Source organism: Echiichthys vipera (genome assembly GCF_963691815.1).
Source record: "Echiichthys vipera genome assembly, chromosome: 17".
NCBI classification, from domain to species: domain Eukaryota; kingdom Metazoa; phylum Chordata; class Actinopteri; order Perciformes; family Trachinidae; genus Echiichthys; species Echiichthys vipera.
The window spans coordinates 5,603,097-5,664,044 of NC_139842.1; the positions used below are offsets into that span (position 1 = coordinate 5,603,097).

General features: G+C 41.5%; 3 protein-coding genes across 3 annotated transcripts; 1 reads left to right on the top strand and 2 right to left on the bottom strand.

Moving 5' to 3' along the window:
• The first annotated feature begins 29,404 nt into the window (after nt 1-29,404).
• On the top strand, nt 29,405-35,917 carry cbx1a (chromobox homolog 1a (HP1 beta homolog Drosophila)). Its single transcript, XM_083931042.1, has 4 exons — nt 29,405-29,534; nt 29,779-29,950; nt 30,095-30,189; nt 32,645-35,917. Exons 2-4 carry the CDS (start codon nt 29,840-29,842, stop codon nt 32,793-32,795), a joined length of 357 nt encoding a protein of 118 aa, XP_083787168.1. The 5' UTR covers nt 29,405-29,534; nt 29,779-29,839; the 3' UTR covers nt 32,796-35,917.
• A 2,477-nt stretch (nt 35,918-38,394) lies between these two features.
• nfe2l1a (nfe2 like bZIP transcription factor 1a) lies at nt 38,395-52,931 on the bottom strand. Its single transcript, XM_083931884.1, has 9 exons — nt 52,897-52,931; nt 49,974-50,529; nt 49,643-49,831; nt 44,376-44,513; nt 43,775-43,843; nt 43,543-43,689; nt 43,285-43,435; nt 42,076-42,753; nt 38,395-41,919 (listed from the first exon to the last, which is right to left on the bottom strand). The coding sequence occupies exons 2-9, from the start codon at nt 50,253-50,255 to the stop codon at nt 40,934-40,936; spliced, it is 2,640 nt and encodes an 879-aa protein (XP_083788010.1). The 5' UTR covers nt 50,256-50,529; nt 52,897-52,931; the 3' UTR covers nt 38,395-40,933.
• Nucleotides 52,932-58,227: 5,296 nt separating this feature from the next.
• On the bottom strand, nt 58,228-60,314 carry praf2 (PRA1 domain family, member 2; the record flags this gene model as incomplete). Its single annotated transcript, XM_083931768.1, has 3 exons — nt 58,228-58,373; nt 58,589-58,806; nt 60,136-60,314. 3 exons carry the CDS (start codon nt 60,312-60,314, stop codon nt 58,234-58,236), a joined length of 537 nt encoding a protein of 178 aa, XP_083787894.1. The 3' UTR covers nt 58,228-58,233.
• Nucleotides 60,315-60,948: the final 634 nt, after the last annotated feature.

The following is a 60,948-nucleotide window of genomic DNA, read 5'->3' on the forward strand; positions in this document are numbered from 1 at the left end:
GCAGTCGTTTCACATCGTTAAATAGTCATATATGCTGTTTTGGGAGTATTTTTCAATCGCCCCGTTCTTTTGTTTAGGTATAAGGACCTGTGCTGACCAAAGTGCTAATGAAATCCACCCAACAGAAGCGGTGAAGCTCACTTATTAACTTGATTGTTTAATCAGTACAGCAGTTCAACCCGCAGAGACTCCAGGAAGTTCCTGCTCACAGCCAAGAAATAGTGTGGCCTTGTTGTTTTGATCCTTCAGATTTTGTACCAATGAAACAAACAAGATGTTAAGTACCTTCATATTTACTGTGCCGATGTGAGAGTATAGATCTCCTCATCTCACTCTCAGACAGAAAGCATATTTACCAAAATGTTAAACGATTAAACATTAAGACCTAGATTCGACGACTCCGCAGCTAAAACAGTAACACAATAGGAACAATGCAAGTCTTTTTGAACATGAATGCTTTAATGTCTTCTTCTGCACGGACCAGACTTTGCGGCAACAACGCAAGTTTTGGAAATGACGAACAATCGATATTTGTGTGTCGTGATAGGAAATCTCTTTTTGTGCCTCCCTTCATCTCTGTAGTCTTTTAGAGTTACCTTTTGAACTCTTGACCAACTGCTGGGTTCACCGTCTACACACACACACACACACGCACACACACAGTCCACACACACAGTTCACACACACAGTCCCTTTGACCAGCCAAGTGGTGGTTACTCAGTGGTCATCACACACACACACACACACACACACACACACACACACACACACACACACGTCAATCCATACACCCTGAGGAGGGGTCAGCCGGTGGCCACGACAACCAGTGCAAGGGTCAGTCTGGGGTCGTCATGTTACCATGACAACAGAGGAAAGAGTCACTCAGCGGTCAAACCTCAGCCTGGGTCAGTGAAGGGTCAAATGCATAGACTGGAGTGTCCACAGACACATACACACACACACACACACACACACACACTATAAACACTTTACATATACTGCATATGCAAGAGGCACATGTTTCTGGAGGTCTAAGGTCGAGAACATAAACTGAAAAGGGGCTTAACCTTATAAGTACTGTATTTACAACAAGGAAGTAAGGCAGGAAGTACATTTTCATACCCTGCCTCATTGGAAGACGTTGATATTTCCTTTACATTTTCTAAACAGATTATGGAAACAATGAGGCACCAGGTCCTACTTTTTTTAACATGCTAACTCTGTCTCCTTTTTTCTATTTTAAATATGTAATTTGTTTCTATGATAATCAAAATGACGACGGTCTTGAATATCTGCTTTGTTTCATTACGCCGATGTTTTTATTCACCAACAAAATATTCTGATTAAATGTTTTACCCTTTCTCCTTGAACTGAATTATTTACTCGCATCACTCGGTTTATTATTATTATTATTACCCTGAATCCTCCGACGTAAAATTATTTTGCTTATTCTCCATTCCTGTTGTTATCTTTGTTTTTTTTATATATATACTGTGATTGTCCTTAATTATTACACATGGTAGCTTTCATGTGTGTGTGTGTGTGTGTGTGTGTGTGTGTGTGTGTGTGTGTGTGTGTGTGTGTGTGTGTGTGTGTGTGTGTGTGTGTGTGTGTGTGTGTGTGTGTGTGTGTGTGTGTGTGTGTGTGTGATTTAAAACACTTTTATTTAAATGCGTGGACCCTCACTGTAATTATTACAGATATTAGTATTACTATAAATACAATAGTTTATTTATATATATATATTTTTTTTATTTATACAATTTTTGTATTTATATAAAACCTTTTTTCAGGTTGTCTTTTCCATCCACAACATCATTAATGAAGCATTATTTTTGTTGTTATTATTTTGTTCCTACTGAGGGCGCTCTTTTCTCAGTGATACCAGCAGAAAGGGATGGAACCAACTGGCTTTCCCAAAATGATGTTAAAAATAATAAAAAGAAAGTTGCATTACTATGTATAAAGGTACAGATATGTATATATATATGTGTATATATATATACATATACATATACACACATATATATATATATGTAAATACATATATATATATATATTCATGAACCATCACATTTGCCTACTTTATTTTCTTTTTACTGTTTTTCCTCTTTGTTGTGTTTTTCTTTATTTACTATTTTCTTTAATTTAGTATCATTATTATTGTTTTCATTATAAAATATATAAACATTGTAGGAGCAAGGCTATACGTGTGAACAATATCAGGAAATGTAAATGTATGTATGTAATAGAAAAATCATTTTGTTTTAAGGGTCCTTTATTTCTCAATGATTTCCTAATATATTTCTGATAATATACCAATTAATAAAGTAGAGGTACATGAACTGAGAATTACCTTAAATGAACTGCTCAGTTTAAGCAAATAATAAGTCAGTATTCAGTTATTATTGGAGACTTTATTCCTTATGTTAATGTTAAATTAAAAAATAACATGTCTATCTGATCTGTGATCAAAACTAGTTTTTTAAAAGGAAACACAGGAAATTATGAAAAACTGAAGTACTTGTTAAATGAAATGTTGCAAACATAATTATACAATAACAGAAATACAACCCAAAACCACTCAAACATTTACCCGGCTGCATCTCGTCACTTTACAGATTCTGTCTGTATGATAATATCAATTCTGGATCTGCAGGCTCTATTTTTGTTGATTTAATTGTGTATGTTAAACTTTAGTGGCAGACGCCAGACTTAAAGATTCTTAAAGTTAAGGATGTTTTGGGTTTTTTTTATAATTAGGAGGTTTTCATTTGTGACCGTGACTCGTAATTTGCTCTGATGCTCTTTTGCACATCTGTTTAATTGAAGAAGAAGAAGAATTACTTTATTTATCCCGCAAAGGAGAAAGTGAATTTTTTCACTCTTATTATTAATCATGTTACACACACAGGCCTGAAATACACACACATGCACAGACAGGACCTATACATGCAATTAATGGAGAGATGTTAGAGCGAGGGGGCTGCCAGTGACCGGCGCCCCGAGCAGTTGGGGGTTCGGTGCCTTACTCAACAGCACCTCGGCAGTGCCCAGGAGATGAACTGGCACCTCTCCAACCACCAGTCCACGCTCCATACAGGGACTTGAACCAGCGACCTACGGTTCCCAGCCAAGTCACCTATGGACTGAGCTACTGCCGCCCACTTCCTTCTATCTGCCGCTTGAACCCTTCAGACTGCCAACATGTGTCACACTGCCTTAATCTCCTCCACGTCACTGTGTGTTGTTGTGTATCGTGTAGCCACACTGCATCCAAAGGACGTCTGGACAGTATGTTCTCACCTGTGTCTTAACATTTCTGGATTCTTTGCGAACTGCTCATTCAGGGCGGTGGATCTTTGAAACACTGAATAAATACATGATGAAATAATAAAAAAGTGAATAGCTAAACAAATATTTAGGTAAATCACTCAAACTATATGACACCAATAGAATTACAAATGCTGACTGCTCACTCCAAATTATTAAAATTAATAGTTTTGTCATATTTCATTCATTCACTTCCTCACATAAAGCCTCACTACAAGATAAGGAATAACATCCTGCTCAGCCATTTATTTGTGTTGGGCTTAAAGTAGTCAAATTTAAACATTTCTAACAATGCAATCCAACAATTTATATATATATATTATTGTTTACATCCTACACAAAACTGTACAACTTTCAATTCTATTTCCTCTTAACATGCTTACTGTGTTTGCCAAAGCGGTCAAATCTGTTTTCTTATTTCATTTGGGTCAAACATCATCCATCTCTTAATATTCACGGATAATCCAAACAATTTGAGTGAGTCTGCAGAACACATCCGTCCCTGAACTACATTTATTTGTGTTTCCAAAAAGGATCCTGACAACACGCAACAGACGCTGGGTTCAAAATGGAGGCAGTGTGGGTCAGCATAGACCCAAACAGTGTTAGTGTTGTCTTTATGGATCAAAACATAACCATGTCTTGGGAATTTTCTACCCTTTGAACCAAAATATGAACAAATATAATCCAGTTAGAGCCTTCAAGTCCAGAAAAGAATTGTTGTATAAAGCCAGACAAAAGGCAAAACACTAACTTCTGTGTCGTTAATACCACACTTTCAAAATTGCCGCTATTCATGTTTTTATTTATTTCTAATTGTATTATTTTGTGTTTAATTTTTTCACGGGGATTTGTGTTCACTTGTGTTTATTTTGACTGATGTTGGGACCCTGTTCTTTAGGGATTGACAGTCTGATTCAGTTGTGATTGGTTGAGAGGAGAAATAAAGTGAGTGCTCACCCGGTATGATGCAAACATGATGTCACTGCCAACGGCTTTGTGTACACGTAACATGTTGTTTTTGTGTCCTAGCATATAAACACATCATGTTCATTTTGTACTCCTTGTTTTCTCTCATCTTTGAGTTTTATTGTATTGTTATCTGCACAGAAGGTAATTTCTCCTATGCACGCACATGCTAGTGTGTACGACAGGAATGCTTCCTCTGTGTCTATGGTCACGTTGTTGCATGTGTTATCACAAGGAAGGTAATTAAATACATCCCTTTAAGCGCTGTTCGCACAGGGTTTTTGTCTGTATTAGTATTTCTATTTTAGGAGATGTTTGCTTGCTATTATACAGTCTGCTGCTAGGTAAGAATTTTGTCTCTAAAATATATAAGTTTTTTTTTTCAAGGAATCACAAAACACACTGTTCAAAGACTGTTGAAGCATTGCGGTTGCAGTGACTCCAGTAGTTTTTCCAGCAGGAGGCGCTGCTCTGACAGAAGACACTGACCTGGCCTTCAACCCAACACCTCTGCTCAGGCACAGTGACCCGGCCTTCAACCCTGACCTTTGACCCCAGCCGGGTTCAGCCTGGGGTCGGCTCTCACAGGTTCAGAGAGGGGTCAGTAGCCACTGCAGGTACTGCTGGGAGTCTCCACCGTGATGCAGCTGCTGCTCTGATCCCCTTAATGCACTTAATCAAACACAACAACCTTCAGACAACTTCAAATGAACATTACCTGAACATCAACTTGTTTCTATGGCTTCATGATCAACTTTATTATACGCAGTGAACGTTTTAGACGGACAGAGGATACATTAAAACATATACAGGATGCATGTGAAATCACTATTCATTTACACGGCAGACATCTTAGAGTTGGCGAAACAAAAGCTCTGGCAGCCATCTTAGGCGGGGCAGCGGCTCCGGCTTGTCTTCACTGATCTCGGTTCTGCTGTTTATTGATGAACTTCTTACAAAGAAAACCATCTCGCCCTATGCAAACACCATCATCACTTCCTGCCCTGCAGGGTCAGGCTAGGGTTGATCTGGGGTCGAACGCAGTTCACTGCAACGCGAGGTCAAGAGTCACCGCGTCGTCTGTTGTACACAAGCGCTTAAATGGTCATTTATATTAATTTATAGTCATTGTTTGCCATAATGCTTCTATTAGATAAAAGGCTTGTTTAAGGATATAAGTCACATTCAGATGAAATATGGAAACAAAGGAATCGGATCTGCAAAATCCATCCTTACATGCAAGAATGTAATGTTGCCAAAATCCCACAAAACAATTCCATAAAACTTTACAGCAAACCAGAATGTGTTTGCTTTTGGTTTATTTTAGCATTTGGAAACTAAATATTATTTCATATTTCTAGTTATAACCCAATAAGGATAATTATGATTTCATGTCAAAGAGGAAAACTGTTGACACTCTGATTGTGGGAGTTCACTTTCATGGTCACCTACCCTAAGTCAGAATCAGTATGTGGTATTTATGCAGATATACAGTATTGTATGTGTGTGTGTGTGTGTGTGTGTGTGTGTGTGTGTGTGTGTGTGTGTGTGTGTGTGTGTGTGTGTGTGTGTGTGTGTGTGTGTGTGTGTATTCAAAGCCTTTTAGATCATTACAGGATAATCACTATCCAAATTCTAGATGACTCATTTTCTCTGTTCCTCCTGGGTGGTGGTTATAGTAAGGCACCTCTTTAAAGTTAAGAGCAAGTAAACTCTAATGGTTCAGTTCAGGCTACTCAAAGCACTTTGGTCAAGGTTAGATAACAGCCTGGTCTCAGGAAATGGCGTATGAAGAACATCATTTAGGTTGTTGTTGGGGTTTCTTTTTCCGTTTTTTCCATTTTTTTGCTGTTCTCTTGCCATTTTTACGTCATGCAGTTACACCGTGTATCAGGTGTAAACCTATCTGCGTGACGAAATGTTGTATACAGACCCAAAATTCTGTTTAGGGCAGACAGAAGGGGAGGTGGATGAGTCCACACATCATGACATTGGGCCCCTGGGCACAGACGTGCATAAGAGCCCACCCCATCTACATAGGAACAAGACATCCAAACTCTAAGGACCCACTTTACATTATCACTCCATTAAATGGCAATAATAAGTGGTTATCAGCCTAACAGATAAAGGTTAAAGGTGCCGGCTGCACCTACCAGTATAGGTTTAGAAGGCTGATATCGTCTATTCACATGGTAACAGTCGCCGTTAGCACCCATGGCATCACTTTTTCATGGTCTGGGAGACGTGTTGTGAATTCAAACAAAACAGACGTTAGTTGGTTAGGTTTAGGCATTAAAACTAAGTAGTTATGTTTAGAAAAAGATTGTGACTTGGGTTAAAATACTAAAGAACATAAACATAAGAAAGTTAACTTAGACAGTCACCATTTCCCATGGGACGCAAACTCGCGCCCCCTGTGTGGAAGTCCGGTGTCCCACCACTACCTCCTACCATCATCCTACATCGTCATACTACACCATCATACTACACCGTCATACTACACCGTCATACTACACCGTCATACAGTGCAGCTGTTAAGCAGTTTAGAGATACGCTCATAGGTGATCCAGCTTACCATTACAATAGATGATAACAGTCTACTAAGGCAACTAGGCGGTAGAATGGGGCCATAACGCCTTGATAAGCAACTGATCACGCCCATAAAATCGTCTGACAACGGTCAAATTGTCTGACTCTGAGTCTCAAAGAGACTACTTTTAGTCATTTTGCATCTCTTTGTGATTTTGTTTTGTGAGTTAAAAAATACATCCCGACATGATTTACACATTTATTTGAAACATTATTCACTAAATGAAGCCCTAGGATGAATGAAATAATACAATTACAGTATGGAACGGTGGGGCATATTTGTCTGACTCGCTGTGAGATGCTAATACAATTTTACAGTTTTTGGCTGACTATCATTTTAAAAATAATATTGTGTTATTATAAATTTCTCCCCTGAGTTCCTCTCCTGGCAATCAATGAGAGCTACTTTTGTTTGTATTTAGTTTCAAAGTCCATTGTAGTCTCCTCTTTTTGCGTCGATGATATTATAAGTAGATTTACACTTATTGCTTAATAAAAATCTGTTTTGTCTCGTCAATATCACATTAACCACACGGTGGATGGTAAGGTCAGAAGGCGAATATGTTTTGCTTAAACATAACCTGGAGGCAGTTGTGGTTCCCCCTGAACGTATTTGGCACAACAAATATTTTTAGGAGATAGGGTTGTTCAAGATGTCACACTTCATGAAAGTTCACGAAGGTTCACGAAGGGGACAGCCATGTTCCTCCTCCAAAATATATGCTGACTAACTGACTTTCATTGTGTTCCGTTCGGGGGAGGGTCAACAAAGGTTCAGTCTAGGTTCAAATCCAGGTCACAGCACAGAGAGAGTCTTATATCTCATCAATTCCGTCACTACAATTCAAGTTGAATTGGTTTCACACGGTAGTGAGTGGTTTTCTGCCAGGCGGTCTGCTGTGTCAGAGACTCAGAGTACCAACCAAGTGTACTCACATAGCTCACACTCAAAAGCATTCGATTGGACTATTGTATTGGCCCAGTGTTAAAAGTTCTCAGCGTTTCCTTTAGATTTTTGGTTGGACCACAGCAAAGCGGCGGCAATCAATCATCTGATCCACTTCCTCAATACGTACGCTGATGTTACCGTGTTGTTTGTTACTCTCCCCACAAAGCTCAACCCAGAAAGCCTCAGTTGAGAGATTTAGGGGGTCTCTAAAATTCTGCAATTCTTGGTGCCACTGTTTTTGTATGAATGTATATTTATGTGCCTGTATTTAAATGTTGTGTTTAAATCCTTGACACAGTGTGACGTACATGTTAAGAGTAGCATATCTGCTTTAAGGGATGACTCAGTGCGTAGCAGGATTGTGATCGGGTGAGCAGACAGCTGCTCAGGTGTCCAGGTGTTGGCGATTCAATTATTATACTATATTTTATGCAGTTTTTAGTCTGCCATTAAATGTATCCCCTTTCTAAATTGTAGAGATGACACCTAACCATCAAGTTTTTAATGTTGCACATATTTCAGATCATAACTAGTAAGTTGTTATAAATATAATATACGTATAAAAATATTTTTCTTAGGCTGTATTTTCTGCCATTTTTGGTCTGCTACAAAATGTCTCCCCTCTCAAGTGTTACATTTTGCACATATTTCCGATCACAACTTGTAACTTTGGTAAATATGGAGAAGTTTCTTGGTCTTTCTTGTTCCAATTTTCAACTAACCTGTGCCTGTGTCTTTAATGAACAGAGTACAGTTTAGCGTTTGACATTGTTTGTACTGACAAACAGGCGAGCGACAGCAAGACACCTTTGACAAAACACGCAAGTGCAGGACACCCAGAACTGGTAGGAATAATAATGGCAATTTGTCACGTTCCCTTATGATAATGATTATATCTGCTGATGATCTATCGGACGCTGGTTCGTAGTTGTCTGTCGTCCACAGCAATTCTTTATGTATTTATATTTCTCATCACATTGGGGGGGATATTTAGAGCATTTTTGAATACTGTCGGGGATGTGCCCCCCCCCCCCCCCCCCCCTCCCTCTCCATGAATATTATGACTGCTGCCTTGGTGTGAACTGAGTCACTGCTTTGAACAAACGTCATTGGCACTGTTAACCAAGCCAGGTGCAAAACTACAAGCTGATTTCTCAGGAGCCGAGTGCATGGAGAGAAGCTCCAGAAATGGGCCGGTTTGTGTGTTTTATGATACTCCACCGCACAGATTTCAGAATCACATTGTTATCAAGAGGAAGCGAGAACACCCGCGGGGCATATCTTTACCTTTTATTCCATAAATCCCTTTAGTTTATTTGGATGTTTTGGAAATGAAGGCGTGCAGAAAGGGTTTCAGCAGCATACATTAGGCATGAGAGAGAGATGAAGAGGAGGACAGAAGTGTAGCGGGTTCAACAGCAGGGCAACGACTCTCTTCCCACTCTCCATCACACACACACACACACACACACACACACACACACACACACACACACACACACACCCTGGGGGCACACAGCACAGCATGCCGCCCTGCATTAAGGTAGGTGTGTGTGTGTGTGTGTGTGTGTGTGTGTGTGTGTGTGTGTGTGTGTGTGTGTGTGTGTGTGTGTGTGTGTGTGTGTGTGTGTGTGTGTGTGTGTGTGTGTGTGTGTGTGTGTGTGTGTGTGTGTGTGTGTGTGTGTGTGTGTGTGTGTGTGTGTGTGTGTGTGTGTGTGTGTAGATGCGAGTGTGTGCAGATGTACCAAATGAGCACCTTCTGGTCGCTCTGGCTCAAAGAGGAAAAGGGAACATTGAGGAAGAGATGCACACAAGAGAAAATAATGAGAGCAGCACAGAGGAAAACATGTCCACCGATGGAAATTGACAAAACTGCACAGCTGCACATACAGTGTAGAATACATTCAGTTTCTATAGACTTGGAGACATGGGAAGGAACAGAGGAGGGTAGATGAAAGCATGATGCAAGAAAGTAGATGAAGCCGGAGAAAAAATAAATGTACAGTATATACAAATATTTATGGCAAGTCCATATTCTGGACATCCCAGCTTCATTTCTTTGACACTCTCAACCTCAATATCAACTTAGACATACATTGGGTGAAAGGGTGTGGCTCAAAGTACCATACCTTAAAGTCAGCTGTGCACAATCATTAGGCAGCTTTTTGCTGCAAGTAAACAGGGCCAAAACAGAGACCACACACTGAAAACACAAAAATGATAAAATGTCTTTCAGAAGAATGCAAAACAACTGCAATAGTCAAATTGTTAAAGCAGGATCACTGCATTACTGAACGCTTCATCAGTGACACAAAAATGAACTAAGAAAAAAAAAGCCACAAGTTTACCTGAACAGCAGCCTTGCTGGAGTCTCAAGGCACAAAGTGCTAGGGTAAGGAAGTCTCACAATCACTTCACACCAATGAATAAGAGACACAAGCTGAAGGGTCAAGAATGGGCCAAGACATACTTGAGGGCTGACTTTTCAAATGTTTTCAGACCCCTAGCCATCTTTCCACAAATGTGCCACTGCGAGCTAAGGCTATCTTCAAGCCAGCCAGTGTTTATTAACCTGACTCTTACCAGATGAATTTCATTCTGCCTTTCTTCCTCCTAGCTCCACTCATCCATGTGGGATGGTTCCATAGGAGAGGTGTTTTTAGAAGAGTGGGCCTCATCAGAAATACTTGCATATGATTGGATAAACCACTTGTCCGTCATCTTTATTGATGTTCTACTCCAACCACTCACATCAAAACCAACCCGTGAAATCCAAACCCAGTCGTAAGAGGGAAGAAAAACATTGTTTCCACCAACAAAAGCCTTCAGAGCCATCCTCTGAAATCTAAAAAAAATATATATATATATATATATATATATATATATATATTTGCTAGATTGGACAACACGGATGAAATAGCAGCATCGATGTAGACGATGTACTGGACAATCAAAAAATGTCCCATTGGAACCGAAAATCCAGCATTGCGACAAGCCGTTATCCAGAAAACGGAAGTTCGGAGCTTCTCCGACACCACATTGGTGTTGTTGGAGTCCAGTGAGTGCCAGCCTTACTACTTTACAGTCTCTGTTAACGCATTGATGTTACACAGTTGAGACTACTAAATCCTAACATGACTTTGTACAGCGCCAAAAGAAAGACTTTTCATTGATTCATTCACTTAAACATAATTCAGTATTAACTTTATCCTTTCCATCCTCTCGACTCCACCTCAGGTCACGGTAGCCTGCTTGGCCCATGGGTAAATGATTGGGCCATATTCACCTTTTATACTGGTCCCAACATGAAAAATGAAAAAGAAAAAGAAAAATATGAGAATTAAATATTGATGTGTTTTAACACCCGGTGGATTTCTGCCGTACGCTTATTAGGAGCGGTTTAAGATTAAAAAAGAAAAGTGTAAAAATGCCAGAAAGGTAAGAATTGCTTTAACAATCAGATTTTATAGCTAGCTAGTTAGCTATTACGCTAATGTTACCTCCATGAGTTGGTCCAAACACTGTCTCCAGATGACTTCTTTCATATTTCAAGTTGACACATTTTAAAAAGCGGACTCGGTAATGGGCTCTTCAATTACAAAACAAAAGAAGGGAGCAAAGGAGAGGAGGAGAAAAGAGATAAGCCTATTAAAGGAAAACATTTTACTGTTAATCCAAATTTTAGTTTGTAACTTAATACATTTACATTCAACTGAGAGTCACACACACACACACACACACACATACACACACACACACACACACACACACACACACACACACATGCACGCACATACATCTGCATGTAATAAAAGTTCAGACATGCACAACATAAACTTACACACACACACACACACACGCACACCCTCTCCCCAAGGCTCAACACATGACATCACGTGTGTTGTCATGGTAACTTATGAAAGACTGTTAAGCCCCGTCTCTCTCTCTTTTTCTCTCTCTCTCTTTCTCCAACAAACACTCTCGAGCCAATCAGTGTCTTTATTAGGGTGGAAATTGGGAGGAAAAATGACAAACAATAACTACCTGTGTGTGTAGTGCACACCAGTGCACTACACCTGTGTGTGTAGTGCACTGGCTACCTGTAAAATCTAGAATAGAATTTAAAATCCTTCTCCTTACGTACAAAGCTCTTATTGGTCAGGCTCCGTCGTATCTTAAAGAGCTCATAGTACCGTATTACCCGACTAGATCACTGCGCTCTGAGAATGCAGGGCTACTCGTCGTTCCTAGAGTCTCCAAAAGTAGAATGGGAGGCAGAGCCTTCAGCTACCAAGCTCCTCTCCTGTGGAACCAACTCCCAAATGTTATTCGGGAGGCAGACACTGTCCCCTTATTTAAGAGTAAACTTAAAACTTTCCTTTTTGATAAAGCTTACAGCTAGGGCTTACGATGAGACTTTATTCTGCTTAATTATGCTGCTATAGGCCTAGTCTGCCGGGGGATAATACTTTTCCTGATACTCTGAGCTTCTCTCCTCTCTGTCTGAATCATTCATGTCCCATCAATGCATGTTACTGATTCAGCTTCTTCCCCGGAGCTGTTTGTGCTTTGTCGTCTCGCAGGTCTCTGCTGATCGTGGTGGTGCTTGCTGCCGTGGTCCTACATGACGCTTCCTGCTGCTATTGTCACTGTTACTCATATATACTATCACTAGTTTAATAAACTATAAAATTTGTAGCTGTATTGTAGCTGCTATTGCCACTACTCATCATTGATCATGTTTGCCACCATAATTATTATCATTTTCATATTCTGTCACTTTAGCTGTGCTTGTTTCTACTATTCTGTTGTATTAACTGCCTTAACATATACGTCATATTCACATTACTATAAATATTATAGTTACTGTTAGGCTTTGCTTGCATCTCTGGAAGTGTGTCTGTCTGTCTCTCCCTGTCCATCTGTGTGTCTTTTCTCTCTTTCTCTCTCCTTTTCTTCCTCCCCAACCGGTCAAGACAGATGGCCGTCCTCCACAGAGCTGGGTCTGTCTGACGTTCCTGCCTGTTATAGGGAAGGTTTTCGTTGCCACTGTACTCTACAGAGGAATTGTTGGGTCTATGTAAATCATAAATAAGTCATTGAGTGTGGTCTTTACCTACTCTGTAAAGTGTCCTGAGATAACTTTTGTTATGATTTGACACTATAAATAAAATTGAATTGAATTGAATTGAATTGTGTGTGTGTGTGTGTGTGTGTGTGTGTGTGTGTGTGTGTGTGTGTGTGTGTGTGTGTGTGTGCGTGCGTGCGTGCGTGCGTGCGTGCGTGCGTGCGTGCGTGTGTGTGTGTGTGCGTGTGTGTGTGTGTGTGTGTGTGTGTGTGTGTGTGTGTGTGTGTGTGTATGTTCATTTTTGATCTCTCTCTTTCTCTCTCTGTCTACCTCCCTCTACCTATTCGTCCTCCTCCCTTATCTCTTTTTCTCTCCATCCATTGTTGGGTCATTGTGAGGTCGGGAGGAAAAATGAGGCACCTCTCTGCCACTGATGACAATCTCTCTCTCTCTCTCTCCCTCTCTCTCTCTCTCTCTCTCTCTCTCTCTCTCTCTCTCTCTCTCTCTCATCCCTCCATCACCATGTGTTCTCATGTCCCATGTATCTCCCTCTTCTTCCTATTCAACGTGACATTTTTGTGATCCACAGAGTTTCTTTAAACACAGATTTAATTGCATTTTCTATTGTAGGGATTGCCGGTTTTGTTTTATAATGAAGAAACCTTTGATATGAATTAATTCGTGCATTCAAGAATTTCACAGGTTCTACATGTGTTTACACCATGGACTGTATGTAAAGATGGACAACTTGGGCGGCCAGTGGCTGAGTGGTCAGAGCAGTCGCCCCATGTAAAGAGGCTGAAGGTCTTCGAGGCAGCGATCACGCGTTCGACTCCGACCTGCGGCCCTTTGCTGCATGTCTCTAACCCCATTTCCTATCTAATAAAAAGCTTTAAAGCTGCACAAAGAATTAATCTTTAAAAAAAAAAACATAGACCACTTGACAGCCCCCTGAAAGTGAAGTCAAAAACCTCAATCACGTCCTATCGGCCGGCTGCAATTTCTAAATGTGTCCTAGTTTATTTCCTGTTGCAGTTCATGTGAAGTTATCAAGGGCCAAGGCTGTTGCCGCTGAAAATTTCTATAGGTCATAATAGGTCAAATCCTGCCCCCTCCATGTTAGCAAATGGGACATGGCCAACCAATAAAATCAAAGAAAACATCAATTACACGTTCCCCAAAGATGCTTTCTGCCATATTAGAAAGTTCTTAACATGCTGATGTTTGTTCTTAAGTTTGGTTTTGATTAGTTATTTGATTGATGATAAAAATGGGTCAAACTTCATGCTTGTCATCTGTGATTGACTCGTGGGCAGGTGTATGGACAGGACTTCAATGACACAGCTCCACTGCCCGATCCAGAGCCCATATCCATGATATTTTGGCTTCATTTTTGTACAGGAAAGTGGAGACGCTTCATCCATCCTCATCTACAGTCAGTGCTGTACAGTTCAAACTGACCTCAGGGCGCGAGGACAATGATCACTTCAATTTGGGGTAAACTGCATTAAGGGTTATTCTAAGAGCAGAATAAAACATCACCAAGGCAGCCAACACAGACACCGCGCTCAAAGAGAGCCTGCATGCTATTTACACACGTTGCTATGCAACAGAGTAGTTGATGGTGTTCACACACCGAAGGTAAAAATCACTTCCGGAGGATCCACCATGAGCAAGACTGCACCTGTTGGTCACCAACATATTGGGTGATTTTGATTTCATCTATTGATTAATTAAAGGAGGTGTATTCAAAATCCTGAAGATGAAAAAGTGGACTGTGGACTCGGATTAACACGACAACACACACAGAGGGAGAGTGACTTCATTCACGGCTCAGGATGCCATTACCCCAATGTGCTGCTATAGTAATGTTCTGAGCTCCTTCAAAATGGACGCAAACCTTTATTGACCAATGCCAAATGTATGTTTAGTTTATACATTCAGAAAAAACGCTCTACCGCACCGTTGTGACGAAAAGAGAGCTGAGCCGGAAGGCAAAGCTCTCGATCTACCGGTCAATCTTCGTTCCTACCCTCACCTGTGGTCATGAAAGCTGGGTCATGACCGAAAGAACAAGGTCGCGGGTACAAGCGGCCGAAATGGGTTTTCTCAGGAGGGTGGCTGGAGTCTCCCTTAGAGAGAGGGGGAGAAGTTCAGCCATCCGTGGGGAACTCGGAGTAGAGCCGCTGCTCCTTTGCGTTGAAAGGAGCCAGTTGAGGTGAAGAAAACCATCGGACCCCACTGAAACCCGGGTACAAGGACACATAACGGCTCCGTCATGTACCTTTAATAGTTCAAAAGAACCTGTGTGTGTGTGTGTGTGTGTGTGTGTGTGTGTGTGTGTGTGTGTGTGTGTGTGTGTGTGTGTGTGTGTGTGTGTGTGTGTATGTGTGTGTGTGTGTGTGTGTGTGTGTGTGTGTGTGTGTGTGTGTGTGTGTGTGTGTGTGTGTGTGTGTGTGTGTGTGTGTGTGTGTATGTGTGTCTTTTTCCACTGCATGCTACTTTATACTCCTCTCCATTCCTGTGACAGTTGTAGTTTGTGTACTGACTTTCAGTTCTCCTACGTTTTTATATTATTATACTATAATTACACTGCGTTTGCCGCACATGGGACTTTCACACATTAATTCAGATTTTTAATACCTTTAATAGTTTTCCCTAATTGCAAATTATGTTTCCTCAGCTATTCATATTGTTGTGTATTGGGTGCGCACTCCACTACATCTCCCATGAAACTAATTAACATTAACATTTCATGAATTTGTAACCTATTTACAGTGCTTGCATCAGCAATTTTCTACGCAAGCGGGTAGATTCTCCACAGAAACTCACATTGTGCTCTGAAGTTATTTTACATTTATATAGTTGTTAAGACGGTAGATGTCTTCACATTGAAAGCATCAGTAACAACAATTTAGTTATGTAATATATAACAATGTTATATCTATATTACATTTTGCTGTTACTTTTTATGTACTTTTACTCGGTAGAATGTATTTAAGTACAATTTTGTGTCACATGTACTTGAGTCTTTCCATTTGATGCTACTTTATACTTCTACCCCACTACATCTCAGAGGACAATATATATGAGGAGCTCTTTTCCAAAACGCTATAAATCCATTTTAATAGTTTTCAGGAAATACATTTTTACCCACACATTTTGTTAATATTCAATGTATCTTGTCAAAATGGTTTATTGGCTCAGTCTGAACATGTTGAACGGACGGACGACACGAAAAACTCTCCCGCTTCAGAGCGCCGCCATGTTGGATCGCATAGAACGCTCACTGAATTCTGATTGGTCGAGAGGACGTATCGCATTTAGGCTAAAAATAGGTTTGGCGCTAGTCGCGGTTTGGAAAGGAACTGCATCTTGCGGACCATTTTAAACAAGGAAATATAGAGATTTGGCACGAAACACTGATGAAGCAGTGAAAAGGTTCTGTTTACAGCAAAGTGGCATGACAACTCATTATTTAAAAATTTGGCTTTTATCTCGTTTTGGAAAAGAGCTCTTCAAATTTAACTTCATTACTTTCATATATATATATACATATATATATACCCAGCATTATACTGGGCCAAATTCAAAATCAATACAATTAAAACAACACAATTAACACTGTAACTTAAGATGTAGCCTGTTTAACATTGAACGCCCTCTCTCCTTAAAATGGCACAAGGCTTTTTGTTTTAATGCAACCATTGCAACAACGTCACATGACCTGAAAAGTTTCCTGAACTGAACTAGATTTCATATCGGAGTGAACTGACTTGCTATGCCAGGACCTGCATATAAAAGCCAGATAATGTGTACTGATGCCCACGCAGCCTCCGCCGCTGAGTAAACACTAGTTGTTGAGGTCAAGACATACATCCAGACCTAAATGACCCACAATCCTGTCATTATACAGACAATGGCAAAACAAGACTGGCTCTTCAGGTGTGAAATCAGTGTTTAAGTAGTGGGTGTCCACTCCACAGGTGGGGGAAGAAGTAATAACACAGTGTATGGCGAACTGCAGCGTGACTTTTCCAATAGGGGCGGCACTCAGCGCACTGGACTTGCGTCATATTATGGGCGCTTGGTGTGTTTTCAGCTCATCTCTCTCTGTTTACATGTATGTGTTTCTCAGGAGAGAGAGAGTGAGAGAGAGAGAAAGCCCAGATTTGGACAGGGCCCAATCACTGGACCTTTTCAGGGGCCCAGCCATTTCTGTGGGCGGCCCTGGAATTACACAAATGAGCTCCACTTTTACCAGCTGCAACATTAAAGTGATGAACACACACATGCATTAAAAATTACAATTCAGTGATAAAATGTATTATTCTGAAATGGGCTCAAGTAAAAGATCTGAGTTCTTCTTCCTTCACTGCTTTTACTTAAGTGAAAAGTTCTCTGGATGACTTTATGTAGTCGTAATTTTTTACTTTGACCTAAATTAAGGATCTTGTAGAGACCCTCATTCTCCTCGGGGACAGACTGGAGCTGTGCACCACTGCACCCTCTGCTGCCGGAGCAGGACGTGACACCGCTCTGCTGTCAGTGTTCCGCAGGTGCCATATACAGTACATCATGTCCCCTGCACACTGCGCTTCAAAATGTCTTTTATGTCAGATAAGAGTCACTACATCTTCCGCTGAGGAGCATGATGGAAATAAATCCCCATACTTTCCTCTGGAGTCAAATATACATCATATTTGATCATTTTGTATTTCCTAAACCAAATGGAGATCATACGCCATTTAAAGAGGCAGTGCATTACAGGTTTAACGGGTTCTTTTATGGTGGTGAAAATCCCCAGCTGATCCTCTGGTACTGTTACATAGCACCACACCAGAAGTTATTTAGTGTTCAGCATTCTTACTGGCTTTATTGTCAGAGCTTCCCACGCACATTGACTTGAGTTACTTACTGTAGTGATCAGCATTCAAACAAAGACTCAATTAAGACACAAGGACTCATTTAGCTGCTGATGGTGGTAGAAGTACTGTAGCTGCTCACGGTGACAGTACTCATCCAACATTTTACTTTGAATCATGCTTGTGATTTGATAAATTGAATCACCATTGGAATTGGAATTTGCTGTAACTTACATCAGTAAGAAAGGCTGCTACACTCCACTGTGCTTTACTGTCACTTAGTTCTGTAAGAAATGCTGCTACATTTTTAACACTGTTATCACTTATCGCTCCTTACCACTTATTTAGTTTGTACTTATTTTATTTCAACATGCTGCTAAACTGCACGCTGCGTATTGTTGTATATTGTATAATCCTACGCTTAACCACAATGTCTGTTGCACTCTGTCACATTAGTTATTGTTTGATTTATTTTACGTTAGTTTTATTTTTATTTGATTATGTTTTTATGCTTATTGTCACTCTGATCCTTTCCCATCTTTGTATTGAAACTGTTGCACAATCATTTCCCTCAGGATAAATAAAGCTTCTTGAATCTTGAATCTTGAATCTTGAATGGCTGTTAAACTGGCTCCCAAGCCCCATCTGATGGTTAAGAGCAGTACTGCAGCCACAAGTCATACCTGTCAGTATCAACAAATAGCTGAATGATGTGTGATCAAACTTAAAATCAATATAATAATAATAATAATAAGAAGAAGAAGAAGAAGAAGAAGAAGAAGAAGAAGAAGAAGAAGAAGAAGAAGAAGAAGAAGAAGAAGAAGAAGAAGAAGAAGAAGAAGATGAAGATGAAGAAGAAGAAGAAGAAGAAGAAGAAGAATGTATTCTGTTTGTGGTCTGAGACCAGTAGACATGTCAATATAAAAGGATTTCAGCTGTAAAGTTCCACTGCTACAAACCAATGGGTTTTTAAAGTGGATACACATGATACACTAAGAGGATATGCTTTATTAGTTCACTTTGGTTTATTTGCACATATATATGTATTTTTTTTAAAAGACAGACATATATGTATATATTATTGCACACTGTGAAGGAGCAGTTAGAAGTCAAAAAATGACTATTTATTTATGAATTTTGCACAATTTAAAAACATACATAGAAATTACAAAACTGACATGGTAAACTATGCAGAAAGAAAAAACCCAGAGAGCTTATTTAAATCATTTACCATAAAGAAATCGCAAAGTTATTGGGATTTCAAAATACACATAATGCGGGAAAAAATATAAGTGATGGTAAACTTGTAACAAAATATGATTGATAGCAACAATGGTGAGAAAAAACAATGCTAATTTCCATTTGGTAATGGTCGTACTTAACAAACAAAAGGAAAAGACAAAAAAACAAAGATTGCGTAATTTAATTTATAATTTTAGTTTCCACACTAATACAAAATTGATAGAAATGTAAAATTGACATGGAAGTTTATGTTCATGTACAAGTTGAAATGCAATTAAATCCGTGAAGTGTTATAAATCTTGGAGATTAAAGTTATTTTTTTGAATAACGATAATGTAGCTGTTGATTGTAGAGTAGGAGCTAGATTGTGCCAAGTTACAGGCTCGTCCCATGAAAGGTGAACATATTTACACATAAATACAAAAGTCTGATTTATGTTGTTCACATTATACAATTGATAGATGTTTGCGTTTTCTTTAAATTACCATTTCACACAAATATTCTAAAAATATTTGTTAATAAAATATTTATTTTTCGCACTTCCAAAAAAATAATAATCTAAATGACAGCAGAAGCGGTCAAGATGTCCTGTCTGTCAGTCCCTGTGTGGGTCAGGACCTGAAAATACCGGATCATACATTTCCCACCATGCAAAGCACCTTCCAGTCAGATGCCCCCTGCTTCCATCCCCTTACAAACCCCACACTCTCTTAAATCGCAAGCCCTATAGCCGAGACGACCCCGATGACATCATCAGGGTTGTTCTTCCAGATTTGAGAAAGCTTCTCCGTGCTGAGCGACAGAGACTCTTTAATGCTACTTCAGTTCTCTGTGGGAGAAACATTAAAAGCCGTAGCTACAGCTGCTCTGTAGATGCCACGTGCATCCTGTCACTACGCACATAGTGAACAGTATTTTATGATGCTGGTTATATGTCATTTATATGCTGTTTGTATTATTGTTTACCTGTCTGGGGATAAAAATAGCTTTTGTCTATACAGTATCTGTGTGTGCATCAGATTTCACGTGTTGAAATGTATGTTTGTATGTGATCCCTGTTAAATAAACTATACTATTACTGCTGCTACTCCTATTCATGCTACCACTGAGACAACTACTTGTGCAATTGTTACTTTAGAATATATTACTACAACTACTATTGAAGCACTTTTTCCGACCTTAGTGTAAACACAAGCCCCGGGACAGTATTTAAAGCCTCTGAGGGTAAAATTATGGTCTTAAGTACATCAGCGAATGATGGGTTCGAGCTTGGACGGTGTAAGTTAGCTCCCTAAAGGTTTCCCAAGCCAGTTAGAGGTGTCCAGCAGATGGCAGTGTTACATTAACAGAGGCAAGAGACACACAGTTACACTCAACATGCTCAATCTTTCATCGACATTACAAAGATAAAATGATCAAATACATGACTTGATGGATTCAACATGAATCAAATGGCAACATTATTTTTATTTATCAGCAAAACAATTATATTATTGTAAGAAAACAATCATTTTTCATTTATAGGTTGACCTTTGTATTTAGAAATGAAACTAGATAATAAACCAACATTTATCATAGGGATCTAGGAAGTGGTCTCTATATCCTCTTAGCTTATTAACTTATTATTATTAGCATATTGTCAACATAACTATCATTATTGATTTTCTGCAGTATATATGTATATGTATGTATATATATATATAAGCACAATGTAGTCACCACTGACGAATAGACTCTACTACAAATAACTCTTAGCATCTTTATACAAAGCTTCTAAATCCATCTCATCTCATCTCATCTCATCTCATCTCATCTTCATCCGCTTATCCGGGGTCGGGTCACGGGGGCAGCAGCTTTAGCAGGGGACCCCAAACTTCCCTTTCCTGGGCCACATTAACCAGCTCTAACTGGGGGATCCTGAGGCGTTCCCAGGCCAGTGTGGAGATCTAATCTCTCCACCTGGTCCTGGGTCTTCCCCGAGGCCTCCTCCCAGCTGGACGTGCCTGGAACACCTCCCTAGGGAGGCGCCCAGGGTTCATCCTTACCAGATGATCCTGAACCACCTCAACTGGCTCCTTTCAACGCAAAGGAGCAGCGGCTCTACTCCGACTTCCTCACGGATGCTGAACTTCTCACCCTCTCTCTAAGGGAGACTCCAGCCCCCCTCCTGTGAAAACCCATTTCGGCCGCTTGTACCCGCGACCTCGTTCTTTCGGTCATGATTCTAAATCCATCTGTTTGCAAATTAAAAAAAATTGGACTTATACATAAAAGATGTATGGATGGATTACTGAAGGGGCCTAAGAGGCACACAACAGGGAGGGGAAAAACACAAAGCCATCACAAAGAAATGCTAAATGACCGCAAACACACAAATGACTAAAGATAGAAATAAAAAAGAACAACAAAGTAGACACACCGACTACCCAAAATGACCACAAAGACACTCATGACCATGACCACAAGGATGTGCAAAGTGAGTACAAATAGAAATAAAAAGTCACCACAAATGAAATTAAAAACACAAAATGACCACATAGAAAGTACCTATGCAGATAGGAGGGGGGGGGGGGGGGCTCTTACATATCTGTGTCCAGGGTCTCGTTGTCTCATAAACCATATACTTTAGCACACAGTCTTCAGTAGCATTAGAAGGTTTTTACATCACAGTCCAGATTCTGTGAGGGTGCAGACTTAAACCTTCAACCTGCATCTTTTTTGTGTGGCCACTAGATGGCAGGATTGTATTGATTTAATCCAGCCAAAGACGTCATCCTCAACAGTGTGGACTCTAGTCTGCCTCTCTGGCATTTATTGGATGACATTGAATTAATATTATGAATACTATTATCAGTAGTAGAACTGCAGTATTGAAAGGATGAATAGACTCAATAGATGCATCATGGAAAACGTGTTAACACTGATATAACATGAATAGGTGTTTTTTAATGGATAACCTGTAACTTATCAAAACCAATATTATAGTGATTTATGCAATAAAAAAAATAAAAACAAATAAATCAATATTGTCAACATGGAAAATCCTGTTCTGTGTAATAAACAAGTCAGGTTAGTAACCTCATGTCCTCTCTGCATCTCCAAACTGGGGGCGGGCCGACCGTCATCTACTGTAGGTAACACACTGACTTTGGATCAGTACCTCATATAACCTCACTAAAAAAACCTGACTATCTTTTTAAGGTGAGTTTCATCTGGCCTACCCCTAGTTACACTGTCCCTTATCCCTGTCCTAGTTCTTGTCACTGATGCATATGATTTTAACTCTATAAGGACAGCATAAGTCCTCCGACCCCTTCACACAAATCAAATGTTCAAGATTAAAGGGAAATTGTGATCCTGAAAAGCTCAACTGCAACTAAAGCTGCACTTCAGTTATAAACGGTGTTTCTTTTCCTCCTGGCAGATGCCTGTGAACTCACACTAGACTCAAACACAGCGAACAAGACGTTACTCCTGTCTGAGGGTGACAGACAGGTCACAAATGTAAGAAAGGAGCAGCCATACCCTGATCACCCGGACAGGTTTGAATACAGGTACCAGGTTCTGTGCATATATTATAATTTCAAAATTCATTTTGCAGAGTGTTAGACTGTGTTGGATAAAAAATAATCCTATCTACATGGTATACAAAATAACAGCAACATTTTACCGTGTCAAGGCCACAAAAGTACATGGCCAGGTTTGGGAAGGATCATGGATTGGCTAAAAATGAGTAATGGATGTGACAACATCATGGACAATGTTGACTTTAAGTGTCACATACAGACACACGTCTCCTGGGTGAAAGTGTGATTGTTTGACCCATCCACCATCTGGACCTTCCTCCCTATGTGGATTTTGGGGCTTTTTTATACCACGTTTGCTCCAGCGATCATTTCTGCGGCCTCTTGAGAACACCACCTAACAACAAACATAAATATAGTTTGTTATATGCTCCTTGCACATTAAACCTATATTGCCGTTTTTGGCCAGTCTGTTAGTGCAGCTGCAATGTACCTTAGGTTGCAAGATTCCTCTGCTCCTATGCATGAGGTACCACGTGAGTGGTATTGTAAAATTAAAAAAAATACAAAACCAGTTCAAATACCAGTAAACTTAGTGACACTGATACCAATAGAGCACTTTATTTTTCACTAGTTCATGTGATACACATAATGTAAATGGAAGCATCTCCATGCACTGAACTGCTAACTCCAACGAACAAACTGTATAGATTGCACCTGCTAAGGTAGCAGGTCAGTCATATGGGAAGAACGCTTATGGTGATTGGCTGCAAGCAAAACTATACAAATAGTCTTTTTTTCAAGACCTGGGTACAAAAAGGATTGAATGCAGGTATTGCTTGGTCGATACCTTAAAGGTATCGAGTACCGATACCTTGCCCTGCACATGACAATTTGTTAATAAAGTGTATTTCTTTTACAAATTTGTCAAAATAATGTTAATGCAAGAAGTGATACACATATTTTTTATAAATGCAACTGTTTAGGTCATTTAGAACCGGTACTTACATTGCAGTGGTTGAGGCTTTGACCAATGGCAGCATCCTCATAAGACCCTCCTCTGATTCAGAGTATTTCTTCAGGTCAAACACATCCAGCTCTTTTTCGGATGACAGTAAAACATAGACCAGGGCTGACCACGGAGCAGGAGACAGTTTGTCTGTTGAGAAGCTTCCTGATCTGAGGTAATGTTGGATCTCATTCACAAGAGAAGGGAGTTCACTCAGACAGTGGAAGAGGTTAATGCGATTCTCCCTGATCTTCCTTTTGATGTACTTCACTAACTTCTGGTTGGTCTCTGTGCTGCTTCCCGTTTGTTTCAGCAGGCCTTGTAAGAGATCCTGATTTGACTTCAATGAAAGGTCCAGGAGGAAGCAGAGGAACAAGTCCAGGTGTCCATTTGGACTCTATAAGGCCTTGTCCACAGCTTTCAATCAGATCTCAGTTGCAGATGCTCTTCTGAAACACAACTGCAGATGTTGGAGAAGTGTTTGCGGTTAAGCCATCACATCCTTTCTGTCATTATAAAGTGACAGGACCACAAAACAGCTGCCAAAAACTCATAGATGCTCAGATGCATGAAGCAAAACATTGTCTTCGTTCAGCCCATCATCTTCCTTGAAGATCTGTGCGAACACCCCAGAGAACACTGATGCCTCACTAGGATGAATGGCACTGTTGTTCAAGTCTGTCTCATAGAAGATTAGATTACCTCTCTGCAGCTGGTGAAAAGCCAGCTTTGCAAGTGACTTGATGATCTTGATGTTCTTGTTTGTGTCATATCTCAGTGCTGTCTACTTGATCTGAAACACAAGGCATTTTAGATACATCTCAGTCAGAGTTTGAGGAATTTCTTTTCTCTCATCATCTCCTAACATTCGCTTCAAAACTGTAGCAGTGATCCAGCAGAAGACTGAGATGTGACACATGATGTGGAGACTTTGTGATGTCTTGATGTGGGACATGATTCTATTGACCATCTGCAAATTTCTGAATCTTTTCCTAAAGTACTCCTTTTTCTGTGGGTCAGTGAACCCCCTCACTTCTGTCGTGATGTCAACAAAGTCAAGAAGGATCTGCATGGCCTCTGCAGGTCGTGTGGTTACCCAGAGGCGAGCAAAAGGTAGCAGTTTCCCCTGGATGAGGTATCCCAGCAGCTCATTTATCAACAGTGGCTCATCAATAGAGCATTCTTCCTTGTCAACAACTTAGAGCCTCCCAACACGAGGCAAGTTGTGTAGTTTGGACAGACCACTTTGGAAAGTCTTGTAATGTGAACTTGGCATAATGAAAAAAAGTCGTAACGGGCAAAGACTTCAACTCCCACAGTGCACTGCTTTTGTCTAGTGACGTCACGTCCGGTGGGGCTGTTGGCGGGCAGAACGGGATCGGCGCTGGTTGTTAGCGACGCTCGCTGAGGCCATTGTGTTATTCGAGGCACATTGAGGGGAAGTCGAGCCTTAGCACGCCACTAAGCCTTCGGGTAGTTTTGTGTCGCCGTCTTTGGCTTGCTGCTTGTCGACATAAGACGGTCAATATTGGCGTTTTCACTCGGGCCATCGTCAAAAGCCCACACAAGAGCCCCGAAGCATTCTCTGAAGGTAAGCTCACGTTAGCTCACGTTAGCTGTGGAGGGGGGAAACACGCCGGCCATGTTGCCTGTGGCTTAGGGGGCTGGTCGCCTGACTCGTCTGCTTTTTTCCAGGATTTGAATGTGCAATATATTGCGGTCAGATTAAGTCAAGTGAAAATGCTTTGAACTTATTTTGGCATTCGTTGACAATTTGCTAATACCGTGCGCATGCATGATGCTAAACCGATGTGCAGCGTGCGTCTTCGACACGTCTCCTATGAAGCTGGACGGCACACATCAGCTTTGTGTGCTGCTGCTGCTGCAACAACCATTTTTAATTCGAGAGTTGAGGTTTAATTTGCCCTTGTGTGCAGCTGCGGCCCTCGCAATGTGCGTTTCTGTGGATGCAGTCTGCAAATCACGGTCACTGGTATTCGGCAGACATGGGGGTGGGGGGGGGGCGTCTTCCCCGCTAACCACCAAACGTAACCGTTAACGACGTGTGGAGCCACCCAGGAGACCCTCCAGATGCAATAGTTACACTCTTTGAGTTAATTTATGTAGACAGACAACGTGTAGACAAGAGTAATTGCTGCCAATCATCACATATGAAGTGAGTGCATGTGCAGAGACCCTGCCTATTATTTTTTTATATTTTTCTGTTTGTTGTTTCTGAGGAAAACCCTGAATAAAAACCAGGTACCAGATCCTGAGTACGCGTCCGAGAGAAAGCCACGAAAATGGCGGACACGCAGCCGAAAAAACGCAAATATAGCGCGGACACAGCTCGGTGCGCCTGGAGAGGAGGGGCCAATTTTGAATGTTGTGTTTACAAACCCAGATATGATACTCATTCATTCTGCATCTAGTGTCTGTGAGAGGCAGGCCTGCCTTTGAATGGTGCAGCTCTTATCTGGTGACCCCTCCCCCTTCTGTCCCTGAACACTGGGGTTTCTTTTCTCTCGGCTGGGCCTAACATGGCTGCACCTTGGCTTCCCTTCTTGGCTGGATGGGAAGTCTGCAAGTACAGGACTTTGCAGTTTCCCCTTAGCGCCCCACAGTCATGGAAAACCTGAAAAAAGTCATGGGATTTCAACAAGTCAAATTGTCCATCCCCGAGAAAGGCATAGGACTTACAAGACCCTTGAAGGTTTTGGAAAAGTCACTGAATTTTGTTGTTTATCAAGATAAATAAACAGTAATAGGGGCGTTAAAGTTTCACTTAAAGCTACTGGAGTCGTGCCTTCTGATGTACATAATAGAGGCACAAAAGCTTCTGAGATGATGACCCTTTGTTTCTAACTTAGGAACCGTTATCAGAAAGTTTTTATTATATCTACCTTTAAAAATCACACCAACGCAGTGTAGCTTTTCTTCCCAGTTGATCATCTGTGCAGCATTGGGGTTAAAATCAGATTGTAGACCTGTACTTCAAAGTTTTGGTACTTTTCGATACTTTCACATGTGGATATTGTATAGCTTTGAAACACAAGGTATTGAAAAGTATCACTGCTTCAATACTTTTGACAACCACAGTAGAATTTGAATCTTAAATCTTTCTTAGACGTGGATCTGTAATACGTAGTATGTCGGCTACATATACAGGGGAAATCAAAATTAGGGAACAAAGTATTAATATTTAATTTATTCTGTAATATTGTTATTTTTTTGTTGCTATACCACTGCTGTACTGGCAGGTTTTTTTAAATAACCATGGCACTTCAGCAAAAACCTTTTATCTTGTGACAAAAACGGCGAACATTTGGAGAGCAGTAACCATTGTGTCAGTGGAGAAGATTTAAACAATGTATTAGGGGAGACCCCCAACAGTCGGCTTGTTGAGGAGTTTGATTCGACTACCAATCTCGTCGTCGAATCGTCGCAAAATGTGGTCATGAAACAATTGATTTTATTCTGGCTCTGGGCTGAATGTCTGATTTTACATATAGATGCTTGGTTTCTCCCAATAAACCATGATAAATAGCCAGTTTGGGTATAAATATAATCCTATTAATAAATACTGTTAATTTGTGTGCTTTTAAACTATCTCCTTAAGGCGCAATCGCACTGTCCATCCGTGCCATGCCCAAGCACGTTTCACGGGTAAAGTCTTGTTTGTTGGACCAGTGTGCAACCGTGTCTAGGAGCGATACTCTTGGCGTCCACGACCCGTTTGGGAGAGTTGGGTTTTTGTAAAGCACGTTTGCACATCTACGAGCAGGAGGCATACGGTGGTTCTGACGTCATTTTATGTGCGCCTGTTCAGACATAGAAAAAAGGAGGGACCATGCGTGGACATTTAAAACAATGGCGGTGAAAGGTTCACGTTGGTGTGATGTGGAGGTGGAGTGTTTACTGCAGATTTGGCCGGATGAAAATATTCAAAAACAGTCGACAAGATGCACAAAAACTCAGAGGTCTAAGTCTAAGTCTAAGTGACGCATCGCGATGACGTCAATCAATGCATGTGACGGCGTGAAGCAAGAAGCAATTGCACGAGGCCCAGGTAGTGTGAGTACAAACGGGTCTGACGTGCAGGGGTGGGGGGGGGGGGGGGCAAGTACCCTAAAGCACGGGGCACGGTACGGAGGGACGGTGTGAGTGCGCCCTTAGTGTGCGGGATTAACCCCCTCCCCCTCATAAACTAAATTGTACTATCAGGATCCGGCACCGCCAAAGCACATCTTGGCTGTGCTTTAAATCTATCTGGGCGTCAGAAATACAACAGTCTGCTACCGTTTAATCATCCGCATCATTTAATTTGAATATTTGCTCATTTGTTGTTTTTCATTTTAATGTTCAATCCGACACAGTCTGACACAGCGCCGTGAAAGTGAAACTACAGCTCTAAATGTACCGTCAGCTATTGTCAAAGGAAGATCCAAACAACACACATTTGTGTTATAACAACAAATACTTTTAATAAGATGCTCTATCAGAAACCACATCTCTCAGTAACCCTCTGCCTGACACGCATGACTGTGAAGCACCGGACTCATGTGCACCCGCCGCTGTCGGCTTCATGTCTATGGCTCGCCACCCAGGACCAGAGGGTTTTTCATGAGCAAAAAAAGAAAGATTATATGATTAGTCGACAATTGGCAAGACTCAACGCATCAGATTTGACTATTAAAAAATGTAGTCAGGGACAACCCTACTGTGTGTGTGTGTGTGTGTGGATGGATGGAACCGATACTACTAATATATTTTGACAGATGTAATCATTTCCAACATGCACAACACATTTTTCTTCCACAAAATATTCAGATTAATTTGTTGTTCAGCCTTTTCAAAAAAGACACCGTTTTCAAAAACTTGCCGCACACAAAGGGAGGTATGCGTGCATGCATCTGACAAGGTGGTCCAGCACCAGCCCCATGAATAACATTAATATAGCATATCTCCCATTGCACATTCGCACCACTATGGCACTGCTCTCCCGCCTGGTGTAGCCAGTGTTTCAGCAGCTGCTCTGCGAGCAGCCGGCATAGTACGTGTTCAGTGTAGCCTCTCCACACACATGTTCATGTGAAGTGAAGATGATGTTTTCAGTTCTGGTTACAAACAGGCTTGAATAACGCAGATACAGAAGATCGTCCACAGTGTTATAATCTCACAACGTGACAGACGGCCTTCAGATCGTCCCGTCATTGTGAAAAATATTACAGGACTTATGGTACAGCCATGTGAGTATATTTAAAGACAAAACTAGGAGCGTCCCTGATTAAATAATGTTGGTTGACATACACTCATACAATTTTGTCGACCAAACAATTACATTTAATCGACAGATCTGTAAAACGGAGTTGCTCCACAAAACATTCCTTAGAAATAAGTCGTTCAGCATTTAAAAAAAAGCCTAAAAATTACTAATCAACACACAAAATAATCTTTGATGAAAACATCTGAATAATTGACTTATTGTATTAGTTATTTCAGTTTTAATGCAGGAGAAACTTAAGACTCTGAAACCCTATAGATTGGCCACCTCATCAGCCCATGTGTTTTCTCCTTTCAAACCAAACATTTGAGTATTAAAACATGTTTAACTTTAATTCACCTATCACTCTATTAGTTATTCTAACCCTTAAATCATTACCTCTGCATGTTTTCTCTTCGGTCCACCAGAGGCACCCTCAGAAGACATCAAGCTGGCGACCGTAGCAGGAAAGAAGGGCAAGAAGGCTGAGGAGGAGGAGCAGCCTGCAGCACCTGCAGCTGTAGCAGCAGCGGCAGCAGCAGAAGAAGAAGCACCACCAGCAGCCCCAGCACCAGCTGCTGCTGCTGCTGCTGCTACACCAGCTGCAGCAGCAGCAGCACCGGAGGAGGAGGAAGAGGAGGAGTATGTGGTGGAGAAAGTTTTGGACCGCCGAGTGGTGAAGGGCAGAGTAGAGTTTCTGCTGAAATGGAAGGGGTTCTCAGAGTGAGTATGAGGCAATAATACTTAATGTTCTTGGTCCAGAGATATATACTTGTCTTGTTAGTGTAGGGATTTGTTTAAGAGTTTACAAATGATGATTTCAAGCAATTCTTACCCTTGTGGCATGTCTCAAAGCACTTAATAGAGTACAAATTAAAAAAGCAAAATCGAAAGTTGAGAATTGTGACATTAAGCTAAAGACTGACTTGAGATTTAACTAAAACATCCTCTATTTATTTCTTTGCAGCGAGGATAACACATGGGAGCCGCAAGACAATCTGGACTGCCCCGACCTTATCGCAGAGTACATGCAGAAACACAAAGAGAAGGAGGAGAAAAAGAAGGAGGGCAAGAGGAAAGTAGTCAGCGAGGCCTCGGGAGACTCTGAGGAGCGAGGGAGCAAGAGAAAGAAGGAGGAGGTGAGCAGAGGAACGCTTCTGCCGGACAAATAAACAAATTAATACTCTTGAAACAAATTCTACACACAGTTGCTTTAATGTATATTGCAGCAGCATTTCCTACCTGTCCATGTATTCTCTTGTTTGTGTTCTTCCTGTCTCCAGGGTGAGAAGGCCAGAGGTTTTGGCAGGGGGCTGCAGCCAGAGAGGATTATTGGAGCAACAGACTCAAGTGGAGAGCTGATGTTCCTCATGAAGTGGTAGGCTTTTCATTGTCAGTTTATAGAAGTCTGGTGATATGGCACGAATGAATGAATGAATGAATGAATGACCTTTACTGTCATTATACTTGGGTACAATGACATTTTGTGGGGCTTCTTGTTGGCCTGCCCCTACTAAGAATTTTCCTGGTCGACCAGTAGTCCATATTCCATATTATGATCTTGTCTTGCCACAAGGAGTCTTCCTAAATGATATGAAAATGGACAGCAAAGTAAAAAGAAAAGATTGAGCTGAGGAGCACATTAAAAGGAGAGAAGTCCCAGAGGAAGGTGACACTTAGGGCGCACTCTCACTGTCCTTCCGCACCGCGCCCCGGGCTTTAGGGTACTTGTCCGCACGCTCGTGCTCGTACATGTGCAAACTCGCTCTACAAAAGCCCACCTCTCTCAGACGGGCCGTGGACGGCCAGCTGGCCGCAGTTATGCGTGGAGCGGGTGCACTCACACTGGTCACACGCACTAGGCTTTAGCCGAAAAACCAGTTTTGGCCCGGTGCGCAAAGGACAGTGTGAGTGCGCCCTTAATGCTGCGAAATTATAGACCTGTTCACAAACAAGAGAAATGGTTATGATCATGATATGTGTATGCATGAAATGATATGGAAGCAAGAGGCTGTATTATGTTATACATGCTTAACAGTGTGTAATAACAAAAAATACAAAAACGGATTTGAACTTTCATAAGGGTTCTTTTATAAACATCTATAAATGTACATGATGTAACCTTTTGAGATTACAGAAATCAAACTGAACCTATTTTACATCTTCTCAAACAGTTGTTTGCCTAGAGCTTTCTTGGACAATGTTTCAGTTTACGTTTGTCCAAGGCGTTTTTTAGCTGCTGTGGTAGTCCCTGAAGCAGTTCCAGCCGAACACAGAGCCCAACCTTGCACTCCTCACGCATCCAGGGTGTGCTTCTTCTGCAGAGAGTGCACTGCTTCCTTCCCAGGCTTGCTTTCTGTCTTTTCTCAGTGCCCTCTCTTGCATTGTTTGGGACAGGAAAGTGGCCTTGAGTGGGAGGCTTAGGTGGGCCAGCCAGTGGCACACAGATCAGGGGATGGATGGAATCTCTAAAAGTATAAAAATATATCATAAGATTTATCCTAAAGAAACAGTATAAGAATAGGAAAAGCAACAATAACACATGGAAAGTAATAAATAAAGCAATAATAAAGAATTTTAGGGCAAGGCCAATTAGAAAAATACACTAGATATTGAAAAACATTATTGGGGTAATGATGGGAATAAAAATCCAATGCATACAGACTGTATTACTTACTTTTGTTGGAACGGTGACACGCCGAACCTGTTCCCTTGTGTTCATCCTTCAGGCCGACCTCCTCCACAAATCTCCACGGGAGTTTCCTTTCCCTGGTAGTATTTCCTCGACATTTTTATTAACTTACTCCCGATGAAAAAAAAACAATCATGGCAAGAAAGACGCACACAAACTATAGAGAAAATATGCCAAAACACTGCATAAAACACACCAAAACATTTCAAACTCTCAATGTAAATATTATTATTTACAAGATAATGATCTGTATACATACATGCATACATACATAAACCTCCAAAGCAAGGATATAATTCTCCCAAAATCTCTCTCATTCAACTGCTTCTGGCCGCCTGCACCATTCACTTCCACCACTGTGCCACAGGCAGTCCCTCGTGTTACCCCAATGTACCATATATCACAAGAAAGCAGCTTCTTAGCTTTCAGAATCCACTGAATAGCTAGCTTGATAGCTTAAATGGCAGAGGTTCTACGGCAATTTGAACAAATGCATGCACTTTGTCGCCGGCGACAGCGTCGTCTTTAAAGAGTTAATTACTTGACCGAGAAGAAACAGAAGAGTAAAGTAGTGCGTGAAGCCAGCTCAATTTTGAGAATCAAACAGCAAAGCCCAGATTCTTATACTAGGAAGATGGATCGAGACAGATAAAGACAGCTAAAATGAATGAGCATGACTTTAAGGAAGCGACGGTGAGTGTTATCATTTAAGTCTACAGAGTCAGATTGAAGGCGCAAAGGGAACCGTGTCCTTGGCAGGCTCCGGGGAGTTTCCAGGGCAGCCTGACCGACACAGAGATAATCAGAACAGAAGCCCGCTATACTAACAAGGATTGGACATTTACCCAAACTGTCTAGGGATAAATATAATTCTCCTTATCATTTACTAATCTGAAATAAGATAGGATTCTATTTTAACATTAGATTTAAGATCGGAAGTTTCTGAAAAATGGCTGCAGGGTCCTGGAGGGAAAAGTAAAACCTTCACTTTGTGCTTATTGTTCAATGAAGAGTCCATTGTCTGACACTTTTCTCTCTTTTGCTTGGCCTCCCTTTACCTTCCTCTCCTCTCTCTTCTCCTCTTTGTCATCGGTCTCTCTCCTTCCTTTTCATACCTTTTTTCTTGAATTAAAATGAACAGGAAGAACTCAGACGAGGCGGACCTGGTCCCAGCCAAGGAGGCCAACGTCAAATGTCCCCAAGTGGTCATCTCGTTCTACGAGGAGCGCCTCACCTGGCACTCTTACCCCACAGAGGAGGAGGAGAAGAAAGAGGAGGAGAAAAAGGACTAGATGAGTAGTGGAGGAGGTGCAAAGATGAAAAGAAAGGAAGTGTTGAGGTGCAGGGCCGGAAATCAAATTGTTGTCAAACTGTTGATTGCTGGTAACTGATTCTAGCAGCCACTTTGGCAGCGAAGACGGTGGGGACTGAACTGCCAATGTAGCTGACAGAGGAAAGAGATTTGTTTTCCTGCCCTGAAAGGAGACGGTGTCCTTTCCTCAAAAGATGCTCCCACCAGTATCTCCACTGAAAATGTACATTTATTTTAAAGAGGTATATTGACACTTGGTCTCTCTTGTTTCGGATGTTTTTCCCTCACCAAGAACGTGTCACTTGATGGGATTTGGTGCCTTTGTTCTGCTAGTATTCCTCCTCGGTGTCACAAGCTGAATATTGAACAGTGAGATGACTATACAAGTGTTTGACCCCCTACATTTGGTGACAGGTGCCTGGTGGTGGAAATGCAACGCAAGCTGTCAAGCTACCTCTTTAACATGTGTGAAGCAAGCTGAATGTTTGGCTGTGGCTGGCAAGTTTGTCTCTCCTCCAAATCCCCATTCCTCATTTAGGTGGTTCGGAGAGCAAAAACTTCCCTTCCTGCTTTGCCAGGAGACATTGGGGGGAACTTCTTTTGGAAGGGAGCGAGGCGAGGTGTTGTGGAAGAGTGAAACCATTTGTATTTTTCAGTATCTGTTCCCTTTGTGCCACCTGGGTTCTTATTTTCTATGTAATGCTGTTCTTCAATTCGCCAAATGACAACTGCACATTTCTCTCTGACGTGGACAGTTTGTCAGAGAAAGGTTACGTCCATTTGTCCTTACATGTCCTACCAGCCAATGTGGCAGCCAACAAGCTTGTACTTCACGTCAAATTCTCCTATTAAAACTAATCAAGTCTGTATTTTATCAAAATATTAGCTGAGGTTTTGCGCTCATTTGGTGGCGGCTCTGGGACAAACCTGCAGCTTACCTGTGAATGTAAACCTGTCAACCTGCCGTATTTCCTGTGACACAATCATATAGTGTATATATGGTAGGATGTTGAGTTAGTCTTGGTATTTACTTATGGTCAGTCACATGAAACGAGTAAGCAGTATAAACCCACCAGCCGTTCACAGCATTTGTCTCGTAAGAAGCCACACAGGGCTGGACGCATACATAAGTGGTGATGATATCCAAGTATTCCCTGGCAGCTGTGGCTGATTTCACTCCCAAACTACTCGTGCCATTTTAGACATTTTATCGAAATTACTTTTTAATGGAGCTAAGACCAGGGGTGATACCTGCCAACTTGGCTGGTAGAGTGTACACACAGTAGCAAAATCAGCATCTGGCAGGTTGTATTGTTTTCCACACTGATGGCAGGCGAACTAGATGACTTCAGGCGAAGAGGAAGCCAAGATTCCCTTTGGCCTGTGGATTAGAGGAGAAGGTGTCAACAGAAACGTACAACTAGAAGGGACACTGCAGGTTTCCGTGTCCCAACACAGGCTGGAGGTGTGTTCCGCTGTGTGGCGCTTATTTGGGGTGAAATACTGCATGCTCTTGGCCCTGATGTTAACCAGTCAGCACTGCTGTCCTGCTAAAGTTTTTTTTTTTAATAATGCATTGCTTTCTGGAAATCATACAGGTTTTCATAAAAGCAAGCCAGAGTTAATGTCTGCATTTTTTTCTGGTGCAACTTTTCGTTTACGACACCAAATTGCAAGATTAGGTAAACAATGCATGCTTGATATGTTGAGCTGCTGTTACAGACTTTTGCGGAAATTGATCTTGGAAGTAAAGGCACCACCTCTTAACTTGTTGGTAAAGTTCAGTGTTCAACAAACTATCAGTGCTGGAATTGACGAGCCATATGTCGGTGACGTGTTAGCTGTAGTTTGTACACTCATCCCCACTGCCTGTCATTTTGGCACCGAACCAGCTGACAGGTGTGTTCAGCTGATGGTGAAGGTGGCTTGTTAATTCTCCTGCCATGTTGGCCGGTAGGTTTCCTGATGCTATTGCAGCTCTGTCACTGTAAATACATGCTCTGTAACAAACTGCCTATAGAGGAGATAACTGAAGTATGTCTAATACCATAGTCATTTCCAATTATTTTTAACGCTCACACACTATGCTACGTGTGTTTCCTAGGCTCTATTATTTTTTTAGCTCACACTCGCCGGGCAACACTCAAGACTTTCAAAGTATTTCTTGTTTCTTGCTTGCAGACCGTCTTATGTTCAACAAGCGGTACAACTTTTGAATTCAGCATGAAAAACATGACTTCTTTCTCTACTGCCTAATGTTTCTCAGCGCTTTCTGTGTTGAGTGTAGCCCGGCTGTGCTTATTCCTGTGTATACTGTATTAAAGCTAGCATAGTAGCTTCCTCTGTTAGCAGACCTGGGTCAGCTAGTTCAAATCCCCTTTCCCTGAACGGTTTTCTTTGGGTTGGCCTTTCGCTGGATCAGAGAACTGACCTTGAAGAGAAGACTTCGTTTTAATCCAAACGACATTGTCACAGCCCTCGACACAGCAGCTGTTCTGAAATATTTGCTTTTTCTTGCTGAATGATTTTTCATTTTAATGAGCCCTAATCCTCAGCGAGGTGCGTCAAATCAAAATTTTTGAAACAAGCTTAAGAATATCATAAATAATTTAGCAAGGCCAGCCACTTGACTAAGACTGAAGTGTGTGTTGATGTGTAGGATTTCTGTTTTCTTTTTCAAAGGATGTTTGCTCAGCTGTAAATAGTTTCTAGCATTTGAAGTCAAACCTCTCTGTGCTCACGCTCTTACTGCTGTCTATGCTGGTCTAAGGCCACTCTACTTCCATAAAGTTCCTGAATATTGTTTTGGTTTTTTTAGGACTCCTGTCATTTTACTTAACTGTGTACAGTATTATGAGTAGTATGTCCTGCACCCTGACTGCCTTCTGTTACTTCACCATTGATCGGAAGGAAGTGAGTTAGCTGCACCCGGGTCTGCTGTTAGCCTTTCTATATTGTCTCAAACGTTTCTCTGTATTTAGCAGATTAGCTTGTGTTGTCCTGTTGCATGTTTATTGGTTTCCCTTGTAATGTCACTGTCATGGCGAATCTACTTTTAATTGTCTGTTTCAGAAAATAAAGGGTTTCGTTTTCGTAACGGTTTGTACTTTGGCGTCTCCATTAGTTCTTTTTTTTTTTAATGGCACACCATAGGACAAATGTAGTCTGCCGTACTGGACGTACCTCTCTCCACTTTGCCTCTTACCGTCGCTGCATCCAGGGCTGGGGCACCCCTCAAGGAGATTGAGCTTTTTCCTTTATCACCCCTCCCATGTTAACTCATGCAGTCAAACCATACTCCAACACATAGTGCCTTGAAAAAGTATTCATGCCCCTTGAACTTTTTCACATTTTGTCACTTTACAACCACAAACTTAAATGTATTTTATTGAGACTTTATGTGACAGACCAACACATAATTGTGAAGTGGAACGAAAATGATACTTGGTTTACAAAACTTAAGCAAATAAGAACCTGAAAGTGTGGTGTGCATTTGTATTCAGGCCCTCTGTGTCCATACTTTGTAGAGCCACCCTTTGCTGCAATTACAGCTGCAAGTCTTTTGGGGTATGTCTCTACCAGCTTTGCATATCTAGACACTGAAGTTTTTGCCCATTCTTCTTTGCAAAATAGCTCAAGCTCAGCCAGATTGGATGAAGAGCGTCTGTGAACAGGAACTTTCATGTCTTGCCACAGATGCTCAATGGGATTTAGGTCTGGACTTTGACTGGGCCGTTCTAACACATGAATATTCTTTGATCTAAACCATCCCATTGGAGCTCTGGCTGTATGCTTAGGGTCATTATCTTGCTGATAGGTGAATCTCCTTCCCAGTCTCAAGTCTTTTGCAGCCTCTGACAGGTTTTCTTCCAGGATATCTCTGTATTTAGCTCCATCCATCCTCCCATCAACTCTGAGCAGCTTCCCTGTCCCTGCTGAAGAAAAGCATCCCCACAGCATGAGGCTGCCACCACTATGTTTAACAGTGAGGACCATGTGTTCAGGGTGATGTGCACGCCACACATGGCGCTTTGCATATAGGACAAAGAGTTCAACTTTGGTCTCATCTGACCAGAGCACCATCTTCCACATGTTTGCTGTGTCCCCAACATGGCCTGTAGCAAATGGGACTTCTTATGTCTGTTTTCAACAATAGCTTTCTTATTTTTCATTTATTTATTTAGCAAAATTTATAAAAATACACAAATACTGACAAAGAAGAGAAATAACAGTGCAGGAAGAGGCAGAAAATCCAGTGGGCTTATTTGAAGCCTCCACCTTCTTCTTGCGACTCTTCCATAAAGGCCAGATTTGTGGAGAACACAACTTACAGTTGTCCTGTGGACAGGTTCTCCCACCTGAGCTGTGGATTGCTGCAATTCCTCCAGAGTGACCATGGGCCTGTCGGCAGCTTCTCTCCCCAGTGCTCTCTCGCTCTGTCAGTTTAGGTGGACGGCCATGTCTTGGAAGGTTAGTAGTCGTGGCATACTTCTTCCATTTTCCTTGAGATGTTCAAAGCTTTGGATATTTTTTTATAACCTAACCCTGCTTTAAACTCCTCCACAACTTTTCCCCTGACCTGTCTGGTGAGTTCCTTGGTCTTCATGATGCTCTTTGTGGACTGGTGTTCTCTTACAAAGCACTGAGGCCTTCACAGAACAGTTGTATTTATACTGATACCAAATTACAAACAGGTGGACTCTATTAACTAATTAGGTGACTTCTGAAGGCAACTGATTGCACTGCATTTTATTTATGGGTATCAGAGTCGAGGGTGCTGAATACGAATGCACACCACACTTTTCAGATTTCTATTTGCTTAAGTTTTTGTAAACCATGGATCATTTTTGTTCCACTTCACAATTATGTGTTACTTTGTGTTGGTCTATAACATAAAATCTCTATAAAATACATTTAAGTTTGTGGTCGTAGAGTGACATGTGACAATGTGAAAAAGTTCAAGGAGTATGAATACTTTTTCAAGGCGGGTTTGATCGGCAATGAGAGACTTGGAACATGTGTAACTAATTGCCATAGCTATGTGAAGATTTATAATGTTATTTAATGAACAGAACCAATGTTTGCCTCTATTTTGAGCTGCCAGAGGCTCTTTTAACTTGCAAGAAGGCACATCCCATGCAGGCAAATGCGGATATGGCTGCTGTTAATGCAAGCAGGAACATTACAGGGATATACACTGTACTATGGAGACATAGACAAACCTATCAAAATAAATGAATATGCCATGAAACCAAAGATAATATTAAAAATAAATGTAGGCATTAATACAAGTGTGACCTGTGTATCCGTTTGAATTTGCTTATTTATTAATTATTTATTTAATTGACACAAGAGAGACAGAGAGGCAGAGAGGCAGAGGCCTTTTAACTGGGACGCAGCTCATGTCTTCATTTTTACTGTTATATTTAATGTTAATAGTGAATTAAAGTAAGCGCCCGCAAATGGATACATCTGACATCCCTCCTATATGCTTTTCTGACCGTGTAGACACCAGAGAAGGAACTCGATTGACTCCAGAGAAAATGTATTTCCTTTTTTCTTTTAATATTACAGAAAACAAGGTCCCACATCCTTGAATACAAGCAAGCACAAAATGTAAACATAACACAACACCAATAAAAGCTTGTTCCATCAGTGGTAAGGAAATGCATAAAGGTTATTATTGATCATCCAACTTAAAAGACAAACCGAATTTGATTGGTTTCATCCCACTACATTTCTTCGCCATTCAGAAATCTGCAAGACAGGCATACATGGGGAAATGGTTCTGAAGTGAAGCGTACTATGTGATACACTTAACACCAACGATTTCGTGCCCAAAAAATATCTAATAACATTACAAATTGAATGTGTTTGTTAGAGGTCTGACTTTTTATGTCAGCATGTTCCTCTTGCTGTATTAATTTTTGAGAAATGAAAAAATGTGCTGTGCCAATAACACACTAACTTATTAGTTGCATGACTTCCATAAAAACTACTACTTTCTCAACTCCAACCTAGAATACTGTAGATTTGTGTCAAATTTGGAAATGTTTCCTTCTTAGCAGCGGGATGTCAAACTGCAGACTTGTGTCATTTCTTGTACTAATAGTTAAAACAGAATATCCACAGAGTTCTGTTGGTCTGTCTTAGCTATGTGCTCAACCACAGGGCGACATCCTAACTTTTCACGAATCATCTTTAAGTCTGGGGAAACGTTGGAATCCAGAGTTACCTGTCTTTGACACATCAATCGAACAATAACTGCTTAACAACTTGAATTGACACACCCATGTCTCAAACATCTGCCAAGAGTGATAATAGGTTCTAATCCTGTGTTTTTATTCAGGTTGTGGGCGGGCCAGCCCTTGAGCTACGTTTGGAATAATAAAATAACATTTCCACAGCTTCACGGTCACATAGGTGTGTTGAAAATACATAAAAACAGGACACATGTTAAAGGCACAGGTAAAACTCCTTGACTATTGTGTTTTCAGAAAGTTCACAAGAAAGAAATGAATACAGGCCCCTTTTGGATCAATCCTTAGTCAGTGAATTATATGTAGAAAAGACTGCTTTAAAGGATTGCCTGGTGAGTTTCGGGGCCAGGTGTGCACAGCTCCGAGCGCCCTATCCACCCAATTTTAGCTTATAAAGGTTTTGCTGTCTGAGTCGTCGATGCCATCTAAATCAATCAAGTGGTAGGAGTGGCAATCGTAAGGGTGAGTTTCCAGGAAAACCGCCAGACTTAAAGTCTTGTACTATCTTGTATTCCAAGATGTCCAGCAAAGTGGCCAAGAAACAGAGTCGTTTAACATCCGTCCTGAGTGATCTGATCAGTGGAAAGCTCTGAATCCACCTCCACATGCATCTTGAGTGCCCACTTGTAATCAGATCTCAATTCCCCATTCTATAACTCTTATATAATTTCTGTTTGCATACAAAAAATAATGACAAGGCTGTGTCTCAGGAGGTAGAGAAGTAATATGCGGATCAGAAGGTCGTAATTTGATCCCTGGCGCTTGCAGTATATGTGTCTAAGTGTCCTTGGACAAGATAATGACCCCCATGTTCATCTGATGAGCAGGTGGCACTTTGTAAATGTTCCTGCACACTCATCTAACTGCCGGTTGCTCATAAAGAACAGTATTAAAATATAATAATACGGCTTGTTTTGATGAAAATGAGGTTGGCGCTCATTGTCGGCTTTGATACAATTAGAAAGAGTTGCCGTTTGTGTTTTAATAACATTTTTTCCTTTGAGTTATTGATCGGGGAAATTTGAAACCTTGATTGTCTATGCAACTTAACCAAAGTGTGTGTCTACTTTTCTCAACCACATGTCAGTGTGTGCGTAATATGTTCAGATTCCTGGCACATTTTGTTTGTACATTATTTAAAAAGAGCTACCTAGAGCTGGCATGCTCTGGTAGTCGTTGGTGACACGCCGGAAGCCTTAGTTTTCGTTGTATATATTGAGGTTTCTGTGTAATCCTGTATGGGATGGGTCATGGCCTAAAAATGAATTCATTTATAGCTCATAGTTCCGCTTAGAAGGCGGTCCTTCAATGTGGCCCAGGATGCATTCCTGTATACACTGAGAATACCGTGTGCGGCCCAGACCACCTTCAAATTTGATCTGAGCAATCGAATCTCCTCACTGTGTCCTGGGTGCATTCACACCTGTAGTCAGAGCTGTCCTCTTGTGATGCGATCACTCAGGGCGGATGTTAAAGCCAGGTCTGAACAGGGCCTGAATGCCACAGCCCACCTAGCTCAAGGGGGCATAATCACAACTGCCCTTCCTTGGTGGCCCAGAGTCATTGTAGCAGCGATATTAGCTGACAGCCAGGTTCCAGCCTACTATCAGCCTGATAGGTCTGTTCAGCTTAGTGTTTTCAAGCAGGACTGTGCATGAACTAGCATTTTTTGAAACGCTAGTCCCAGGTCATCTTCGTTAGTGCATGAGGATTTCATGGTACCTTCCATTCACACTAGATCAAGAATTCCTGTGTTCCTTCATTCACCACCACATCAGCATTTCCTGCTTTTTGTGGTTAGATCACACTCCTGTCCAAAACTTCTGAAGCCAGAATATGGCTTGTCTCGTCCATCCCCTCACTTCTTTTTGTCCCTCTGTTTCTTGCTTTTAGTCTGTGGCAGCGCTGCCTCTTGTTGGCGTGAAGCTACCCTGACGCTACCATTGGACTCAAAATGAAGCAGGTACTCCACAGCGCTCAATGGCATGCCCTCCTCATCCCTCAGTGTGGAAAAGACATCCTGGTACAACATGTCCAGTCTGCGCTTCATTTCCTGCAGGTTTCTCAGGGCTTCCTGTTTCTCTCTGAGCAGCCGTGAACGGTAGCGCCGCAAACCAGACACATTGTCTTTCAGTTCCAGCAGCACGTCCATTTTCCTCTTCCTGCAGTTCTGGGCAGCTATTTTGTTTTTGCCGCGACGGCGTATGTCCCTGACAAGTGTAAGCTGCTCTTCGCTGAGTTGGTAATTGGCCATTAAGTCATTAAACTCTTCCACTGGCAGATTAACAATCAGCTCATTGGAGAAAGGGATCTTCCGGGCTCGTGCACGCCGTTCATCTCGGCTCCACATTTTGGTCTCGGAGATGTGTCTGGAAGGGTAGTGGTAAGGCTTGGCGTTGTCATGTCGCGAGGAGGATTTGGTGTGTTTGGCGGGCATTTTTCCCACTGATGGAGAGGAGCCAGATGCCCATGGCTGGTTGTACGTGTGATCATGGCCAATATGCTCCAGCCAAGGAAAGCCATTACACAGCTTATGATCCCCATAGTTGGGAGGAAAGGGTTTCCTCATATCTTCAGGGTACACTCCTCCTACTGCCCCCATTTCATCCTCTTCCAGCTCCTCCTGCTTAATGGTCACCTCCATTTCCATATCTGAACCAACTAACCTTTCCTCAGCCTCTTCTATCTCGTCTTCGGAGAAGGGACTTCCCACAGCCGACACACAAGATGATGAGGAGGTTGAGGAAGAGATATAAGAGGAGGCTTCGGAAGCACATGGAGAGGCAGGACTGTGGCTGAAGTCCAGAGAAAGACCAGAGTCTGACTCCGCCTCATTCTCACCATCTAGGAGGAGGAAACAAGGAAAGGTCAAGGTAAATTCTATAGTTGTATGGCTAGTACTTGGATTCAGCTTTAGCATGCTCTTAAAAGAAAGGTGTATGGTTGCACATTTTCTATAGTTGCTATAGAAGAAGGTGTATTGCCACCCCATTGAATCACCTTGCTGATGTCTTCTTGGTTGACACTGATCTTCTGTGACCACCATGCCAGAGCCTGATTCGTCATCGTCTCTGCCAGTTTCCTTTTGGGCTATTTCACGGTCAAGGAAGCCCTCCTCTTCAAGCTTGGCTGCCATCTCAGGACTGAATCCTTCTTCCAGATCCAGATCCAGAAATCTCATCTCATCTAAGATGACCGCATCCTCTAAGAGGTCACTAAGTGGACTAGGGAAATCATCTTCATCATCGACATCTTCAGTGTCATCAAACAGAAAGACGCTGGAGCGAGATGCCATAAGGTCTTCAGTTATACCATTCCCCTCTGGAGATGGGGGGAAACTGGAAGTTGCCAAGTGACGCGAATGAAAGTTTACATCAAAGCTCGGAAGGTTTTCAGTGGCGGGAGCGTACTGCGAACACAGACTGCCATCCATGGTATCCACAAGACCTTGTGCTAGAATATTTATGTTGAAGGTACTTATGTTATCTTGTCCATTTTGTTCCATGCTGAAATCTTCTGAAGGATTTTCTGCAAGCAGATGTGTGTGGTCCGGAAGACTATGCGATGGCGAAGTGTCACTTGTGTTAAAGGTCGAACTGTGGTCATCCAACTCTGCACTGGGGGTTAGGGGAAGGAGGGCTGGCTCGAGCTCTGACTGCCTTGGAGGCCCCAACAAACCTAGAGACAAAGAGTGGACATATGTTAAGAATTGTAGGATATGCAACAGGGCCTTTGGTGCAGTCATTTATGGGACATTCAGGATATAAGTAAAACAACATCGTTACGGCTGCATGACCATTTTTGGACCATCTTTAACAGTTTGAAGGTAGTCACAAGTCATTAAAACATTTGGGGACTGTTTTGAAGAGCTTCTTAAGACAAATTCTCAACATACAGTCCAATTTATTTACAAAGCTTTCAACCACATTTTATTGTTGTTCAGCAGTTGCTAAATTCTCATGAAGATGGTTTTGATGTTATCATGTCCATCATCTCCATAACAATTGAACAACTCAATCCACTGAGGAGGGCTACAAGATATGGTCGAAGCTTCAGAAACAAGTAACTGGGCCTTGTGTTGAGAATTTACAGCTGATGTCTCCAATGTCAAGAGTCAGCCATCAAGCTCAAATTTTTGAGGTGTTGTTGAAGTGCAGAGAGACTGTCCATCAATTCTTACAACATATGTCAACTTCTGAATTGAATTACCATTCTGTAGGGGAGTCTCAATAAACACGACCTCCTGATCAGCCTCTGTTATGCCATTGTCATAGTCGTTACAGTTTTGGTGTAGAGCTTCAGACCCAACGGACTGAAGGGTCCCAGTTGCTCTTGAATTCATCATGTCAACAGCTGTGTTCTGGTGAGGGAAGATTGAGAAAAGATCTCACTTTATTGTGTCTCGGCTAACGCCTCTCCTGATTTCATCGTAAATGTAAATTTATCGACTCTCATTCTTCCAGTTACCTCAGGGTCCATGATATCCAACAGGTCCTGCCAGTGGAGCTCCAGGTCCAAGGAAGGGTTGCCAGAGGGGATGATATGGGACGGCAGGGGCTCCCTGCCTGGTGTTTGACGCTCTAGTTCTCCCCTTCTACCACCAACATCACATAACTGAGGGAAAAGCAGACAGTAAAAATGCTAAGTACTGTTCAAGGTAAAGAAGAACATCGAGCAGACTGATGAGAAGAGGCTGTACCTGTTGTTCTTCTGTGAAGGGAAATGTTTCCTCCAACAGCCTCAAACACTCCTGGAGGGAGGAAGAAGTCTGAAAGGAGAGAGAGGAAGACAAAGATGGGTTTAGAAAGAAAAGAAGACAAGTAGGTTGAGTTGCGTTTGACGTAACAGCAGTTTTGACCAGCTGGGTGATATCCTTGTGATTTTTCATTGGCTATGCTGGCATAATTGTTCTAGGGGTGGGGATGTTGATCCAAGTCTTTAGTTATGACTGAAATATCACAACAAGGATCATATGGACTGTTATAAAATTGTGGACAGACATTTACAGTCTACAGGGGATGATTCCCTGACTTTGACTTTAGTGCCACCAACAACTTGACACCTTTGGCTTTTAGTGAAATATCTGACACTTGACACTGTTCAACATAGTTTACAGTTAGACATACAATAAACCTGCAACGTCCTCAACCATGTTACTGAGATTGTGTGATAAGAAGACCGCTGCAATGGACGGGTCCCTGGAGATCTAACAACATCCAGGGCGAAGGTTAATTAGCCAGCGTAGAAGAGGCACAGGTCACGATGATATGATACTATATCGGATTCTAACTATGTCTTACCTGGTCTACTTCATTCTGAGTTAGCTCTCTGTTGTTAAGACTGCTTCCTCTTCCCTCTGTACGCCTGCCGAGTTGTTCCTCTTCCTCTCCTCTCTCCTCCAGAGCATCACTGTGATCAAGTATATGAGGCGTTTCTTCCTGGTTGCAGAGGAAAAACAAGGAAGAACAATCTCGTCAGAGTGGCAATTGTACAACATGGGAAAACATCTCGTGTGAAGTACTGCACAGTCTATATAGACAGGCCACCTTGCTATCCTAACACACTGGTTTCACTGGGTTTCATACGCTGTTATTTAGTAGAAAGATACGCCCAGGCAGGTTACAACACAGAAAATTAATTTCTCATTCTTATTTTGACTCTATGTTACCTTTATTTCTACCATAAGAATGGCTCAGAGATTTAAAAGAAACCACCAGTGAAGCAGTAAAGGCATCAGTATGCTAACCACTGGAGTACTTCTAGTCTTCTATACTGCCAGCCTTTATGTACTGAACGTAAAGGCTCCTGTTTTAGCCAGAGACAGACAGCCAGGCTTAGAATAGATTTAACATTCTCCTGACCTGCCCGGGGGCTTACAGACAAACCCAGAGACCCCCAACAGCTGGCTAGCAAGGACATGCATGTAGCTTTGAACATAAATGGGTCAGGCCTGTGCACATATCCCTTACTTCTTTACATGAGTACAACGGTGAGCCCAAGTTTGAAACATGCTGGAGTGAGAGGAGTCGAGAACAGTTCCAAGAACCAAGGGGCAACATGAAACTAGCTTGCAGGTTTCACAACAGTGAGCGTGGTCTAGACCTACTCCATATGGAAAATATCTTGAGGTAACTGTTGTTGTGATTTTGCTCTATAAATAGGATTGAAAAATTAAAAGTGAAATTGACTTGTATTATTGAGGTTTTTCTTATCTTTAATTATCAAAAATATCATGTTTACAATCTTTAAACGAACATCCCTATTATATACAGAAGACCTAAGAAGAAGAAAACAAGTCTGACTTGGTCCAAGAGGGTAAAATAACTCAAGATATACAGAAATAACTCAAATGAATGCCTAAATTAACTAAAATGAACACTAAACATGCTATGAAATGATTCTTTAAGCTCTGGTTCCACTGGGTTTTGAACCCAGGACTTCTACATTATTGAACCTTGCACACGTTATATTGACACTGTTTTGAAAAACAACAAACAACAAACAAAAAGAGTGTGTCGGCCCTGATCTTATCACTCCGCACAAGTAAGCATGGAGCTCAGTACAGCATATTTCTAGTACTACATGGCCAGTATATGAGCCAAACTATGATACTTGAAGTTATGTTAATAAACATCCGCTGGTCTACCAGATAAGAGTATTCACCCTGTGACAGTTAAAATCTCTACATTTCTGTGACTGCACGTTTGCTACAACATGTATACAGATGTGTTTTTATGGTTACTGTCCTGCTACAGGGTAGCGTAGATGGAAGCTGCATGTTAGCATGCATGTTACTGCTGAACATGGAAGTACATGCATATGTGTACATTTGTTTACTTGAATTCCTTTGCGTTTGTGTGTGTGTGTGTGTGTGTGTGTGTGTGTGTGTGTGTGTGTGTGTGTGTGTGTGTGTGTGTGTGTGTGTGTGTGTGTGTGTGTGTGTGTGTGTGTGTGTGTGTGTGTGTGTGTGTGTGTGTGTGTGTGTGTGTGTGTGTGTGTGTGTGTGTGTGTGTGTGTGTGTGTGATGCAGTAAACAGGAGGGATTGCAAAACTAAGAGGTGAAAATGTGTGTCAGGACGCAATCGGCAAGCTATCAGGTTTCAAAACAAGGTCGGTCACAAGCTAATAAAGTGTTGTTGTGTGTGTGTGTGTGTGTGTGTGTGTGTGTGTGTGTGTGTGTGTGTGTGTGTGTGTGTGTGTGTGTGTGTGTGTGTGTGTGTGTGTGTGTGTGTGTGTGTGTGTGTGTGAGAATCTATTTATATATTATACAGGTTATACAGCCTCTGGTGTGTATGTTAAAGAGAAGAAAGGTAACCATCTCTAATGTTCTCTCTGAATTTTATTGTTTGCCAGAATAATATTTTCTTGCGTCCCTAGATCTGGTTATATTTGAAATCAACAACGCTCTACCGCACCGTTGTGACAAAAAGAGAGCTGAGCCGGAAGGCAAAGCTCTCGATCTACCGGTCAATCTGCGTTCCTAGACTCACCTATGGTCATGAAAGCTGGGTGATGACCGAAAGAACGAGGTCGCGGGTACAAGCGGCCGAAATGGGTTTTCTCAGGAGGATGGCTGGAGTCTCCCTTAGAGAGAGGGGGAGAAGTTCAGCATCCGTGAGGAACTCGGAGTAGAGCCGCTGCTCCTTTGCGTTGAAAGGAGCCAGTTGAGGTGGTTCAGGATCATCTAGTAAGGATGAACCCTGGGCGCCTCCCTAGGGAGGTGTTCCAGGCACGTCCAGCTGGGAGGAGGCCTCGGGGAAGACCCAGGACTAGGTGGAGAGATTATATCTCCACACTGGCCTGGGAACGCCTCAGGATCCCCCAGTTAGAGCTGGTTAATGTGGCCCGGGAAAGGGAAGTTTGGGGTCCCCTGCTAAAGCTGCTGCCCCCGCGACCCGACCCCGGATAAACGGATGAAGATGAGATGAGATGAGATGAGATGAAATATTCTTTCAAAAGCAAAAGTGTTAGCCTATTTGAACCTGCCTTAAAAGATGATGGTGCATACTCAAACGTTAGATTTTCTCCTTAACCCCAAAATCTTGCGTTCAAACCGAGTGGCAGTTTGTGTGAATGGTTTATTTTGTCATGGTTCGGTTGACCTTTTATTATTATGATTCCCATCCTCCCCGCTCCTGTTGACTGTTTTTGCCTGTTCTGTCCCAGCCACGTGATGAATAGTGAAATGTACTCCCATCCCACGGGAATCCTGTGACTTTCTATTTGGGAGCTTTGATTCGTCACAGTGTAATTTGTGTGATCCTACATGAAAGGATGGAACTATTTGGTCGGTTGTAATAACGATGAATCATGATGATCTCAATGCTTATAAAGGACAAAATGCATCTTCTCTTCATCGATCTGCAGAAACATTTACACGTATCTCCCGAGAATCGTTCCTGCCAAATATAAATCCTGCTTTAGTCATTTCTGCTCAGCCCTGTGCACTGCGTTTGGGGGCTTGAGTGGCCCCTTTCGGACATCCCCTGTGATGAAGTGCTACAGGTTATTTTCAGTTTCAACGTGTTTGTCATGTCAGCCAGGTAATGTATGTGCTTAGTCAGTCTTATGGGCCAAAGCTTGACCAGGCATGTCTGAGGTGTTGCCATTAATAAACGGACCTCACAGTATACACTAAGTTCATGCAGGCCAGAGCATGGAGTCTGTGCCGCCACGCAGTTTAGAAGATCATGTTATCTGACTCAAAGATATAGTTTAACATTTTAGAAAATGACTGATGCCACTCTTCTGGCTTTGTGTTACATCAAACGCTGGGAGCCAGCCAAGAATGTGATGAGCTTAGATCAGCATAAGAACAGACTAACCTTTGTACAGTACACTTGACGTGAACGGATACTTCAGGTGCCTTTAAAGCAGTAAAAGTAATTCTTGTTAACTTCTAAAGGGGAAAAAGCTCTGAAAACTACACCTGACATGCTTAAGTTGTTGCGGCAAACATTTAAGCAATGAGTTCTCTAAGTTTACATTCAATTCAATTCAATGTTATTTATAGTGCCAAATCATAACAGAAGTTATCTCAGGACACTTTACAGAGTAGGTGAAGACCACACTCTATGATAAAAATAGACCCAACAATTCCCCCGTAGAGTACGGTGGCAACGAAAACCTTCCCTATAACAGACAGGAACGTCAGACAGACCCAGCTCTGTGGAGGACGCACATCTGTCTGCACCGGTTGGGGAGGAAGAAAAGGAGAGAGAAAGAGAGAAAAGACGGACAGATGGACAGAGAGACACAAAGACAGAGACAGACACACTAACAGTAACTATAATAATATCTATAGTAATGTGAATATGACTTATATGTTATGGCAGTTAATACAGCAGAACAGTAGAAACAAGCACAGCTAAGGTGATAGATCATAATAGCAGCAGGAAGCGTCATGCAGGACCACGGCATTGAGCAGACATGTAGCAACATTAGCATTAATTTACAGTTGTGTTTCCGGCCATTATATATATATATAGTACACAAAAGTTAAACGTAATGATAGCTATTTTGAAGTGCCCTTTTTAGATTGTCTGGTGGATAAACTTTTAATCAAGCACAAAACGTAAAGGTTTACTAGTCATACGTTTTGTAGACTTAAATTACAGTATAGTACTTTTTGACCTGGGTCAACCAGCGGTAACCAGGTAACTGAGGTTGTATGTGTGTTTATTTAAAAGGTGTGTTGTCTCCAGCAGGGTGTTCCTCGCTGTATTTCAACAGTAGTCGTTGTATTGCCTCATTTTGCTGCCGGGCTCATCTGTGGTGACGTTTCCTGGTGACTCATCCACTTCTGACTCATCATCTCACATGACATAACGCTCCGTTTGGTGACAGTCAAAACAAAAACAGCACTTTTGCCCACATCACTAATTTATAGGCTACAATTTTATATATAAACATATCTTTATACTGTTACTTCTGTGGCTTTACGGGTAGGTCAGGAGTCTTCTAAAAAGACTTTAAGAGTGTTTTACAGACTGCTGTTCAGCTGTTTCCTGGGTCCAGACCTTAGAATCCGTCCACTCTACGGAGCTGTCTTATATCAGGCTAGTCCAGATGTGAAAACCAAATGATTTTGGCTTCTAGAAGCAACACTTTTTAAATGTTTGTATCTGTTCCTGTTTTGCATGTGAGCTGAGCAAAACACTGCAGTTACAGAACATGAGTCTTTAGTCTCTCGCAGCAGTTGGGAAACCAGTCAAACTGTGCATGAACAAGCGTTTTTGCTCTACATCTCACAGGGTCAAAGGTCAACAGAGATCTAAATTTAACATAACCATGTTAACCCTTGTACCTGGACTGAACTCTGAGTACTTATTTGACCTATAGTAACAAAACCATTTAAAATTCATAGAAAAACATGCTTCTGGCCAGAGCTTTGTGGTTGACTTTTGGGAGTTAGACTAAATATGCTCCAAGATGTATATTAAATGAAAGGTTCCTATATTTCTTACATGTGATCGTAGTTTAAGTCTGAAGATTCTTGACCGATACTCAAGAACAAGCTAGTACAGATCCTAAATGTTCTTAAACAGTGTGAATCAAAGAGCCATACCTCTTTAGCCTCCTCTTCTTCTTCCTGCAGAACACCAAGTCCGGCTCTGGGTTCCACAGGCGGGGCAGTTCGGTCTCTTTCTACCCTAGCAGGTGCCCTCTCCAGTTGGGACGACTGATCTGGATAGCCCATGGGGAGAGGCTCAGGCTCCCGTTGGACGAGCCATGTCTCCAATTCTGCACGAGGAATCTGTGGAGAAAGATATGAAGAATCTCTGTTAAATACTGTACATGTATAGAAAAATAGAATTTAAGACATTATTAAAGTACCATATAATTCTACTTCCATCTCAATGGGACCATATAGAGAAAGCTGGAACATGTTTTCTCACCTGTAGTCTGTCCAGAGAGCTGACCCAGCCCAGCAGCCTTCGCGTCGTGAAGAACCCATCCAGGTCCACGCTCTTGGGGTGCAGGTCGTGGCCATCTTCCGGGCGGTTGCGGAGGTTGTGGAACTGCGTCTGGGTCAGCGCCGAGGTGGGACCCAGGATCATCTCATGCAAGGAGGGAGGCAGGTAGGGCTCCAGTCCCACGTCAACCCTCACTCCACACAGGCTGAGCAGGATGGCCATCTGGATAAGGCCCTCCGTGAAGTATTTCTTTAGGTACAGCATGGTCTCTTTGGTACGTCAGAGGACGTTCAAAGGGTCCAGCCGAGTCACCACCCCAATGAGTGTCTCTTCTGTCTTTATGTTCTTCAGCAAAGTGACCTCCCTGTGGAAGAAGAGTGGCCCTCTGGGTCCCGTAATAAAAAAATGGCCTTTGTACTCTAGCTGCTCAGTGTCCAGGTGTCCACAAAGAAACTCTTTCATCAGGACTGAGCTATCTAGATATAAAGCTTCATCCAAAACCTACTGCTCTTCATGGAAACTTCACAGACGTTTCTTCCTGTGAATAAAGAAAATAGAGGACTTACTACACAGGACACATATTACACAAGTTATAGGTATATCATGTTTAGTGTTAATGTGAATGGTATTGCTGAAATTAACTGTGACAACTATTTCACCCTAAACTACTGCTTCAACTACTGCTACTACAGCTTCTATTATTCATTTTTCAACACTATATAACTATAATAATTATATAAATAATAATCTGACTTGACTGCTTGCCTTGGGTTTGCATACTGCTCCCTACTTTAAGAATTGTTGCATCTGTGAGTTGCATTCTAGCAGTTCTTCAAAATAAAAGTCCTCTTGCACATCCCCCCTGGATCTGCCCCCATGCTAGAGATAACTACAGTTATCTAAACTAATCTTCCATTGTCAGTGCAGCCGGACTAGCAGAGAGGCAGCCGTTAAGAGGTTTGACAGTTTCTGTCAGGAGATAAACACAGTATCTCCACCCTCTCTCAGTAACTTCGACCGGCTTCTAGAAAGGGTTTGGTAACCACCTGCCCGCCCCACACTGCCTGGGTTATGATGTAATAACCAGTGTTTGTCTGGAAAACCCCTCTCCGAGTCTCCTCCCTCCCTTCCTTCATGCGGTAACCTGTGTACAGAAGCTGCAGTGGAACAGCTGACTGGAACTTTTTCAGCACCACCCTCAGGGCCAGGCATATTAAAAAAATTACTATCCAGAATAGTTCAGTGTAGTGTACTGTATCCTCTTATACATGATGTAGTCAAATATAATCTTGTACTGTGTGGGCTCGAGGGAACTAACACAATGGTGGGTAAGTGCTACATATAATAAGTCTTCTTATCCTACAGCTTATTGGCTTGTTCAATTCTTAAAGGGGTAGTTAGATATTTTGAAGTGCATCCTTATTCAGTGTATTACATAGATGGCGGCTGGCAAACTCAAAGTTTGGAGAAACTATATTTAGAATATTCTCACAGTTTTATTTTGCTATCAGAAAACCTAGTTTAAGTTTACATGGTGGGGACTCAAGCCATTCTCATTGCTCTCGTCAAAGCCACCAGACAAAGTGGCAAGTAAACGGTAATTTTACCACTCACAATGCATTGTAGTGTAACTGACCAAGACGGATCAAGGCAGCGGTAGTCCAACAATTGTGTTCTGTGAGATAAGCGGCTGAAATGGGTTTTCTCAGAAGGGTGGCTGGTGTCTCCCTTAGAGATAAGGGGAGTAGTTCAGCCATCCATGAGGAACTCGGAGTAGAGCCCGACCCGACTCCGGATAAGCGGTTGAAGATGAGATGAGATGACACGAGATAAAATTATGCTTGTTTTTTAATGGAGTCTGGTGGCTTTGACGAGAGCATAGATAACGGCTTCAGTTCCTCAATATAATCTTAATCTGCGGGGCTGTCTGACGTAAAGGTAAGGCTGCATAGCTTTTTTTGTTTTTTTATCACGGTTCATGCAGCCAGTTTTAGATATTGTGTACTCTCCTTGGTAGATTAGTAGTATATTACTGCATAATCAGAATCAGAAATACTTTAATAATCCCAGGAGGAAATTGTTTTGTATGTTTTATATGAAACAAGTTATTAAAGCTGTCAGAAAAATGAAGTGCAGGAAATGAACAATATTTCCCTCTGAATTGTAGAAGTAGAAGAAGCAGAAGTCGCAAATAATTAGGCACAATTACATGTACAAGAATGCCAAAGTTCTCCTGAAGTAGTACTTGAGTAAATGTACTTAGTTCCACTACTGTGACATGATGTGTTTCATATTTAAAATCGTATTTATTTAAATGAATTAAAGATAAGTGGGGTAAAAGTACAGTATGTCCCTTTGAATTGCAGTGGAGTTGAAGTACAGTAGCATACAAACACAATACTGGAGTGAAGTACAAGTATCACAAGTGTGGGGGCTGCAATACATTCCACCACTAGTGGTCAAGTGCTGTGATACAGGACCATGTCCTTGCATTGATATTAGTGGAGCTGAATGTCCTGTATTATTGTCTGGTGATCATGTTCCCTGATGTTCTGAACATGAAGGAGGAGGTTTGGCTGTGGGTGAGCCGGAGCAACAGGTTACACAATGTTTTCATCCTGCTGAACTGATAATATGACAGAGCAGCTCCACAAATATCCCAATCACAAACACCGCGACGCACTACTGACAGTAAACATATCACTGTGGACTCACAGGCAAACACAGATGGGTTCTTATTATAGGAGCATTACAGGGATATCACAGTGGTTCAACTCGCGATCACACACTCAAATCACTATTGAACTCAACACAAGGAACGTGTATTATTATAATAATGATATAGTCAAACCCTATTAATACTTAGTAACAGGCTACTATAATGATATAAATCAGAGTGTCTTACCGGTTCAGCAGAGAGTCGCACTGTCCCGGCTTCAGTCAGTCTGAGAGCGCTGTGAGAGGGTGGACCTACTTATAGACACACCCACAGCTGACGTCACATCACTCCTCCCTGGAAACTTAAAAAAGCACCAACAACTGTGTGTGTGTGTGTGTGTGTGTGTGTGTGTGCGTGCGTGCGTGTGTGTGTGTGTGTGTGTGTGTGTGTGTTGGGAATGGTTGTAACACTTTCAATTTCTCCTAACAGGAATGATTCCCCATGAAAGGAGGTAGCATCCTGTGAAAGACACAGCCAGGTCTATAAGGAAAGGGAAAGTCCTTTTTACTGCTTCATTTATTTTTGGGATGGCGGTACCTGCCTCAGTTAAATGCATGACACTTCAATGATGTTGATGATTGATGATTATGTGTCTATGTAGATACTTTTCATAAAAGTTGTTAGTGCTGATGTTTTAGCTGTAAGCTGTAAGATGAGCTGGTTCATACAAGTCTGGGTTAGTTGTAACAACACAATGTTACCTACCCTAAGCAAAACTGTATTTATATTTATATATATGTTTCTTTGGCTTTCAGTATGCTTAGGTTTTAAAGGAGAGAGAGTGACGGGGGTCTCTTCTCTCTAATAGAGTTGTTGGGTCTATGTAAATCATAAATAAGTCATAGAGTGTGGTCTATGCCTACTCTGTAAAGTGCCCTGAGATAACTTTTGTTATGATTTGGCACTATAAATAAAATTGAAGAAGAATTCCTTTATTAGTCCCGCGAATGGGGAAATTCAATTTTCACTCTATAATTTTTTCATTTTACACACACACACAGGCCCGAAATACACACACATGCTCAGACAGGACCTATATACATGCAACCAATGGAGAGATGTTAGAGCGAGGGGGCTACCAGTGACCGGCGCCCTGAGCAGTTGGGGGTTCAGTGCCTTGCTCAACAGCACCTCGGCAGTGCCCAGGAGATGAACTGGCACCTCTCCAGCCACCAGTCCACACTCCATTCATGGTCCACACAGGGACTCGAACCAGCAACCCTCCGGTTCCCAGCCCCCTATGGACTGAGCTACTACTGCCTCGAATTGAATGTGTGTGTGTGTGTGTGCATCACTTGTCGTTAACCCCTGCAGTTTGCTCAAACTGTCTCCCACAGACATTTAAGAGAGTTTGAATTACTTCATATGCTTAATAATAATAAAAACACTTTTATATACACGTAATCTCTGGGAATATAAACTGGAAACAGCTATCAAAGTGTAGACACGCTGAGCGATAAAATACAACAGTTCCTCTTCTTGTTTCCACATTACGACTTAAAGCTCACGAACACTCCGAAGTCCGGAGACCCCAACTCGGGAAGTGGGACCATGTGTAGGCTTGTTCTTGCAATCTGGCTTTAGATAGAGAGATAGTCCATTTACAGTACATTGCAGAACAGCATTCTTGTTTTATTTAGAAAACACGTTTTAAATACATTTAATAACCAGCTTTTGGCAAAACAGTCAAAGACACGAGACGTGGTGTTGGTGAGTCAAAATTCAAACACCAGCTGAATGGACGGCGACGAGGAGCGTTCAGAATCATCACCTGAAAAATGAGTTAAAAGTGCACGCTCACACAAGTTTACGTTCTAGTAATCCAGCGCATCGTTATGAGTTAAAAGGTAGAGCAAAAGCGTTTCTTTCTGTTAAGATTTACGTGATTTTCTTGACATTTTAGTGATGCGGGGTCACGTATTCAAGCCACGTTTCGTGTTTTGCTCTGGACCAGCTAAAGGTCTACAACACAACTGTTCAAGGCAACTATCAAAGCTACAATGGCACATGTACAATAAGACAATGGGCTATTTGTTTCTGCAAGCAACTGATGCTAACAGTTGCTTGCTTGCTTTCAATAGTCAACAATATGCTTAATAATCAAAAATAATTCACACGTAAGAAAAACAACAGCTGGCCTCCTCTGCATCATAATAAATGCTTTGGTCAGAATGAAATGTTATAGTGACAGAAGCTTCCCAAACATGGATCAGGCTGTATCCGTCTGTGAAAGCATCCAAGGAATGAAAATCAAACAGAAGGCAGGATGCAGAGGTAGGTTACCACATACAGATGTTCACATCACTTTCCCATGTCTTTATACCAGGTTTACACAAAGCAACACAATGCACAGTCCCAACAACAGGCAGCGAGTCAAATACCTTCATTAAGCGTTTCATGTACAAAATTATAAAACTGCTGAAAAACCCTTTTTTTTTACAAATTAGTGTTTTCTAAATGTTCGTTAGCTCATAAGAACAGAAGGTTTCTCTTTCTCCAAAAAACAGCTGTCCTACATCATGTCTACAGAGCAGGGAGCCAACCATGTACTGTACAGTATATTACAATTCTGGACAACCTTGTTTCATGTAAACACTGAAATGTTAAGGTTTATGGAATGGAGGTGAAGGGTTAAATCCCATTTTCACACTGGTTTGGTTGGTGGTGATTGTAGACTTTTAAGACACTTTATTATACATGAATAGTAAGGAAATAACAAGGCTACAAGTCATCAGCCATGCTAGGGGGTAAATGCTAATGTCAGAATGCTAACATTGATCTAGTCTATCTATGTCCATTTGCATCTGGATCTAGATTTTATGCCACTTTGCGATGAATCAGTTTTTTTGCTACTCATCCCACAAATTTTGACCAACCATCACCGAACTTGTTACAGAACATCTCTTGACCAAGCTGGAGAAAAGTTACTTCTTCAGATTTTTGGTGTTTATTACAGTTTTGCTATAACTAGCCCTAAGTGTTTGTCTACGATGTGGGCAGGGCTTATACTACAAAACATGTCATATATCCTGAACGCATTGTATTATTGCAACCACACTTGGTGGACGTGTAGATATTATGTTTAAGTGGCCATAGAACAATTGGTGCCATTTGTCCAATTGATGGCACTGTAGCAGCATCGTCTTACTCTAAACAAAAGAATTTCTGTCTGTCTGTGTTTGAATGTATGTATGACTGTCCTCCGCGTATCTCACGCACCAATAATCCGATCAACTTCACACTTGGCAGGTGTGTTGCTGAGGACCCAATGGAGTGCATTTATCAATGTGAAGTTGACTGGATGAGCCATTCTCAAGAACACTGCAAGCAGCATTTCTGGTGGCAAATCAGCTCTAGTGGGCACTATACCAGTACTCAAAATGGCAATGATAACATGGTGATCATCAGCAGCTAATGTACAGTATGTTCAACATATCAGTTCAGCATTTTAGCTTGTAGATAGCATGATCTGATGAGTATGCTATAAATATTTTGTCAGGCAATCTAGTAGATGTTGAAGTATTTCATTGGATAATGGAAAAAACTTGGACTAAATTGCTAGCATGGCTAAAAAAAGGCAAAATTACAAACCACGAGTGTTGGAAAATCGACCAAAAAACTCTGTTGGTTAGTGGTTATCATGGTATCAAAGATTTAAGTCAATGAAATGTTAAATTGAAAGTTATTTGTTTGCTCCAAGAGCTTCTCCCAGTTGCAGTGGGCCGTTCTGTGGGTGAAGCCTTTTATTCTGGATAAATACAGGCTTAGAAATGTGGCAACTGAAATGATTCATTTGTTTCCTTCAAGCATCTGCTCCTTTTGGTCCTGAGGAGCTTATTTGTTCTTCATATAAAACCTCCCATTTTCTTCTAACTTCTAAACATTTAAGCATTTCAGTAACTTTTCAATGCAACATAAAGTCAACTAAAGGCTGGAGTCTGGCTCACCCATGTCTGCGCTGCTGAACATCTTCATCTTAACCATCACTGGATCACTAACATATACAAATAGATTCGTCTTTAGATGAGATGAAGAGTATTGGACTAGATGATTTCAAATGCTGTTGGGTGATTTTAGTGCTAAAATACTGAAATGGCTGATAAAAAATCATCCTTTACAACCTAAAGGGATAGTTTGGATTTTGTGAAAGTGTGGTTGTTACCTGAAAAACAAAAAAAAAATCCCTATTTGAGGGAAGTAGCTATAACACATACTGTACAAGTGCAGCGGTCTGTAGCAATAATGGATTGGCTAATTGTTGCACTTGTTATTTTGCTATATAATTTACACTATGGATATATTGCCTTGCATGAAGAATATCCTGGTTCTCTTTACATTTGCTATGCTGAGAATAAAAAGCATAATTAGTACGTCTACAACTACCATGGTAGAGTATCAATACTTTGGTTTTCCTGTTGTGCATATGAAGTGTACGGAGACCCTGGAGGGGGCCACATTGCAGGAATGAAATAATGCTGAGCAAATCAGGCAACTGTGTATTAGGGCCACCATGTGGGGGGTGGGGGTGAAAATTATTTGAGAAAAGTGTTATAATGTTACGAAACTAAAGTTGGGGGGAAATAATTATATTTTGACCATAAATAACTTTAGAGTTGTAATTTTCTGAGGAAAAGTAATAGTATAAGCATCAGCTCGACCTCAGTTTGTACATTAACGACAAATCCTCCATGGACCCTAAAGTAAGTCACGGTGTTTCACAAGGTTCTGTGCTTGGGCCAATTACATTCACCTTATATATGCTTCCTAAGGGCAGAAGAAACCAATCAGACAGCTAAACGTCAAGTGTGGATTAAGGACATAAAAAGCAATTTCCTGATGATAAACTCATACAAAAGTTACAGTACTTGGCCTAAGACTTATGTCAATGAGAGACGTGGATGGCCTTAAGTTATAGTTGTTTTTACATCACTTCATTTTCAAAGTGCTTATTGCTAGGATACTGAATCGTGTTTTGAAGCATCGGCTGGAGCACAAAACATATTACTTCATCTCGTAAAAATTAGAACTTTGTTCTCAAAACCCTGACGGTTTCTCTCATTATCATGTTATCACCGCCATAGCTCCACAATAATTGAGACGGGGTGCAGATCAATGTTCAGATAAGAGTACGTTGCGAGTCTACCATCCAGGCTCAATGTGAATATGCCCAGAATATGGCTACGACAATGCATATTTATATTAAACAGAAATGTATCCAATCAAAATAAATGAAACAAAACAATGTGTGTTAAAAGTGCAAAAGCAGATGAGGGATGATGTGCTCATGTGCTTGTTATGACGATGTCTATGCTCCCATTGGACCACAGAATAAGTGTGTTCCTTCACTATTGACTTACGATTAGTTCTTTTTAACCTCTTGGTTCCTGGCTCTTTTTTTCTACTTATTTTTTCTTTTGAGTCTTACTTTTCCCTGCAGCATTTCTCTCCTTCACATCCATTTCTCTTACCAATTCCCTCCCAAACAATCCCCCACCCCTGCTAATCTGCTTTTCCTCTTCCTCTCTAGGATCCAGCCTCCTGTTCCTGTCCCAGAGCCTCTAACAGGAGTCCCATGGGTGTCCTCTTCAGACCGATGCTCTCCAGTTTGTTCTCCAACTTGTTCTTCAGGTTGCGCAGCCTCACCGAGGCATGGACCAGAACCACTGTGAAGAAGCGAGAGTTCAAAAATGTTAACTGAGCTGACACAGGTTATAAAAAAAGTGCCCAAAACTAGTGTCTTCAAACAAGAAGGTAAATTTTATTTCATGCTTTGGTGTGCCTTTCCAGTATGTATATGTAGTGTGTGTGTGTGTGTGTGTGTGTGTGTGTGTGTGTGTGTGTGTGTGTGTGTGTGTGTGTGTGTGTATTCCTGTCTTACTCAGTATAGGGAAGGCTATCCCAAACAGGAACACGGCCACACCTCCCAGCACTGATATGAAGAAGTAACTGGCCAAAAGAATGGCAAACACAGAGACAGATGGGTGGTTTCTACGGAAACGACGAACGGGAGCTTGGTTCTCGGCAACCCAGACGAAGCCCAAGAATATCAGGGTGACCACAATCGCCCCGACAAGCAACTGGAAGGGCCGGAAATACCTGTAAGACAGTACAAATTTTGTATGTACCGTTGCATGCTGTATGTATACAACTGGGACATAATACTTCTGCATAACATTGCGACTTGAACTTTGAACCTCTTGCTCATATAGTCTGTACACAGAATAGCCAGTAAAACATGCTAAGGTAAATTTGGAGGAGGAAGTGTCACGGTTTGGGGGATGTTTTCTGCAGCAGGAGTTGGGCCTCTTGTTCAGCTACATGGCAGGGTGAATGAAAATGTTTACGTGAACTCCTTCAGCAACATCCAACACATTCATTGCACTTGTCTCCAAATCAATCCCTAACAAAGTAATGTCTAAGAAACACACTACAGTTACTGAACTGTGGGAGAGACTGAAGAAGAATGGACCAAGATCAAACCAGAGCAGTGTGAGAAACTAGTGATGTCCTGTGGGCGCAGATGTGCTGAAGTCATTCAAAGCTGTGGCCTCTACACTTCCTGTTCATTTTTAATCCTATAAACCGAAGAAAACAATGTTGAAATCTTCTCTTCTGACACAATGGTTTGTTCTCTAATTTTGCTCACTGTTCTTTACACAAAATAAAGGTTTTTGTTGAAGTGCCTTGGTTATTTAAAAAAAACCTGCTAGTACAGCAGTGGTATAACCACAGTGGATATCCTATCAAATTCTGAACAATAAAAAAATAACAGCATTTCAGAATAAATCATGTATTTATATTTTTTTCTCTAATTTTGATCTGCAGTGTACATTTTACTGGACCTCATTTATCTGATAACTTTAGCTACTTTGCAGATTCAGATTATTGATTAAGCCCCTCCTCCTCGGCTGCAACAACAGTGATGAAGACATTATCGATCAAACATTAGAACACATATATTACTCTGCAGTTATGTAATTGATCTTATAATTTAGGTAAAAATGTGTAGGATTTGTACTTGTAACAGAGTATTTTTACACTGGGGCATCATATTGGTACTTCGTCCACCTCTGTCTAACAGAAACTCAGCAGTTTGCTCTACAGAGAGGAGAGTAAACATGTATGAACCATCATTCTCAGAAAGAAATATACATCTCCATAAAGAGCAAACATTTTACATTCAGTAGTCAACTCAACGGCATGTGCACGTGACTTGTCATGTTCAATGACAATGCTGTTGCAAAACACTGTAGGAAAAAAATCCTCTAAATTACAGTGTTTACTACAGTGAGGGAGAGAGAGGGGGGGAGAGAGAGAGAGAGAGAGAGAGAGAGAGAGAGAGAGAGAGAGAGAGAGAGAGAGAGAGAGAGAGAGAGAGAGAGAGAGAGAGAGAGAGAGGCCACCCGTCAGAATAATGTGACTCACCCCACCGTGAGCAGCAGCCCCAGCGCGGACAGGAGGTAGTTGCTCTGGTAGTACAGCAGGTTGTTGATGATGCGGTTGTTCCAGCGGTCCATGTCGCGCACGTCGGGCAGGGCGAACCGAGCCGAGCCCAGGAGAAAATCATCCAAGCTCCGGAGGGGTGGCGACTGCACGCCTGCCATCTTTTCTCAACGAGTATAAACTGCATTTCCCAGAATGCAACGCGAGGGAAGCGTGGACATGGAAAAAAGAAAGGGGCGTGTGTCGCTTGTCCAGTTTCTGGCGAGGCGCGTGCCCGAGAACCGAGAATGCGCTTTCGGTCCCGAAGCAAGATTAGTGAAATATTTGAACCATTGGCTCATAATATTACTCATTTTTATTATAGTGAATAAATGATAGAAAGAATGAATACATCATCTAATTTAATATTTAAAAAATATGGAGGTAGAATTGCCTCAAAAGGATTAATACATATCTAAATGATATATATATATATACATATATATATATATATGCACAGATTTATAAATAAACTAATACAAATATACAAATACAAAAAAGGTGACATACAAATAAATAAACTAATTTGTATAAATAAACGTGTTTTCTCTTACAAATGTGTTTGTTTGTTTGTATGTCACGTGTATATTTGTATTAGTTGATGTATAAATCTGTGCATCTTTATATATTTCATTTAGATTTGTATTCATCTTTTTGAGACAATTCTACCTCCATAAGAAATACATAAATAAATAAACAAACGGATAGATGAATGAAGGAACAAACAGTTTTACTAGAAAAATATATAGATAAATA

Coding starts and splice junctions, on each gene's coding strand:
- cbx1a (XM_083931042.1), top strand. CDS start 29,840: ATGCAGAAACACAAAGAGAAGGAGGAGAAAAAGAAGGAGGGCAAGAGG. Junction 29,951..30,094: donor GCAAGAGAAAGAAGGAGGAG/GTGAGCAGAGGA, acceptor TCCTGTCTCCAG/GGTGAGAAGGCCAGAGGTTT. Junction 30,190..32,644: donor CTGATGTTCCTCATGAAGTG/GTAGGCTTTTCA, acceptor TAAAATGAACAG/GAAGAACTCAGACGAGGCGG.
- nfe2l1a (XM_083931884.1), bottom strand. CDS start 50,255: ATGCTGTACCTAAAGAAATACTTCACGGAGGGCCTTATCCAGATGGCC. Junction 44,514..49,642: donor AAGAAGAGGAGGCTAAAGAG/GTATGGCTCTTT, acceptor CTCTGCAACCAG/GAAGAAACGCCTCATATACT. Junction 42,754..43,284: donor TGAGACTCCCCTACAGAATG/GTAATTCAATTC, acceptor CTTTGTCTCTAG/GTTTGTTGGGGCCTCCAAGG.